General features: G+C 42.8%; 4 protein-coding genes across 4 annotated transcripts; 1 reads left to right on the top strand and 3 right to left on the bottom strand.

Moving 5' to 3' along the window:
• Positions 1-31967: 31967 nt before the first annotated feature.
• Positions 31968-35941, top strand: cx39.4 (connexin 39.4). Its single transcript, XM_034545113.1, has 2 exons — positions 31968-32217; positions 33782-35941. Exon 2 carries the CDS (start codon positions 33791-33793, stop codon positions 34904-34906), a length of 1116 nt encoding a protein of 371 aa, XP_034401004.1. The 5' UTR covers positions 31968-32217; positions 33782-33790; the 3' UTR covers positions 34907-35941.
• Positions 35942-42525: 6584 nt separating this feature from the next.
• Positions 42526-44757, bottom strand: smim12 (small integral membrane protein 12). Its single transcript, XM_034546099.1, has 2 exons — positions 44685-44757; positions 42526-43613 (listed from the first exon to the last, which is right to left on the bottom strand). Exon 2 carries the CDS (start codon positions 43583-43585, stop codon positions 43313-43315), a length of 273 nt encoding a protein of 90 aa, XP_034401990.1. The 5' UTR covers positions 43586-43613; positions 44685-44757; the 3' UTR covers positions 42526-43312.
• A 2336-nt stretch (positions 44758-47093) lies between these two features.
• Positions 47094-51713, bottom strand: pef1 (penta-EF-hand domain containing 1). Its single transcript, XM_034545329.1, has 5 exons — positions 51604-51713; positions 50515-50785; positions 48905-49060; positions 48334-48477; positions 47094-48172 (listed from the first exon to the last, which is right to left on the bottom strand). The coding sequence occupies exons 1-5, from the start codon at positions 51622-51624 to the stop codon at positions 47943-47945; spliced, it is 822 nt and encodes a 273-aa protein (XP_034401220.1). The 5' UTR covers positions 51625-51713; the 3' UTR covers positions 47094-47942.
• Positions 51714-53109: 1396 nt separating this feature from the next.
• On the bottom strand, positions 53110-57511 carry cx30.9 (connexin 30.9). The gene is made up of 3 exons (XM_034545330.1): positions 57409-57511; positions 54168-54667; positions 53110-53720 (listed from the first exon to the last, which is right to left on the bottom strand). The coding sequence occupies exons 2-3, from the start codon at positions 54555-54557 to the stop codon at positions 53295-53297; spliced, it is 816 nt and encodes a 271-aa protein (XP_034401221.1). The 5' UTR covers positions 54558-54667; positions 57409-57511; the 3' UTR covers positions 53110-53294.
• Positions 57512-72089: the final 14578 nt, after the last annotated feature.

Here is a 72089-nt window from a genome sequence, read left to right as displayed (position 1 = left end):
GGTCCCTAAAAACCATGTGTCCCGGTGCCTTTTTAAACACAGTCTATGCCTCACCTACATGCTAGGGACTCGACTGCCTGAGGCAAAACCTTCACACCACCCGAAATTCCTTCACGATCACATATCAGCTAATACTCACCTAACCAGTGGGGAGTTACACGCTGTGAGCTACGTTTCTGTAATAGTTATCTGAGCCCGCAGGTGAGTCGTGGTCACTACATCGCTTTAAGCCGGCTGCTGAGAGCAGCATAAATTCCAAGAGTCAATGCCAGGGTGGCCTGCAACTAAGCCTCCATAAATCCTTTTTGGTCATTAAGATATTCCTTGGAGTAAACAGGCTAAAGCAGCACAGCTACTTAGTTGTTCCTGTGTGGAGTCGGGAAGCGCTGATTAACGTGCTGTGGTTTCTATTCTGCTGACTCATCCAGGGACCAGCTCTTCTCCCCACCTCGTTCAAATAGGAGGAGGGCAGATAAATGGCTCCACTTGGTCAAACAGGGCAGAAGAGTGTGAGATGGGCTAATGGGAAGCTGCGTGGCCCAAGGCTCAAGAGTGGTGTGTGTGTGTGCGTGTGTGTGTGTGTGTGTGTGTGTGCGTGTAAGAGAGAACATCTTTATATTGTGGCTAGTTCACAGCTAAGCCGGTAAAACTAGAAGGGAAACCAAACCGCGAGGAACTGTTTGTTTTAAATCTCACACACAGATGTTAATAAAACAGAGCAACAAAGCTGCATTGCATATTGGCCGACCGTGAAGCTAAACGAGTTTTAGGCAAACACCCAGACCAAGAAACAAATTGCCGTGATGTAATGCACAAAAGAAGAAACAACACAACTTGTTTTGCTCGCTTCCAGAATCTAACATCATTCCAGCCTCCCGCCCTCCCTCTCCTGTCTCTGCTCAGCTGCTGTAAGTAGGGCACATACATTTTTCACACTGCCTCTGTCTTTCACTCAGTCTGTGGCTGAGACCACAGCACCTGTCTGGGCCACATGTGTCATACACCCCCCCCCCCTCTCTTTTTATTTCTCTCTGTCCCACCCAGCCCTTCAAATAAATCCTCCCCTCTGCTCCTCTGTGGTCCCATCAGTATGCTTCTCCATCCATTTCCTTCTCTTTCTATGTGATTGATGTTCCCTCAGCTGGGAATCTCTCACAGTAAAATGCCATCAATCCTCCAACGTATATGCAATATGTAATAATCACCGAGACACACGTGCCATGCAGAGGTGGCCTGATAATGACATGGAGATTAAATGGCAAAGTGAAAGCATGGACTTACTGATGCTGCACTTTACACACACACACACACACACACACACACATGAACAAACAGGGTTATCTTATACATCTCATTATTGCAAATGCATACAGGATCTATGGCACAACCTTGGCATCAAAAATGCATGGACACAATTTGTAGCTGCAGTAAGGATTTATTTTTCTCATTATCTTTTTTAGCCAGTCCCAAAGGAGGATGGAATGTACTCTAAAATACACGGTTCAGTTTCATCCAACTGAATGTGTTGACTTCAATAGTGCTGCATGAATGCATGTCCCTAAATGCAAATACCACATGGCTGACTAAACAACAGATAACACTATCTGGAGATTTAATTAATGTGTCAAAAATGAATAACTCCACGAACAAGTTGCCAAAGAAATTACTTTTTACCTTTTAGCATTACTCAAGTCAAGACAGTCAACGTCGGAGGAACTCTGTCAGTATGCAAGATGACAACGGAAAGACTTATTTTGTGCAATAACCAAATCATTTTGTCAAATATCCTTGACAGCAAACAAACTTTTTTTTTTCCCCGTTATGCATCAGTTCATCTTTGTAGTTGTGTTGTGACATAAATTACCTTTACTGTGTGATGTAGTGACACTGCTTTTGTGTGTCCCCTAAGCTCAATAAGCCTAAAACATTATAATGTCTTGTGATGTGAGCTGAGCTGCTTATTTCGAGGAGGATGCTCACATCATAAAACCCTGCACACAAACAAACACACGCACACACAAACACACAACATAGCATGGAAATAAATGGAATTAATAAAATAATCCCATCATTAGGAAGACAAAGGTCAAATCTCTAATTTCATTACTTCTAGAACTTGTCTTTAGTGGACTTTACGATGCAGTTTATGAGAAATGTCAGGTCAATTGGTGTCTTGGATAAAGTTCACAGTCGTGCAGTTGATACAACACTTTCCTGACAGAAATATGGGCCAGGTGTGACGGGCCCGAGCCTTCACTTGAGGCTTCCACTGTGAAAATGCTTAATAATTCACACAAAAGGGCAGTTTTGAAAGGCCTTAACCACTTGAGCTAACCTGTCCAATATTGAGGGGCAAGTCACAGCCCACATTGGATAATATACTTTCATTTCAGCTTACTTCAAAGCTGATGTGAATCTAGTACCAGATGGGATCTTCACATTACTGTCATATGTGTGTCTGAGTGGAGCAATGATAGAAAGATTGATGAAGTGAAATGTAACCATTTAGATGAGAGAACTTGGATGAGATAATTCTACTTATTTACTATTTGACAATCTATTATTTTCCATTGAAGCTCCAACCTGAGACAACTTGGATGTTTCCAATATGAACTGTGCTCTTACTAATAGAGAAACACATAGTCAGAAATCAGCTACATGCGTGCTGATGAGCTACGTGAAAATGTCTTTGAACATCAAGATTAAGGGGGAAAACAAATCTGGAAAACATGTGCATATGTGTGCTTGTCAGGGAGCGTCACCGCGCCAGTAGCAATCTGCAAAAAGGACAGCTTTAAAATAGCCCTAGCTGGTTAAATAAAGAGGTCTGGAGTTGGTTATGTGGTGTCTTTGGAAAGATAATCTTTTTGTCAACCAAGCTGTGGGCTGAGCACAGGACCAAATACACAGAGACAGACGGAGAAGAGGAGGAAGGGATAACACTGGCGGTGGAGGCGCAAACAGAGAGGAGCGGTAGGAAATAAGAAAAATATAAGACGAGAGGGGAAGACAAACAGAGTTAAAAGACTGAGAGGAGATGATCGAGTGATTAGACAGATGGAGGGTGTAAACACGGGAGAGGGGGGAAGAAGAAGGAGAGAGCACAGCGGGACAGTGGTGAACGATGGAACTGGGAGCAGAGTGTGTGTGTGTGTGTGTGTGTGGGGGGGGGGGGGGGGAATCGAGAAGCAAAGACTAGCTAGAGGCTTTGAGATACTGTATGAAGCAATAAAACAGCGCAGGCCTGACAAGAGAGCTAGAGGGAGGGAGCAGAGCGAAGGAGCGAATGAAATAACGACGAAGAAAGATGAAGACAGTGCAGAATCATGGAGACATCGGGGGTGTTTGTGTTTGTGCAAAACAATGTGCAAGATAAGGTAGAGCAGAAGGAGATGGGGGTGGGGGGGGGGTAGAAGAGAAGATGAGAGAAAAAGGATAAACATGGATGGAATGAGAGAGAATTGGGAAAACAAGAGCAGATAGAGACGTGAAAGGGCAGCAGAGCAACATAAATCAATTCCCTCTGGGGGTCGCGGGATCGGGGCAGTGGAGTGCAAATGCTACATTATAAACACTCAGTAGTCTATGGCCGCAACACAAGCCAGCAATTTACCCTGGATGCGCAATGGAAAAACAAAAGCAATCGTCATTGCTTCCCTTCCGAGCGTTCCCCACATAAACGGAGTCGCTGTTGACTCGTGGGCAGCAGAGTCTAGCGGTCATAAGGTCGACATTCAGAGGATTTATATATTCTCAACAAGGTGGTCGTGTTTTTCACGTTATGTTCACTTCATGTGAAATTTAAGATCGCAAAGAGAAATATTCTTAAGATGATAGGAAGTGTATGAGTCCGGTCAGATACCTTTTTTTTTTTGGCCAGACTCTAAGGCCGGGCAACAAGCTGTGATGGAAGCTATGAAAAGTCACTTCCCACCTCCACCCGATTGGGCAATCGCTGCAGGTGGTTTTCGCCAATCACAAATAAATGTTGATGTTCACAACAGAATGATCTGAACATCTGCAGTGTGAAGATGAACTGTTCAATGTGACCTTCGCACGACGGACAGCCGAAGCCCTCATCACGCAAACCTGCATATTACGTCTGCTGATGTTGTTTTTGTCGAGCGTACAAAAGTAGAGCACAAACAGTTGCTTGTTAGTTTAAGCAATAAGCAGATATCGTGACCACTAAAAAACAAAAAGGGTACTCATTGTACCTGGATATGTTGTGCTTAATGGGCCTTGAGAGGATTGCAAGCAATAATACTACCAGGTTCTGAGGTTTGATGATATCACCTTGGTGGCCGGAGCCTCAGCCTTTATCCTTTTGTGCAGCTATGAATCAAACTTCCCCTCTGTCTTGTCATGTTGAAATATTGCTAATGTGTGTAAAGTTGGCTTTTACTGTTTGCCGTCGGCATGAATAACCAACTTCCAGCTTTTTTTTAATCTCCACTGCATAATTTGACTCTCTCACACACAAAGACATAGAAAACTGTGTGCGCACGCTAGCTCACACACACGCTCGCTTACGAACCCATAAACATGTCCTGCCAGGGGCGTCTTCATTATTAAAATTCCCACAACCAATATAGAAGAATGGAAGCCTCTCAACAATTATCACATGCGATCGCTGACACGCGTAATAGCTGGTCTTCATTCGTTTAGCCCAGTTGTTTCCCTTACGTCTGTCCGTTCTTTCTTGCCCTTATTTTTCATACTCTCTGCCCTCAGACTGGCTGCCTCAAAGCAACTCTAATTGCATTGGGGCTCGGCCTTTAAAGGGTTGCCATGGTGACCGGTAGAGCCTTCACATGACTTGCTTGCTTCCTTTACTTCAGCTAAAGCTCGATCGCTCGCGATCTCACTCTCTTTTCCTCTTTCTTGTGCCACTGTACTTCCTACCTCATCTATACTTTTCCACTTCGCACTATTCACCCTTTAATTATTTCCCACTTTTCCATGCGGCTAATGAAAGAGGGGTGGGGGGGGGCTCCCTGAGGATAAGTAATCTGCAGATACAATAAACACTTTACATGTATGAATGCATGCGCACACATACCCCCCCCCCCCCCCCCCCCCCCCCGACCCAACCCCCAAACACACACATGGCTTTGAAAGCTGCTGTATTGGCCGGAGGTGCAGCTTCGTGGATTGAGCCGGTGCCCGGGCCGGTGCGCGAGCGTCGTCACAGCAGTAAACACGTGCCGGCTGACAGCTTTCACAATGAGGAGGCTGCGTTGTCAGTCAAGGAGAGAAACATGCCAGAACTTGTCCCACGCTTTAACTTTAATAAGCTGTGGGTGAATACACACTATTTAAGGATGCAGAACTAAATAAAAGGCTAAATAAACAAGGACTTCATGCTGGGGATATTTCCAATAAAGCTATTTTGTTTTCTTTCTTTTTCTTTTATGGATTTTGCCAGTTTGTGATGTTGCTCTTGTGATGTATCAATTCTCAATTAAACAATACTATTGGTACTGTTGTGGGGTTGTTTTGCATTGATCTATCACACAGGTTTAAGTTTCTGCATGTGGCATTTTCTTTGCCAGAACATTCATTTTGCACATTCTTTATGAACTTAGCATGCACTGCACATTCAAACATGAAATTCACCCTTTTAAATGATATCAAGGCTCAAAGTTATTTTTAATTAAGGGCGTGGACACTTTGAGTGACAGGTAGGAGTCTTACCAGAAGGCTAGCTGTCTCATCTGCCGCATCGATCAGAACCGCGTCAGCTCCACCGACCAGCCGCCTCTTTGCCCGTTTTTAGAGTTCGGTAATGTCGTCAGTGCCGAGACGGCGGCGGCGGCCAGAAACACCCACTCTGAACTTCACAACAGCTCTTCAGAAACCTACGAGACTACATCCTTAATTTATACAGTCTATAGTTCTCACCTCCACACTGAAAGGGGTGGAGGTGAGAACTGAATCAATGTGCAATGATGCACACAAGACCAAGAACATGGCAGAGACAAGAGATAGTTTGTCTGTCTAGATATTCATCTATCTAACTGTGGCTAGTTCATAGCTGCGGATTAAGTGACTGTTATCTGTGCCACCTGCTGGTTAAACTGTAAACAAGTCCAAGTGTGCACGTGTGTGCGTGTGTGTGTGTGTGTGTGTGCGCCTGTGTGTGCGCCTGTGTGTGTGCATGTTTGTGGGAGTGTGTTAGATGACATTGATCTGCAGCCATGTTCAGCTGGATGCTGATACAAAGCGAGCACCAGAAGAAGTCAGAGCCACAGTAGATTTGCCAGTTTATAGCATACATATACAGGCTGTCCCTCTCTCACACACACACACACACACACACACACACACACACACACACACACACACACGTAAAAAGTGACATGAGCAATAAAGCGCAAAAAGGCCCAACAGCCTCGGCAGCTCCATAGAACAGTGAAACTTGAGCACGAAAAAGACATTACAGCACAGTGTCTGTTTTTTTTCCCTTCAACTCCTTCAGTCTCGTGGGGGAAAGGACCTTTATGCGTGTGTGTGACACGCATGTATTTCTCCAACTAAACTCAGTGGAGGTAAAAGCCCCTGCTGATCGAGCCATTTCCTCGTTACACCAGCAGAAAAACAAGCCACGGGGAAAAAACTACACATTCTACTTACCTCTACCTCCCTTTCTTCCCGTCCCTCCTCCTCTCTCCCTCCTCATCTCCAGCCTGTCATGCATTTCCTTGTAACATCTACCCCAATGCGTCGCCATCCTCCTCCTCCTCCTCTCTCCATTCTCTACCACTTCTTTCTCCTCCCTTCACGCACAAGTTCCCTTTTCACTCTCCATCTTCCTCCTTCTGCATTCAATAATTCAAGCGGCTTTTCTCTTGGAGTATCGTAGTCTCTTCAGAGACACAGAAAGCAAGCCTTTTTTATCTGGTCAATTGTATCGACTGTTTTCTATATCCTCTTATTTACACAGCTCATATACTATATAAGCTAACATTAGTTGTGTCTGATCATTTAAGCACCTGGCAGCTATTCAATGTAAAAACTTAGCAACAGATAACACCCTATAACAAGGCTAAATTCTAAAATACAAAGATCTTGTGCAACCGGCTGCTGGTGTTAAGTAGTTTGATAAGACCTATTGCTTCTGGATAAATTGATGGATAAGTAGAGAAAAAGTCAAAAGAATGGACACTTAAAGCTGTGTGTGAATAAAACAGATAAATCCACTAAACCTTCCACTGTCTATAGGCTTCCAGGGAGAGAGAGAGGGAGAGAGAGAGAGTGAGAGAGAGAGAGGAGCAGTCAAAGGGAATGATGCAAAAAGATGAAGCCAGAGAAGAAGAAAGGCTAGCGCAATTGCAGCCACCCGACCCCACCCCCATGCAGAGACAGGAAGTTTGAGGTCATGTAGGAAAGCAGCTATACCAGCCTCTAGAGGATTCAAATGGGAAACCATTCGACTTGACAAGGACATTAAAATCCAATTTATTCACATTATGATGCCCGTGCATTTCTGAGGTTATTTTGGACAGCTCCTCCCTATAGAGCACACACACACACACACACACACACACACACACACACACACACACACACACACACAGTCGACCGCTCTTCTGGAGTGTCATCAACAGCATAATTCGGTATTTGTCACTCTGGCCACTTCACTGCGAGCCAGGCCGAGCATAAGCCTGATCAGTCTTTTTGACTGCTCGGGACACATCGATGTCCATAAATGCAGATTGATTTGAAAGCTGTAAATTGATGTGAATACACACACACACACACACACACACACACACACATGGAAATGTTAGTAGGTGTGTCTGAACACTGAACACGCATCCTCTTTAGAGCGCACACTGACATGCACACAGATGGAAAATTATCATGCACGCAATAACAAAATCATTAACATGAAGTGGTCGATGATCATTGTTTGTCATTATTTTCGGAAGCGTTCTCTTGTAGTAATGAACGGCATTATAAGGTGCAGGTCGGAGTCTACTTACTAATGGGAGGGTGAGTCTGACATTTCACCAGACTCAGTACTTCCACAATTACCTCTTGACATTTCTCCATCAGACTCATATTTAGGCCTCTTTCACTCGGCCCAGTTCAGTGTACGATTCTGTGTGTGTGTGTGTGTGTGTGTTGAAAGTGTACGCTTAATCCTCTTATTTACCACCACTGCAAACACTTACAGCTGTAATTTACATCCCCGTCTTTGATAGCGAGCAGGCTTTCGGGGCTGCCAGTGTATCTGCATGGACCCAGGCTCCAAATCCCCAAACCGGCCACAAACAAATCTCAGTCAGGAGGACTTAATCGAGTTTACTTCTCTATCACCTTGCTCCCATTTAAATAGAGGATGGGATTCAATTTTTGTGAGGGGTGTTTTTATTGTGGGCGAGGCGAGAGAATGTTAAAACGTTGTGAGGGATCACATAGTTTGCATCAAAGGCAGTCTGAGCATTGATATTCCCTCACTTAGTAGGCTATAAGGAGGAAGCCACTCTCTGTGTGTGTGTGTGTGTGTGTGTTTCTATGCCTGCTGCTTCTCCTACATTGCCCAACTTCAAATGCAGCGTCTCCACTTTAATCGTCTCTTCTCCTGCACTGCGGACCCAAGGAAAGACAGCAAAGAGAGAACCGGGCTCTTTCTGCCACTCCCATCCCTCCATCGCTTCACAGAAATGCCTCCTCTTCTCTTTCTGCTTCTCATCTTAAATTTTTCTCAATAACACATTGATGCACACTTGCATTTACCCCCCCTCTCTCTCTCTCTCTCTCTCTCCCACACACACACATTCACATCCTCGCTGTCTCAACACACTGCTCCCACCACACACACTGGCCTTACAGTGACTTCCAGTAATAGCATCATCTTTCTTTCTCACCCTCACACAAACATACACAGTCACACTGCATTGCAAAGTGTTGGTGCAGGGAGGTGAATGTATCAGGCATATTAAGTCATACTAGGAGGGTGGGGGCGGGAGAAAGCTGGCACCGGCCCCTTGTGATTTCCAGCACTGCAGCGTTGAGAATTGAAAAGCCAATTCCAATTGTACCCCAGTAATTAGAAGTGACCTGAACGGCTGCACTGAATATGGAAACATGGAGAGAGAGACACAATGACCTAAACCTGGAGAGATAGTGTTTCAATGGATGGGTATAAAAGAAAACGATGGAGGCTACCCGGCATCATAATGACCACATGATTATATGTGTCATGGTGGTTACATCCGCAGGATTCACCTTGAAAGGGATAGCATAACATTTGGGTTGGGAAGAAATACTGCTTTTTTTCAATAGTAGATGAGATGATCTCAAAACAGAGCATTCGACATTCACATGTTTGTTTATTCAGCAATCGGCGAACTGATTTTACTTTGGACAGAGCTGTTTCCGCCCCTGCTCTCAGTCTTTATGCTAAGCTAGGCATAAGAAGTCCTGACTCAAACACCCTGCCTGATGACAACACATGAGATGTGATGCAAATGTTTTGCCGGAGGGCACACAAAGTCTCTGCGAAGATGAGAATATACGTCCGCCCGAGTTGAAATGTTGCAACTTGAGCGATGCATTTGCGTGAAGCTGCGTCATGAACAGCTTGTCAGAGTTGAGAAGCAGAAAATGGAGGACAAACCTATTGTCGCCGTCGGTTTGGCACCTTGAGCTCTACGACTCAACATCAGTACTGAACAGGGGCAGGACTTGGGAAAAAAGTGGGAGAAAATATGTATTTGCTACTTAATTACCATCAGTTGTACTTTATGAACCAAGTCTGTGGTTGCTATTGGAGGTAAGCCGCTCTTTCTTTACGGATATTCACTCCAGACTTGCTTTTAATGCAAATTAATCTATCCTTCAGAAGTTTGTTCAAACAAGCATCAGTAACTTAACTTGTATCAAACGTATGCCCTTTAATTTAGGAAAAACCTTCAAACAAGCTGATTTGCATTGATGAAGTGGAATCTCCACTGCAAGGTCTAGCAGCTCGTTTTCAGAAACAAAGAGCTATTTCTTTGTGTATTCTCCGGTACAAGTGATATTCCAAACAGAAAACACAATTGACACAGTTTTGCTATTACTAACTCCCTTCCCACCCCTGCAACCTCCTTCCCCCTTCCCCCTTTATTCACTTCATCCTTTAATCAACCTTCCATCCTCCTCTGTCCTCCCCTCCTTCCCAATCCTGCCATTTCACTTGACCCGCACGTCAAACACTGTCATCCTTCCTTGATTCTTTCCATTCCACCACCCTCATCCAATCTCTCTGGTCGCTCTTCTCCCCGGCTCTCCGTCACTGCTGACCTGAACCGTACTTCCTCTCTCTCTCTCTCCGACCCTCTCTTAAACTCCCTGTTGGCTCCACCTTGACCCTCACCTTTGTCTATCTACCTCCAAGAATGATGTACTGAAGCAGACACCAAGGAGAAGAGCTGAGCTGATAGGAGGGAAGTTGGAGAATGTCAAGAGTGAGTGACAGGCAAAATCATATAAGTTGAAGGGGCAGCTGTGTGTAGATATGAGATGTGGGAATAATTGTTTTAAGTGCACACACGCGCACACACACACACACACACACACACACACACACACACACACACACACACACACACAAAAGCACACATTCTTTCACAAACGTACACACCTGTCCACAGGAGCTGTCAAAGAAAACGGTCACGCGAGGCTGCGCAGAGCCCTGCACGGTGAGCTCAGAGGACACACACACACACACACACACACACAAAAACAAATACACACACACAGCGCAACACAATCCCATCACTGCCTTAATTCCTGGACGCTTTCAGTCAAAAGTAAATCCAACACAGAGTATAATAAACACCAACCTTTGTACAAGTAATGATGTGGCGATTGGTCCTTTAATGGTCTCTTAAAGGGGACTGAACGATGAAACAGAAAGTCGTGGCTCACAACTGAATTCTGTGCATAAACCATATCGGCCTACTGATATGAGGTAATGTGCTCTCAGCTTCGACGTATGGTATAACATGGACTGTGTTATCTAACCCAGTTGGTGTTATTGGCTCAGCTGGATTTCCAGAGAGTCCACTTCCAGCCTCTGTCCACATATCGCCCCTTTTTCTGGCAGAAAAGCAGCCGCAAGGCTCTGGGGAGCTCTTTAACCCCAGTGTCATAGGGACACTGCAGGGTTTTTTTCTGTTTCTATGACAACAATATCTTGACAACATTTCACCACTTTTTTTGCTTTTTATTATCTATTGGGGCTGCTCTCGTGTGTTGTACATCGCCATGAGCACCAAATGGAGGATGTCTTTGTCATACTTTGAATGTTGCCAGTGTGTGATGTGCTTTTATTAGGGTGAAAAGCTCATCTGTACTGTGTCCGTCCGTCCGATCTGCTCCTAAATGGGCTTTTCGGGCTTTTCTATGATGAACTGTAATATCGGGATGTACAGACACGGCCAAAACAAGCGTCTGCTCCATTTACTATGACGTCACCAGCTCTATTCTGAAAAGTTGAAGTGCTCAGAGCGGCCACAGAAGAACTGCGGCGCGCTCACAGAGAAGACGCCGGGTGCTCTATGTGGAGACAGGGCCTTATTTAGCTAATAACTATTTTAATAATTGCTAAATCTGACTTTTTTTTCTGATTGTTTAATTCATCTTATGAGTCTATAAAATGTGAAAAATGCCCATTACAAATTCCCAAAGGACATCAAGGAAATTACCCTGACACATGCTCTTTTATTAATGCCAAACACATTAAAGTGCCCAGTACATATGCACTTTTAAGTCACAAAATATACTGTTGCAATGATGAAATATTTGTGAGACAAGAACATAACTTCTTCCATACAACATTAGACAATTAAAATATGTTATAAATAGGTTCCCTCCCTAAAAAAAAGTCAAGCTTTTTATAATCATCCACCTAAAAGAGCTCATCACAAATGAAGGGCTTTACTAAAACACATAGCCCTTAAATCATCACGTAATGAGCAGTACAACATGAAATGAACTTGGTCTTTAATCTCATCTGAATTACATAGCAAAGTCTTATTCATTCAGGGATAACAGCGAACATGCCTGTTTCTACAACTAACAGGAATGTGCCTGTATGTAACCAACCCTTACGTTGCTGTATTCTTATATATGATGATGTAAAACAGAGCGCTCAGCAAAATCCTCTCATTTGAGAAGCTGAAACAAGCAAATGTTTGGCGTGAATCACCTAAATGATTAATCGCTCATCAAAATTGATCACTCGACCGAGCGATGGTTCGGGCACCAATCTTCTTCACAAAATGCCCACAGGCGATTAATCTGTAAAACTATTTGAGCATTCCTTCGGTGATCATTGTGACTTACTGATTAAGGGCAACCGACCCCGAGGACGAGCTGACCAGAAGCATGATAGGCATGCATGGGGGAACACATGCATTCATGCGTTTACAGTAAAGGGTTTCCTAACTGCACAAACATACATACACTGAAAGTTAAGATGACATTGACACGCACACACACACACACACACACAGGGGTGGTGAATGTATTCCATTAGTGGGTGCTGTGCTCGGCCTCTAATGGCATCGGTCCTGTAGCCCTCCGGTGATCCAACAAATGCAACTGGCTGTCACAGTGGCAGGAGTGTGTGTCTGTGTGTGTGTGTGTGTGTGTGTGTGTGTGTCTGTGTGCCCCTTGTTAGTGCGGCGTAACACAACCCCCCATGGAGCTCGTCTCTTGCCTATTTACTCGCCTGGTGGTGCCACCGCATTTGCCACCAATGTCTACACAGCACGGGGGGAAGATCCAGTATTGTAACCGACAATGTGTGGCACATTTGACGATCACAACCCGTACTGTAAGAATAAATTGTCTCACGTATCTTTGTCAAAACGACAAACGAGTTCATCTCTCTATTCAGTTGTATTCTACCTGAATTATTAATTAATATTGGCGTGTGCGTCCTCATTAGCCGTGGCCGTCACATCGCTGACAGAGGTCAGGGTCCCTGCAGTATCATGTTTGGCCGCTGGACCTTTGCACCCCCTGTGTGCAGTCAGGTCAGAGCTGGGTGACAGCCGCGGGCGCCTCATGCTCCCTTCCTGGCAGCGGCCGCTGCCTCTGGCCCTCCCCCAGACGAGCCACATTTAACCCGAGCTGGCCCCGACTGGAAATTAGCATTGCTGTTAGAATGACATGTTTAGAGGGTACAGTTTTTACTTTGGGGAGAAATAGAAATATCACACTTGCAATTTCCTCTGTGTTCTGTACAACGCTGTTTTCATTCAAATAAAGTTATTATTTTTGTATTTTGGAATAATGAATCCCATCAGCTGGGAAATGAAATAAAACGGATTCAATCAATGTTTTGCCAAATCTAAAAGTAAATGCAGAGAATTGATTAGCATGCGACAAGTTATTGTTATTCGGTCTCAGCTAATACCCTATTTCTTGCCAGCTTAAGATGACATCATGGAAATTAATTTGGCAAAATTACAATGTTTCTGCTAATGACTACATCAAACCTCATAACATACCAATTGTACTTTTTATTGGACCACACCCAAACATGGAGCATATAGCAGTAAGGCAAATACATATGAATGGTTTCTGTATTTCTGGTACAATAGGACACAACATTATTGTAGAGGAGGCTCAGCATTGTTAGAGGTGTACAGTGGAGCTTTTAGGGACACACATTTGTCAGCTCTGGTAAGAACACCGCTGACAGCGGACACCACACCTCTGATGGATTGCAAAATATATGACAGGATGTTTTGCTTCATCTACCTCACATATTTCACGCTCACTCCAAGACAGACCCCCACTGAGACAGAGAGAGGAAAAAGAGAGAGAAGAGACAATAGAAAAAGATGTGTCTGCGCGTGGGTTTGTTCCGCAAAAGACACCTTGAAGGAGGAAGGAGACCACCGAGGCTTCTCAAAACTCCCATTTAGTCTTTCCTCTCTGCTCACTCTCCTCTTTTCGTAAAGAGCACCAATCTCTCCATCACATCCCAGTGTGACTCAGCACCTCACTGATCAAACACTGTCCAGTCCTTCCTCTTCTCCATTTCCATCTCCCTCTCTCCATTCTCCACCTTTCTCTCTGACAGACTAATGCCCCTGAGGGACCAACGCTGTATACTTGAAAAGTAAGAAATGCCCTTCAGGAGAAAAGCTTAAAGGAAAAGTATAGTGAATAACTTCATGGGAGAAAACAACCAGATTAGATCACAAACACAACTCTCTATATTATTGTCCCCTTCTTTCCTCAAGCATCGGTGCACAGCTCTCAGCATAAATACCTAGAGACAATGAGACATACTTTTGTTTGTTTTTTCTGCACCAATTATTTCTCCCTTTATGCTATTTCCCTATGACTCTTTTTTTCCATTAGACTGTCCTTAAAAGCTTGACAAAGTCTGAAAAGCACAAACATTCACGGGCTAATAAATCTACATTTGAAAAGAGTGTGTTTTCTTTAAAGTGAACTCTCCATCTTTCCCCTTTATCTGCAGGAGTTACGAATTATGACGACGTTATTCTGATTGGCCAGCCAATTTCAGATGAGCTGCCCCACAGTCCATAAGATTACTGATTATGACAGAATGAACAACACTGATAGCTATTTGTGCAGTGACGTGTGGAAAGCTAAACAAATCACCCTATGATTAGGTTTCGTGACATTTGATCAAATGACAATATCAGCGGGAGGAAAGAGGAGAAAGGGGAGAACAAAAGAACAGTGTTGGTGATCTTATCTTTGTGATTTATAATCTGGTCTGATGCTCCATGTTAAAACCGTAGCATATATACATTATACAATATGAGTTGGATGACTGTAATGATGTGTTGTAGAGGCTGGGATTTATGTCTCAATGCTCCAAATACATTTGGATTCAAATGATGTTTTGAGCATAATAACATGCTCGTGCAGCCTTTGAGGGCTCAAGTTATGCACAAAAATGACTCATGGCCGGACCCCTCACAGAATATTTTCAGACTTTGCAGCTCGAACAGAAATCTGAACCAAGCGGCAGTTTTCTTACTGACGGGACCAAGGCCTCATCCATATGCCACCATGGTTGGACTGATCCATATAAAATACTGGTACGTTTTGTCATCGGTATAATTAGAAAATTAAGTGTGTCAGCGATTAGTTTGATTAGCTAAATTCCAGTTCTCCAGTTTTACTGCCACATCCATCACTGGCCGCATGTCACCTTACAGCATGATGATTCCCATATGTTCGATGCAATAAGGTATTAACATTTTAAATCATAGAGAAAGAAAAACTTTGAGGAATAAGAAGTGGTATTGAGAGAGAAAATATTGGATTTCTTCTTTTTACTACACGTGTACCTAAACTACACAGTTTCACACCAATGTGTCAAATAATGCAGCTTGGACCGTGACTCTAAGCTTCAAACGATAACGCTCTACGTATCCCTCCAAGCATCAGTTCTGCACGAGTCAGTGACAGAGAGTACAATGTATGCTAGATACATGCTTTGTGTCTTTTTAAACCATAGTTGGGTTTTATTAAGAGAGTATGGTTGACGTTAACTTGAATGACTCGACCCATGTGGCTAGAGAGTGACAAACTATTCGCGAAACTTGCGACTCACGGGACAATTTCCGGGTAACGGGAGGACAGAGGATGCATCGTGAAAAGCTCCCTATGTGTGATTGGCTCCAGTCCTCAGCGACCCAGTAAAGTGGAAGCTAGTACGGATAATGGACGGATGGATGGAATACACCTAGTCACATCACTGACACCATCAGCTTCAACGGCTTCGGATGATGGTTGAAGGAAACCAACGTAGACCGTAGGAAATGGGAAATGAACTGCTGTCTCAGGTGTCAACATCCATTTGTTGAAGCATCAAACCACCCAACCTCCCCTTCTAGAGACTCTGTGGCTCTACTATGTCATGCAACCTTCCCCTTTGCTTCCAATGGGCAAGAGTCATAGAGTCATGATTCCTACAGCCGCTTGAGGCTTTTGTCCCGTGAACTTAAACATTTATTATGTGAGCATTTGATGAAACAACTTATGTTGAGAGTTTCGGGGATTAACACTAATATTAATAAGGATATAATAAGAATGGGGGTTAACTTTAAGTATAAAGAACAAAGCTGGCATATTGGGAGGAAATAAAAATAACTTACTCTCTCTCCATATCAATATTGCAAGCTCGCGAGCTGGCTTATGCATGTCAGTGATGCCTGGCAACAATGCCTTCAGGAGCCCCTGCATTATTCAGAGAGCCCAACAAGCGCTAGGGCTCTGCCATTATCTATTTAAATCTGAGTGCAGACATGTCCCATGGAAAGCATGTACTTGCGCCGCCACCTGCCCCGCTTACAAGAGATTGAGAGGGCTGCAGAGAGGAGGCAAGGGACTGCTTGATGTAAAAGACGGAGGAAAACATGCAGAGGGAGAGCGATGTTATTGTTGGGAGGGGGTGGGGGATGACAAAGAGGCAGAGAGGTAGAGGTCGCAACGAGATGAGGACAGAGGAGGGGGAGAAATTAAGCATGGCAGCTATTAGAGTAAAGCTGAGAGGTGAGACAAATGAAATGAAAATGGGAGACAACGTCTAGAAAATGGAGACAGGGTAAGATGTGATGGAGGCAGATATTAAGAGGGCATTAGGGAAATAGGCAGAAGATGAGATGGGGGAGGAATGGAGAGAATGAGAAGATGAATGGAGCGGAGGGAAAGGGGGAAAGAGGGAAGAAAGAGGAAGGAAGGAGGAAGCATGGAATGCGAGTGGAAAGTAAAAGCCAGGAGACAGGGAATAGGGAAGACAAGACAGAAGGCAGGATGGGAGTCGGAAAATGAGGGAGGGGATAAAGGAAGGAATGAGTATCTGACACTGAGCAAAAGAGGAGGAAAGGCACAAAGGCATTTAAAAAAAGTGGTGCACCTTAAAGAGAGAACGGGAGTAAATGGAATGAATAGCTAGCGTATGATGTAGCATTTAAGGACTCCTCCTCTCTATCATTTCATATCTCTCTCCCTCCCACCTCCCTCTCCGCCGTCACCCATTCATCAAATGGCTGCCATCCCTTCATCCTGAGTCATCGACGCAATTGCTCATCCACTCCATTAGGCCATCATCCCACCCACTTTCACTCTTGCGTTCCCCCTCCTGCTTCGCCGTCCTCTGATCATCTTCAGGTGAAACCCATCCCTCCGGAGCCAGCTTGAGGGGAGAGCCAATGCCTCGGCCATAAAAACATCCAGTCCAACCCGTCATTGAATCTGGCATGAAGGCTTTTCATGTCATTCCCATTGACTTGAATTTAATATCCAATCAATCAACTTGTTTCAAGGCTCTTCCATGAGTCAGGAGCAGGGTTTTAAGGGCGCTTGTTTTTTTTGTGTTTCGCAAAAAGGAAAATTGAAAGGAATGGATGTAGCTCGAGGTTACTATAATCCTAGGAAACTAGCTAGCTACCCTTCAAAATCATCAAAAGAAGAGGATGTTGACTTTTCACCCATGATCGTGAGCCTTCAACTCATTAGTGTGTCTTGATGCCTTTTTGTTAGTTTGTGTGAAGAAAAACCAAACATCACATTTTCCCATGATAATATAAAATCTTTAAAGATATGATCAAGACTGCAAATGTCTTGCCAGAGTTTCTTGGTGTGAGAAAGATAGATCATAGACCTTCAAGGCCGCAAGCTACTGCTCGATGAATAAGGGAAACGTAAATCTGAATTAGGGAAATATGGAAAATAAAATGTAATTTTTCATGTCAATGTCAATGTTTCATGTATTTTAAAGTATGCTGCATAATTCTACTGTTTTTGTTGCCAGCTCCTCACACCTACGCACAATACAGTAGTAGAATATTGAAAAAGTCATTGTCATTATTGTAATCTGGTTGTTGATTGGTTAGGGAGGACATGTTCCTTTGAAGTATTAGTTTACATATTTTGGACAACAGCAGATTAGGGTGAAATATGAAGTACCTTAAATTGATAAAAGAGGCCCTGAGTTGCAGGTAAGTCGTGGAACTAGCAGCAGATATAATTTCCGTTGTCGTCGGCTGCACGAGAAGACTCATTTTGTTTTCTTCTGTATGAAGAATTATTCGGTCAACACAGGAGAATAGTCATATTGTATATACTGTATGACTCGTTGCTCCCCAATGGCTGTAACTCATGCTTATTAATCATGATGGATGGCAAGGTGGAAACACACCAATCCACACACACACACACACACACACACACACACATTCCTCTTCGAATATATGAATGAACATATGCTAATATTTCCCGGGAGCACTTGAGCCAGGCCTAAAATCAGCTTCTCTCTCACTCTGATCACTGAGCATTACGCGCTAAAATCAGAGAGAGGAAGAGAAAACACTCTGCCGCAGTTCTCCATGCAGCCCGTAATCATTGCAGCGCTCGCTCACTTATTCTGTCAGTCAGCTCGGAACAGAGAGAGCCAGCTGACACCCAACACCCACCCATCCTCCGCTCCCCCCCACCCCCCACCCCCCACCCCGCCACCCCCTCACAAACACACACATCAACAAGCACTCAAATAAACACGCATGCGGGCGACCGAAGGCGAACAGACGACCCCTGCGTTTACAGACACACATGAAAGACCAACTCGCCTGGCCAGAAATGGGCAATGGACTTGGGCTTGGGGCTTGCTAGGGTGGAAAGGGGAACAATTTCATGCCTAAGTGCATCAGAGAAGAGTACACTGGGAACACGAGCAAACATTTTTCCACCCAGATAGGTTACAGCAATTACCCTCGCCTCTTTAACGCTCGCCTGCGAGCTCGGTTTCAGGTCCCATCCACGAGACGGAGTCCAACGCGTATTGGGGTTTTGCGTGTTTGGGTGGGTATATTTCGCTACATTACATCTATTGTGAGCGTGTACTTCCCATATAGTGATTATTGGTTTGGGTTGACTCATTATCCCGCAATAACGGCAGCGAGTGTGAATAAATACTTATCACTGAGGGAGCGGGGGGGGGGGGGGAATTTGTCGAAAACAAGATGCTAACTCTCCAGTAACTTTATGGATATGAGTGGGAGTGCTGACAATTAGAAGAGAAGGGAGAAGGAAATGCATGATATCAAGGTGATGCCCTCTCCACCCAACCTGGATTTACAATACAGGGCGCGTTGATTTATTAGTGTTTGTCTTGACGCCAACTCTCCGAGCCTGCCAACAGAGAGCGGGGGACACTGTACCAAAGAAAGTTCCCTTTTGACACTGGAGAAAAGATTTGCATTACTATCCCTACGAACACACTGAGGAAATGTCAAGGTGGCCTCAAGCGCAATTAGAACAGCCTTGACATTCATTGAATGCACATGGGAAGGATGTTGGCCTGTGTGTGTGATTGGTCGGCTTTTTAACTTTTTAAATTTCTAAGACCAAGGATCCATAAGCACATTTTTTGTCAGACTAAATGCCAATGCCTTTCAAACCCTTAGCGCCTGTAGGTATTAAAACAGTCTTTTCCGTGGACAGGGGCCTTAAAAATGTTTCACTCACTGTAAAATAAAATGTCATGAAATTGGACATAATTGCTTGACTCCACCTGCACATAACTGGGTTATAACTAATGCACCTGCGTCAGTTTGTTGATGCATTGTGTTCATGACTAATCTTTGTCTACAACAAGCTTGAGCACAACAGGTTTTCCACCTCCTGCGACGTTAAGCCACTACTGAGTCCACTCTGTGTAACGGACGTGAACAGGGCATGGAAGAAGTCGACTCAGAAGTTGATCTTTCTTGTATTTATTTATTGCCTTCTGGTCTGTCTTGCTGCACATCAGCTTCCACGAATAGTATTAAAACTTTTGTGAAGGAAAGACGGGACTACGGAAGCCTAGGAGGCAAAGAAGAGGTGAAACGCAATTTCCACAGGAAACAGATTTAACTCTTCAAAATAAAATTCACACAAACACACACTTCAACAGGATCGTTGAATAATAAACAAAAATAAGATATAATACATTAAAAATAAGAAATAACAGAGTGTATTTCTAACTCCGTTACATCTGCATTTGAAAAACCATGGATGCACCTGGTTATTTTAGCCTCAATAACGTCTGCGGCGTCTAATCACCTCATCTCTGCCGGCCTGCGTTTCATAACGACAGTAATCTCCCTCTTTCCTTCTATTTGGCTCAGTGAAGCAGATACAGCTGCAGGACAGGCAACATTTTAAATGACAAATGTTACATCCACTGATTAACTCAAAGGTAAATGTTATGCTGTTAATTACCACAAGGATATTAGCGAGCAAGCCAGATTAGACCATGAATCAGTCATGGCGGCCCCTTCAGAACCTGAAATGATAATTACACTAGGAAAAGAAAAACGGCATCCTGATTATTGAGATCGAGAATCACGCCACCCTACATCTGATCCTCCGAGCTGACTTTCAACCACTTAAAGTGTAGTTTACTTCACAACTGTTGTTCTTATTGTCCTTTGATTTGTTTAAACTCCCGTTATAATTACAGGTTAATGATGTTTCTGTCTCCATCGCCAGACGTCTTTAAACCTTACCTCCATAAAGCACATGGATGACAGAGCATGGCGGCGTGCATATATATTGCGAATGAATGTCCGCCAATGTGCTGGTTGTGTATGTGAGAGCCCAATAAAACATCTAGTGTTAGAGTTGAATGCTCTATTGATATGCAATATGCAAAATGGCCTCTTTATGGCTTAATACTCTGCATAGTTTATAAGAGCCAGGGCTGAGGGGAGTGTGGGGGGGGGGGGATGCTGGGAGGGAATATGTGCATAGCCAGCCACTGATACCCCAATTTGTTATTATCGGCAGCACCCATTCATCTATATTTTAAATGCATACACTATATCAACATGGGGAGGTTTTCTTTCACATAGCACCATCTCCTCTGCCCTGCGTTTCACCAGACCAGTATTGCTCTCCAGGATTTCAACATGTATAGCTTTGATGCTAACAGCACAGATGCTAACAAAGTGCTTCATTGCAAAAGGATACTCTATCAGTGTCTGTATTGGGAGAATAAAGTATTGATGATTCTGAAAGGTTGAACTCCAAAGCAGCTATTAGCGGCATGGAAATCAGATTTATGTAACACTATTTAGTCCACAAACTTAGATATAGACTTAGATAAAACTAGATATCTCAATGTATTACATTAAGAAAACCTTGGTGTCAAGTCCAAAATGAAGTTTTGCTTCCAATTTTGGAATAATTTAATTCTTTGGAAGTAATGTTAGAAAACCTTAGCTGGTTTTTTTTTTTTTCCATGCTAGTAGCATGGTTCTAGGTTTCCCCTAGGCCTAGACGTAACATACCGGCTCTCACACCCAAAGCAAGAATAATACCCCTTTTATCACTCACAAGTTACATCAGGCATGAATTAGTCAGTTAAGGTCACTCACGCTCTTTTCTTAAACCTTACCAAGTGGTTTTGTTGCTTCAACCTAACGTCCTGTATAAGACGTCATTCTAATTTGAAAAGACATTTGGACACGGACATGCCGTCTCTAACAGGTACACAACTCACACTACAGGTGTTCCTTGATTGTCCCACTCAATCGGAAACTCTCCGATGCTGGGAAACAAAGCAAATACGGTTAGTGCCAACAACTGGCCACTTGAGGCTCCACAACAACATTCTCCAACTTAACAGCAGAAAGAAAACATGTTTAGAGCCTGGTACAAAAGCGGTTTTAATCTCTGTAGCTAATATCCTTGTTAATGTCACCTGTATGGGAGGTGATTTCTTTTATACAACTCACCCGTTTAAATGATGTAACGTTAGGCTCAATTGAGGGTGTGTCAGGTGGGTGCTTTACCAGGTGGTCCACTATCTGTCACCTCTGCTCTGTTACACAGGACCGCTTCAGACCCATCAATGATCCACCTTTTCACATTTAGTTTGGCTATATAGGCTCTACCAAGATGGCAACAGCCAGAGCCACCCACTCTGAGGCTCACAACACGGGTGATGTCATGAAGACTCGTCCATATTTCATACATCTCTCCCTGCATCTTGTTTTCCACTCTGTGTGCTGGGGAACCTTAAACAAAACAGCACTTCATCTTCATGCCGAATCAAGACACCATTACTGCGCCTCTTATGTGATGGTAAAAAGTAATGGGATTTTATGCAACGCCTGTAGATGAGACAGAAGGAGCCTTGGCAAATTCATACCTGCACACTGCAAGAAATGTCCACCTCACATTTCTTCTTCTTGATTTTTTTTTCTTACCTGGTTCAAGGAATGAAAAACAAATCTATTTTAAGGTTCTATTGCGACTCGATAAGTTACAGCAAACCTGCATTATGATGAAACCTGCTCTGCATTTACTGGCGAATGAGGGAGAGACAGTTTGAAGAGGATTTGGATCGTTCCAAAAAATCTGCTTTCAAAATATTTCAGGGGTTTTATTCGCTCTTTGGAGTTGTTATTTACGCCCGCAGCACAGGGATTTATCATTTTAAATGTAAATGTGATATGAATACTGTAATTTCTGGAGATGCATATTGTGAAAGTTTATATAAGGTAAGTGGAGGACAAAACTTTATTTTACACTGTATCAACAATCGTTTCCTTGTGTAATCGTTCACTGTCCTGTCAAACGGACCATTGTTTCCCATTTGAGGAGAGGCTCAGAGCGTGCTGTAAAACAGAACCTGATGTTTCAACAAACCATTTTCACATCTGACAGATTGTTTATTGAGGGTGCGTCTGGTTCTTTATTCAGACTGTGAGCAAGCAACACAGACTGACATGAAGGGAAACCATCAGGATGCAGGAGGAGGTCAGCTGTACACGGAACATTCACTCACACTAATTTCAGCTTGTGGTTTGAATCATTTTAAAGCAAGATATGTTTGAGTATTCAGGGCCAGTGTGTTACTTACAAAGCTGATAGTGTGATGCCCTACTGTAGCTTTAATAATTTATTGCATTTGATTCAGTACCTGGTGTGTCAGTAAACACTCCACTTTGTATCCAATGATATTTGGTATGATGTAAAACAGATGTGGGATGTTCAGATTATGTAAATCACATACAACATCCAAGCCTTTTAATGCATTAACTAAGGAACCCCCAACCAACACACACACACACACACACACACACACACACACACACACACACACACATACACACACACACACACACACACACATCTACACACTAAGCAAGTTGCAGCCTGGATTCACAGTAATTAGGCAAAAACGCTTCTCCAGTTCCTTTAATTAACTCCAAATGCATTTTCATAATAAACATAACTTAAGCCGACACAGTCTGTGATTTACCCATAATTCCCAACATTCACCCTTTACATCTAATTTCATATCCCACACACCATAGGAAGTAGTATTAAACCCCACCTCATTAGTGCAGATAAGCCATTTTCTACCTACACCATCTGATGTTTTCACACACCATCCAAATAAACCAACTAATGCCATCAAATGCTGTACGCCGGTGCCAAAGGAGGGTGTATCTTGCAGAGGCAAGGCTGTAGCATAAAGCCCCCACCCCCCATTCATATACACGCTCACACACACACACGCACACACACAGACACACACACGCAGACACACGCACACGCAAAAATTCGCCAATGGCAGCTGCCCCTGGAGGATTCCTGGACCGGGGTGGTCCTGACTGAGGAGCCATCTCCTCCCAGTCCCGAGCTGCTGTGCACCTCTTGCTCTGCGGTGTAAACGCGATACTTTCTGCAGCCGGCTCAAATCCCTCCCCGGGACATACACCCGCTGACTCCAACACGCACGCACCACATGCGTGCACAAGCGCGCACTCTATGTCAAGTGGACGGTTACGCACGAATGAAACTCAGCGACCAACAAGAATGTCCGAGTCTCTTCCACATTTGTTTTTTTGAATTGGCATCCAAAGACCATTTGGTGCTTGTGCGTTTGAGAGCGTGTGTGCAAGAGGGGGGAGGGAGGGGGGGACGGGGGTCCTGCTTTCGAAAATGGCGCAACTTCACATGTTTCTCCCTGTCAAGTTGACACAGCTGGGAGCCCCGCTGACAGCGCACCGGCCCGTCCCTGCGCAGGCACAGTGGAAGGCAGCGCCGATGCAAACCAATACCTGGTCGTCGTTATCTGCACTAGCGCACCGCATGCACAAAATAATGAGCGTTAAAAGGGAAGATTCGCACAGGGCGCACAAGGCGCACCTGCCCCTCAGCCGACCCGGCCGCTTCATGCGAGTGCACCTTACCTTAAAAGTCGAGAGGTTTCTGTGCGCGACGTGATCTTCGCTGAAGTAACAGACACAGAAACACACGCCTATTCCGCAGCTCCGCGCTCGCTGTGTGGAGAAGAACGGAGGGAGAAGGAACAGCAGCGAGAACCAGCGGCGCTTCATCCGCACGCACGCACGCACGCTCTCTCGCGCACTCTTTCGCTCTCTCTCTCTCTCTCTCTCTCTCTGCCCCCTCTCTGGATCACAGGCAGTGTTCCCCACTGAAATATTACCGGCAGACCGATTGGTCCACGGGATCCCAGCGGTCCCTCTGCGCTGCTCGAGGAGGGGCCAAATACAACCGCGGGGAACGACAAGGCTAACACACTGCGAATGAATCAATCTAGTCATTTGTTTTGTCTCATCAAGAACGAGTTATATATATAACTATATATATATATATATATATATATATATATATATATATATATATATATATATATATATATATATATGTGTGTGTGTGTGTGTGTGTGTGTGTGTGTGTGTGTGTTTTATTTTCTATATGCCACGTGTTTCCTATGTGGAAATGCATGGTCACAATTTGCACTTGATACGGCAAGTTTACGAGTTAAGTTCCTAACTCGAAATATACTTGATATTACAAAAGTAATGTTCATTACTGACTTATATGATAAGGATCGGGGTTAGATCAATGCTATTTCTTCAGCTGTACAGGCCCATCGAATCAATATTTTCAAACTCAACATGGACTAGAGTGCAGATGCCCGTGATGTTAACAGCAGCGTAGCCGCCCTTCCTGAATACGCCGTCACGCCAGGCACTTAACTTAGATGGTGGCTACTGTAAATGGGTCAGAGAGAGAGAGAGAGAGAGAGAGAGAGAGAGAGAGAGACTCGTTCTCTATAGGCCTTTAGGCCATTTCATAATTGCAATAGTGTGTTATTGTATGATTGAATACTAAGCTGATACTTGCAAAGAATAACATTCTTATAATAATACAAATGAGAACCTGCATTTTTTTTCCCCCTCTGAACTTTAAGACAAACTGCTACATCGTGCACGTGTAGCATTGCAATATGTGAGGGAAAGAGAAGTCACACCGAGACCGACTGAATAGGTGTGCATACAGTATGCGCGTGTGCAACCGAGAGGGCGTTGGAGCCCTTTTTTTTTTTTTTTTTGGTGTCAGTTCCTAACGGGGAGCGTCACTTTCGCAGGCGCTGCGCAACACTTCTCGGTGTTAACTTGTCATGATCCTGCGTAAATACATTCAGCGCCGCTGCTGCCACGGATACAGAAACAGATCGAGGCTAATGGGAGACTCGGAGCTTCTTTATATTGAATGCCATTTTGAGCTTTCGCCCATCATGTTTACGTCGTAAGAGAACAATTTGAACACTTCCGCATCCCCCTCTCAGGTCAACTACTGGCCAGGAGGGGGGGGGGGGGGGGGGGAAGGGGATAATATTCATGATATTATAAAGTACTCCTACAATCTATAAGAATTTGAGGTCGAGTATCCATCCATCCATCCATTTTCAATACCGCTTATCCTCATTAGGGTCGCGGAGGCGCTGGAGCCTATCCCAGCTGACATAGGGCGAAGGCAGGGGACACCCTGGACAGGCCGCCAGTCCATCGAGGGCACATGTAGGGACATACAACCATTCACTCTCACATTCACACCTATGGGCAATTTAGAGATCAATTAACCTGCAGCATGTCTTTGGACTGTGGGAGGAAGCCGGAGAGCCCGGAGAGAAACCCACGCTGCCACGGGGAGAACATGCAAACTCCACACAGAAGGACCGCTCCGACCGGGAATCGAACCCGCGGCCCTCTTGCTGTGAGGCGACAGTGCTAGCCACTACACCACCGTGCAGCCCACGGTCGAGTAAAAAAGGCAAAACAATGTTTCTAACATAATGTGTTTTATTTTATATCTTGTGAATTACGCCGACTGGCATTTTACACAAATGTACTGCTGATGCACTTTTGATGAGGATTCGACGTCTTGCTTTGTTATCACGGGAAGTGATGTGCTGTGTGGATTATACCTATCCCTAGTATTTTAATGTGTCACCGTTTGTGTAAAATAGTCTTGTTTACTCGTTAAGAGCAGCTTGGTTGCATTGGCAGACGTTTTACGTTTCAGCACCATGGTCAGTGACACTGATACGGCCTGTGTGAGACTGTCGGTGAGTGTGTGTGCGTGTGTGTGTGTGTGTGTGTGTGTGTGTGTGTGTGTGTGTGTGTGTGTGTGCGTGTGTGTGTGTGTGTGTTTCTGGTTCTCTGTTTACCGTTTTCCACCAGAATGCTGGTACTATAAATAAATGTGTTGACTTTCAGGACCAACATGTACTTCAGTTGACTTTGTGGAGTTGACACTTAGTGAACATCTTCAGTATGCTTTGTGACTGCATGCACCTTTTGATTACATTATAATGTTATGTTTCAGATCATGTCGAAAAACTGCCTACGTGGGAAGAAAGTGGATAAGCTCGCCATACTCGCGCTACAATATGCACATACATACGTACGCACCAAGCCCAACAGTGGGCATATAGTTGCCGTAAAAATTATTGCAGAAGGAGTGAGTTATGTAGATTAGATGCCAACCTCCCGCACTGACACTTCGTACATCAGCATGCAACCCTAGGGCCTAAGCTTTGCTTCAGGCAAGTGTCGTCTCACTCAAGAGTGCATTAATGTCAGTGTAAAGTCTCGGAGACAAAATAACGCTTTAGTATTAGCCTCATTATGTGTGTGGCATCTCGCCTAGTCAATTGCACTCCAGCTCAGCCATGGCACACCATTTCCCTCCATAACAAGGCCACTGAGATGTGGCTGTACACTCACTATGAAAGGCAGCCTAATGAATATTTATCGGTTCATTGGGTCAAGGTGTAATATCCGCACCCTCAACACAACACAACACACGCCCTCACCCCCTCATGTTTGTGGCAGGGCATTCATCACCAGGCTAAAATCGTTTACGGCCTGGCCTTTCGCCACCTGCTTCACAGCCTGCCAGTAGATCTGTTTGTATCTTCATTAGCACTCTTCTGAACGACGCCAAAGCCAGACGTCAGAAGGGCATGACCTTGGCTCACTTCTAATAAAGTCAACCCACTAGTTGCAATTTAGTGTCATAGAAGAATTTTGATTCTTTTTTTTTTTCTTCCCTTGAAAACCCGCTACTCTTCCGCAGACGTTGATATTTAAGTCCAGAATTGCCGCAGTCACAAATGCTATTTACTGGTCCAGAAACATTGGCTTGATTGTTATTTGTAAAACCCATAAACACTCACAGTCCGAGTGATACCAAAGCAGCTATTTCCTTTAAGAATCAATCTTTAAAAAAGAAAGAAAACGCAATCTAAAGTAAATTCAATACTGCACCACCTTTCATTATAATCTCATGAACATGTAAAAATACACATTCATACATCATACAAAAATACAATTGAGAGATGAGTTGACAGAAAGGAAGAGAAAGCAACAAAGAAAAGTCTAAATGATAATCAGAAGAGTTCAGAAACAAGTAATGTCATTCTTTGATAAAAAGGGGACATTCAAAATATCCCAGAAAATAGCCATTGATTGGGTATGGACCTTGAATTCAACAGTGAGTCATGACACTGATTACACATGGATGGGAAGAAAAAGAAGAGAAAATTAAGATAAGGCATCGATATGAACTAATTGGAATCCTACTAAAGAATCAGGAGCCATGTGGCGACGCTGACTTGTTCGATAAAAGGGAAGAAATCTGATATAGCATGTATGGGATGCAGGGTGCAGCTGTATTTAGTTGGCACAGTGATTGTCGCATATATATATATATATATATATATATATATATATATATATATATATATATATATATATATATATATATTCATCACGTCAAAAGATCTACAGCTCTTTCAATGTCATGCATATTTCATCAAACAAGCCAGGCTGTGGAGCCCATAGCTCATGTAACATTGACATCTTTACTAACCATGCAGCACTGACAGAAACACAGCACTGTCTACGCTGGAAATGTACTTTTGATGTGAGTGTTTTTTGTGCTTTATTATGGAAACAAAGACCAACGCAATACTATCGTCATAATACAGTATTATATCACATCTAGTCGTCCTGGTAACAAGCAGTTGTGCAGATTATTCTTGCAAAATATCACGTGTCACCTGTTGTAAAGAGACTTCTCTTCATGCACAATCAGACAAATCTTTATCTTTCATTTTGAGACTAATATTTTCCTGCGAGAAAGTATATAATTGTAAACGCAGGGCTCCTATGTATGAAGCTACATGTCTAGTCCTAGATAAGATAAAGGATGATCGGGGGGAACCAGACAGTCAACAGCTATGTTAACAGCTCTGTGAGGCTGTGCTCAGGCACAGCGGTGCTTTCATCTGAACGCTAACATGCTCACGTTGTGAATGCAAACATGCTGATGTTTATATATTTATATAGTGTGGTAGCATCGTTTGCTTCTTCGCAGTAAACACGCGGCACTGTGGCATTCATGGGCCTTGCAGGAATTTGTTCAGAAACAAAAAATTCATCCTGAGGCAATCATGAATGTTTGTACTATTTTTCATGGCTCAACAGTTGTTGAGATATTACTCAAAAACAACAAATGCGAACCTCGTGGTGGTGCTAGCAGGAAGGTCAGAGGATCTTCATAGTCTCAAGGGTTCGACCTCTGGCAACCATGAATGTCTGCACAACGTTTGATGTCAATCCATCAAGTAGATATTGGGAATTGTTGACACTAAGATAAGTCCGGATATCACCAAAGCCATCAGGAGTTATCCTCTGGGAACCATGAATGTCTGAAGAAAATGTGCATTGCAAACCATCCGATAGTTTATCGAAACATTTCACACAAAAAAAACAAATGTAACCTTTTGGTGGCACAAGAGGATCACTAGAAGTAAATGGATGACCAAAGTATTCAGTATTCATCCATTCATCTTCAGGGGACCATGAAAATCAGTTCAAAATGTTAGGGCAATTCCCCTAATACCTATTGAGATATTTGAGTGGATCAAAGTGGTGGAGTGACCAAAAGACCAACATACCTAACACCGTGCATTAAGACACAGTATTTTGTAAAATGTAAGCAAGTTACCATGTTATATCAATGTTCCAGCCTGTTAATCATTTAGCCAAGCAAGGTAAGGTTGATATAACACTCCCATCATTACGTATTCATGTAAAAAGATGTATTTTCTTTCTTCTAAAGAGACCGACGCTGTCAAGTTAATGGATCCAGTAATTGTGTTGTTTTCCGTTGTGTTCCATTTCCACCCATGAAGATATACCTCCCTGAATGTTTTCATTATAGGTTTTAACAAATGTCCAAAGATTTTTTTTTTTCATCCTCAAACTCATAATTCGGTGATACAATCCATCTCTGAATCCGTGTTCCCATCCCACATACATATCTGCATTACTGATTTACACTTAGAACTGAATCCCGTCACGAAATGCAATAGTTCACGTAGAAATGTGTCCAGCGGTGAGGAATTGATTGAAGTTGAAGCCGGCAATTAGTTTCATTGATAACCGAGCCGGCGGGGGAAGGGGGACACACCGAACACACCGAACACAGGAAGGCATAACACATCTCCTGAATGGTAACAGTCCTATTATTCTCTGTCGGCTGTCCTCTCTTCCCTCGTCGCCATTCATCTGCGGGCGTAATGACCAAAGAAAGAGCAAGACGCTGATCTGTCAGGATGATTCACTGCCAATTTGCCAGCCTTTTTATAAAGCTCCACTCTGCGCGGTGGCCGAGTGGACGAAGCCGGCCTCCTAACTCTTCTATAATCTACATATTGACACGTATGATGGTGCGGCTCTGATTGGAAACGACTGTGAGGAGATGACTTCTCCGCAAAGACTTTGATTTGACTGAGTGCGGCGTCAGTCGGGGATAACTGGAGTGGCCATTTGCGGTCGGATTTGTGCAGACTTTGTTATGACATGTGATATGGTGCTGAACGGTATTATGACTAGCAAGCCTGTTTTTTGTTTTTTTTGAATTTGTGTTTTTATAATAGAGTAAATGCATTTGAATAAAATGCATTTTTTTCCCCCGATCAATCACTGTTTGAGTTTCTTGCCGACATGAGAAAAGCCGTTGGCTTTAATGCTCGTAGCAACGTGCAGCCTCGCTTGTGCCAAAATTGATTTAAAGATGTGAAAGCTAATCTTCCAGCAGGCTTTATTTACAGTACATACTCTGTTTGCATCTTCTTAAGGAGGAGAGGCTTGTTTTGAGGCATTTTTTTCTAAGCCAAGCTGCTCCTCGAGGTTTTCGCATTCTCTCCATATACTGACGTTCAATGGGTAAACACAGCCAATCTGAATGATGAAAAAAAAACATGTCGCGCTTCTTCGGATTAGCTTGAGCCACATGTCTGTAAATAAAGCCTGTGCACAGCCAGTCGGCTCTAAGGGCCGTGACTAAAAAAAAAAACTGGACAGGGTGGAGTTTCCAATAAGCACAAACACACGGTGAGATCTCTGTTTGCATCAGAGTAGAGAGCCCTTACTGACGCTGCTCCTCGGAGTCTGATACCGAAGCACAAAGCACCTTTTAGCACCTATATGAGACCCATCAAGCATTAAAGTAAGTATAATGTAAACCCATCAGCCTCATTAATAGACGCTCAGAGAAAAAGCTCAGGGACTGTTGTGATGACGTATAAACACAGTAAAACCAACACGAGGCCTTTCAACCAGAAGACCAGTGTTGAGTTATTTAAACGTCACATTAGTGATGTTCATGCTACGTTGTTTACTTTGAACATAGTTTATAGGTATTTCACGCCAACCATGATGTTTCTTTCTAAACATCACTAAGTGTTCTTTTGTTTGAATTCACAACATGAACCACTTGTTCAGAGCCTAAGGGGTCTGACAAAGCGTCAGCATGTCACACGTTGGGAGGATCTGTGCTGCATATGTGGCAACATGGATTTGAGCACATGTGGCCACATCTTCATCTAAAAGGAAACTAAATGCAACTATCAAACGGAGCAGAACATGGCAATACTCAGATTAGTAAGTGGCTCAAGTGTGGCACACGAGTACATGTATGCTTTACGCTGATTCATCCGAATGTTCACATTGTAAAGAAGACCATTTTATTGAAGACAAGTATTCCAAAGTATAGTTTTTCGAGTTTGCAGGATGCAATATCACAACTATGATTATAGTGAGCTGCAAGCGTTTTGTGTAACTTCATCAAATCACGCAAATGACGTGTAAACCCAAGGAGTTGGAGGTTTGAGGCGCGCGCATGCGGCTCCGCAGGCGTCATAAACAAGGTGACTGGCGCCGCTGCGTGGCGGCATGGAGAATTACACCAGTCTAAAAGGAAGTCAGATGGCCGGGTTAGCAAACGGATCAAAGATATTCTTCTCTAAAACAAAAACAGGGGCAAAAGATAGAGACAGCATTAGAAGCAGCCTGATAAATACTCATGTTTATGGAGGCTAATAGGAGGCTGGATTACTTTCTGGGTAAGAACAAAAACGAGATATTACTCGGTTCTTATCATGGTGCTGTAATTATGAGTGTGTTGTTGTTGTTTTTGCGTTGCAACACCACCCTCAATCTTTCAAGTGTGCTGTCCGTTCCTACCTCCTCGGCCTCAGTCAGGCGACCCCTTCCGTGTAATTGATGCAAACGGGAGGTCCTTAAAGAAAAGTTAAAACCCAAACTTTTGAGTCCATCCCATTTCCTGCACGAGGTTCCTGAGGGACGGCCAACTAAACGGGCATGGGAAACTTCTCCCCACTTTTTCCGATGACATCGATGCTTTTTAAAGAAGGGAAACGCAAAGCGACCGGAGCTGCGGATCGCGGCAGCAGGGAGCGGAGTGAGGCGTTAAAAGTACACTGAGTCCTGAGACCTGCGCACCAACGAGGAGACAAGGCCCGCTTCACGAGAGGGAAAGGTAAGGAGCCACAGCAGATTAGGATTGTTCATGTGATAAGATTCACATATCATATTGTGTAAGACGGTAATCATGTGTCCCTGTAGTTCTTAGTTATCAACGTGTTTTTTATTCCCCTTAAGAACCAGAATAACAATTCTACAAGGGGCGTTCAAGGACTATAACATTGTTTTTTATTCACTTTTGGTAGGTAATTCTACTTTTTGTATTATTTCTTTTTATCACCTTGTGTCTTCACGGAATTACAAGATCGATTTCTGAATCTCTATTGTATTCTACAAGTAATTCCGCATAAATAATTTATACAACTAAATAAATAACTTGGATTATTTATTTAATTCGCCTGCCTATTTGTATTTTTGTTTTATTTTATATGGTTTATAAACATTAATAAGGCTAGAAATGACGTTAAACGTAGACTCATCAATAGTCCTGTGACTTGAAGTGGCTGTTGAGCGAAGGGTTTCTTTTATGGTATTTTATGCTGTGACATACTTAGTATAAAGTCTCATTGTGTGTATTACATCTGTGTATGCTGTGGTATGTTTGGTAGAGATAACAGTGATACTCAAGACAATGGCCTCAGAGGTCAATCAGTCCGGTTATCAGACCAGAATCCCTGACCGTCCATTATCTTGTCTCATCCTGTCGGAAAGTTTGTATTTACACGATTAGGACTGTTTTCTTTTCTCAGCAGGGGAAGAAATAACAAATAAACAAAAATAGTCTAAACAAATAGACAACTGTCACAGCAGCTCAACTCACACACACACAGGATGTTTGTTCAGATGTGTGTGTGTATTTGTGTGTGTGTGTGCGTGCACAATGCTTTTATGAAATCGGTCCCAGTATGATTTTATTAAGCTAAGCTTTAATTGATTCATAAATGTTTGCATATAATAACACCGTGTAATGTTAAAGAGAGTGGATTTTCTTTAACTCGTTGACTCCAGTTTGACTGTGAAAACTCACACTCTTTCCTTTCATATTAAATGTTAAGTTTAGGGCCATGTGTTTTTGTTTTAGTTCATTTTAGTGTAAGGAGGCCTTGTTTTTCACATCTTGGTGATGAGGAGTTGGAGCCCACCCTAACAACAGTGTGAGCTCATGGAAGAACTAATAACAATTAATAGGCAGCCAGATACACATGTTCCCGAGTAATAAAGACACCATTATACTGAAAAGTGCTGGAGAAATGTAGCTCATTTGCCGCTTGTAGAAATAATTAAACATGTATGCTTTAGCTATGCAGTGATGAAAACCTTTGAGAATTTAGTCGTGGAAATAAAATATATCAATTAGGTGTTAGGTGGCACATTCAAGCCAATCTGAAATACGATCTGCATAACAACCACAACTAAACTCGGCACCTTGTCACAATTTGAACAGATGGGAAAGACTTTAAACAGGAACTTAAAACGACCTCTCCTCATTCAGCATCCTCTGTAATGTTCTAAAAAACAAGTTCTTTTAACAACGTTTCTGCGTGCCATCAAAAAGGTGAGCTTATTCTGAAATATGTATCTCAAACATTTTCTCATTCTCCCCACGTCTGTCCTGTTAGGAGCAGAGGATGTCCAGAGCTGACTGGTCCTACCTGGAGCACCTGCTCGAGGAGGGCCAGGAGTATTCGACAGGCATTGGCCGTGTCTGGCTTACCGTGCTCTTCCTGTTTCGCATGCTCGTACTGGGAACAGCCGCTGAATCGGCCTGGGATGACGAGCAAGCAGACTTTGTCTGCAACACGCGGCAACCCGGCTGCACTGCTGTGTGCTACGACAAAGCCTTCCCCATCTCCCACTTTCGCTACTTTGTCCTCCAAGTCATCTTCGTCTCCACGCCGACCATCTTCTACTTTGGATATGTAGCTGTAATGGCTGGCAAGGACAAGGAAAAAGAGGAGGAGGAGGCAGAGAAATGTGCTGGCGGAGGTAAAAGGGGAGGGAGAGCAATAGAAAAGGACAATGCACAAGAGAAAGAGAAACAAGGGGGCGTTGGGAAAGGTCGACGAGCTGAGAAGGTCCCACCTGACGCTCCTAAACTGAAAGGGAGGTTGCTGTGTGCGTATACATTCAGCATCCTGTCCAAAGTCCTCCTGGAGGTTGGCTTCATCCTAGGGCTGTGGTTCCTTTACGATGGCTTCTTCATCGCAGCGAAGTTTGAGTGCACATGGTCCCCTTGTCCTCACACCGTGGACTGCTTTGTCTCTCGACCCACGGAGAAGACGATCTTCACCATCTACACTCAGGTGATCGCTGCCATCTCCCTGCTCCTCAACCTCGCCGAGCTCCTTCAGCTTGCCGTCTCCCATCGGCTGCAGAAATACTATCGTACCCAGCATCACGACTACTTACCTCGGTCAGAGCAGGCCCCGGCTGGAGAGGAGGCTCGCAAACTTCAGACGGATTCGTCCAAGTCTTACAAAGCAGGGGGCCATGTCAGCCCCCCCATGCTGGACGAGGCTACGTGCTTCCCAAACCCCTGTGAGAGCTACGGGAATCTGGCCATTGAGGTGAACTGGGGACCCGGGGAGGCGGGGAGTGACCTGCTTCCCAGTTACGTGAACTGCATGGGGGCCATGAAGACGCCGCGTTCCCAGAGAGTCCATTATAAGGCGCACGCACAGCACACTGTGAAGAACACTAGAAGTGCCCATAAAGCACACTCAAAGCAGAAGCATTATGTATGATGCGGTCAGATGTGGCGAATCGTTGCTCATGACCATAAAAGCTGCAGGCGTTTTTTTATCCGGGGGTCTTCCAGATTTTATTTTAATCAATATTATCCTGCACATGACCCTCGACCATCAGTAGTGCGCAATGAGAGCTCAAACAAGGGAGAAAAGAAGAACAACTATTGCACTGTGAACTCGATTGCCTCAAAGGCAAGGAGAAAACCAGAGATTCACCAGATAAATGGACCTCTTTGAATTGAACCATTTTGAGAACACTCCCCAGGCAAAGCAAATGAGACTACACAATGACCAAAGAATACAGTCATAAGATGCCTTCATAGCAGTGGAAAAGAAGAGTGCAGTGGGGGGTCTGCGGTGGGCCTCGGGATACTTTGTGAGTATGGGAGGGGCATGCAGTAGAGACATATTTAAGCATATTCCCCTGAGATTTGCACTGTAACCGCTTGAGTTCTTTGACCCCTCCCCCCCTTCACTTTCTCCCATGGCTCCATCCACACTGGAATGTACTGGTCTTTGGATCCTGCTCTGCTCCCAGGAGCATAATGGCTGTGTGGACGCAGACATGCATGCATGCACACACACGATGTGCCTTCCCCTTTCACCCAGTAAGTTTTGGTCACTCGAGTTGGGGACTGGGGAAGACATGGCTGAAGAGAAGGAGAGCCAAACCAGGGGAATTCTGGGATTGTAGATGACTAATCATTGCCGCTAACCATAGTCATTTAGCAATGAGGAACGAGGGAGGGAGAGAGAGGACCACCGCATACTAGTTCACGAGAGCTCAATAATGGAGGACTGATATGCCTCAAGTCTGAAAATGAAACTTTTCCCGAGAGCTTGAGAGAGAACTCAAAAGATGGATTTGTGAATGCGCACTGGATGGACTGAAAGTGGTACAGAAATGTGCGAACCTAATTAAATGAAATGACTAATTATGTGAAAACTGTATTTAATGTTTAATGTATTATGAAGAAATACCTGTGTTAATATTTATTTTTTTGTGGAAAATAAAGGTTTAAAGTATAAGTGAATGAGGACGTTGTAAAATGACGGCATCGTTTTAATACATCACATCACACATAACATTTTACCAGAGATGCTACAGAGACTACGTTCCATACAAGTGAATCTCTTTTGGACAGAATGGTTTAATTTATTTTCCATTTCTGTGTGAGGAAAGTGTCTCTGAAGTGTGTATTGCTTCTCTGTCCAACTTCTGTGTTCAACCTCTCTCCAAATACTGTCACAATACAGAGGCACTGAATCACTCAAGGGAAAGCTCTTTGGCAATAACAGAAAAATAGAGGTATGGAGAAGTGGATCAGATTTAAAGGCTATCATGAGCATAACCCCTGAGGGGAAAAATTGAGGGAAATAACTTTAATTTAATGGCTATTTTCCAATCCGTAGCTGGCTGCACAGGGAAAAAAGGCATCAATTATATGCCAGTAAAAGTTCATACAAGGTGGAAAAGCACTTTATGCTGGATCTCTTTACTATCCCCTAGGGGGGTCCTGCCTGTTAATGCTGTTTTCGTGGAGAGCAATTGATAAAATCCTTTAACAAAAGTGTTTGCCCAAGCTCCGAGTGAATGCAGTCATATGTCTTTTAAGCTGCAGCTGCGGCATCTGCAATACGGCACACATTTCCAGCAATTCACCAAACGGTCTCCATGACGATAAGTGGTTATCTATAGCAGGTAAGGGGGTGGTTTATGGGAAATTCAAGTGAGACAGATTCTCATAAAACAAACCGCTTGAACTATGCGAGGCCAAACAAGAACTGCAACAAGCAAAAAAGAAATTACACAAGGCAATAAAAAATAAGAAAACAGCTTCTCTGTCCTGTGGAATGTGTTTTTTTTAATTTATTGTGGGCGTTCCTCTCACTCTCTCTGTGTGTCAGGGATGCATTGGCAGACACTGTTGAGAGAACAATCCAAATAGCTGCCCAGTTCAATGTCTGTTCACGAGAACTTGGCTGGCATTCCCGTTTGCAGTCTTGTTATCTCAGTGCAAGCGGGTGGGTGCGTTTATGTGCACGTGTCCGTGCGATTGTTCACGTGTGTGTGCTTTCACAAGAAAGCCAAGGGAAGGGGGTCACGGAACAGATTTGCACGGGGGCGACCCATATCGGGCCCTCCGCTGCCAACCCGAAGCCAGCGGCGGAACAGCGGAGCTCCCTTTTCCATCCATCTTCCTTATAGCCGATGAAGCCGGAGAAGCTCAACGCCCCGCTCTGTTCTTTCACACAGAGCAAACTCTCGCCTCCGGTTCAGCGGAGCACAGATAACCCTCCAAGATGAAAACAACATTGCAGGTTATTTGCTGCTCCAACAGGCTTTTTTTTTCTCTCTCTCTTCTGTACAGTCGATGCCTACCCGTCAGATAAATTGCCCCTGAACATTGCACGTGAAAGTGATGTTTTTTGGCGACGTGTTCCTCTGTCAGGACATGAGTGAAATATTTCCACATTCATCGGCTTGATTACCTAATATTCACATCGAGACTATTTCCCAAACTCGGGGGCAATCAAATCAGACACATTGCTTTCAGAGGATCTTCCAATAAAAAATAAAAAAACGCCACAATGGAGATTATTTGTTTGTGCACAGCTGGGTTAATAAAATAATCATTAGCTGAGAAGACCCCAATCTGTGCGACAGGTCATCCTTAACGGCCGTACATGCGTCCTCTGGGATCAGCTGCCGTTTCCTGACATTGTTGAAGTCACTGCTGATGCATTTCCTCGTTCTGCTGGTGAATCCACATGGCGCTGAGTGAGGTGAATATGTGTACACACACACACACACACACACACACTCACTCACTCACACGCACACACACACACACGCTTTTAGACCGTGAAGCAGTTCAAAGTGCTGTGAAGTAGCTTCAGGGCTCCAGCAGTTCCTGTGCCAACTGTTATGCTCAGAGGCAACTCTCCTTGAGGGAAGAGCTTACAGTAATGCTGTGTACCAGGCTCTGGTCGCCTTCGGGGGGGCCCACCCATGTGCCAGGTCTGCCTAAAATGAGTTACTTGGTTGTCATAGTTTCTGCCAGCTTTACTATCAGAGCCCTGCGTATTTGAGGAAATATCCTGAACAGACAGAGAAGGCACTCACACATACAAGCATACAGTAAAGAAGATAGGAATGACCAGCTTGACCTCTCGTCATAAAACTTTTACTTTCACACGTACACACGCACACACACACATACACACACACATATATAAACAAGGGAATTGTTGTGTGTGTGTGTGTGTGTGGTTGTGCGTGTGGAAGGCATACAGCGGTGTGTGTGCCAACTCCCTTTGTTTCACTGAATGTACATACACCCACTACCGACACACTGCTGTCGTCGTATCCATAAGAATGTCACGTCCAAGCACCCAGTCCTGAATTTGGGCATTTGTGCTACTCGACAAAACAAAACCAAAAATGCTTTCAGCAATTCCTAAATTTAAACTCTGCATAGGAAGTGGGTGTTTCCTGTTTCGGTATTGCTTCGCCCCAGGGATTAGTCGTTTGGGATTGTTCCCCCTGACAATTGGACTGCGGTGGGCATTGTTGCATTGTTTTGTCCGTAGCTCCCCGTGTTTTGTTTTTCTAATGTCACGGACGCCCCATCAAAGGCCAGTGAAGGATGAGGGAAATGAGCAAAGTGTGTGGCCGGAGTCAATCAAGAGGGCTGGTACTATTTATAGCTATAGAGAGAGAGTCTCCTCAGCTCTATGGAGAGCTTTAGCGTCTTTCAGCTTGTTTTGGTGTTTTTACGTCTCACAACTTTACCGTTTTGGTTAACTCTCACTGCTCTCGTCAATTCCAGCTGTTTTCAGTGGATGTGCTCTGCTAAACCAACTATATGTTACCTGTTCAACAAATAACAACATTGGATCTTATGGAGCGTGGAGCAAGTTAATAAGCAAGTAAGAATCGGCAGAGACCAAAACAGCTCAAAGTAGAGTGAATAAAGGCCAGAAACACATCTGTAATGACAGGCCGCCTGGTACTTTTTGTCTTTTTTTTTAATCAATAATTGGCATAGAAAATGTCCTTTGTGTAAGTTATGTTGCTCTTTTTTTCAGGGGAAATGTAACTTCCAAAATCTGGCAAGTATTTGTCATTATTATATGTTTATAAATGCTTAAAACAGTGTATAATAACAAAAAAGCAAAGACACGTTTCTCAGGTTTCTCTTCATCAACAATTGTAAATGAACATGAAGAAAAGTTTTGAGATTACAAAAATGAAATTGAAACTATTTTTCCTCAAACCGTTGTGTTTGCCTGGAGCTTTCAGTGTCCGTGTTACAGGCTGTTCTATGTGTCCACGTCCAAGAGTTTTAGTTTTAGCTCCCTCAAGCAGTTCCTCTCCAGCTGAAGACAGAACCCAACGTGGCACAACGTGGCACACATCATGGGAGTGCTTTTATGGCACAGAATACATTGTTTCTGTCCAAGGCTGGTCTTTCTTTTTGTTTGTGGGAACAGGAAAGTGGCCTTGAGTGGGGGGTTTATGTGGGCCGGCCAGTGGCAGAACTCTCAGAAGTCAATAAATCAATATTTAACATCAACACCAAAGTATTATTTACAAAGAAAACGCCACTAAAACACCACTCAAAAATATCTAATGTCAACCGGTTTAGTTGTAGGCTATCAGAGAAGTTTTGCAAATATATTAAAATATGTTTACCTTGGCCACTTTACATATTTATGCTCAGCTTCTTGTCTGTGTATTCGTTTGATATACAGCAATACCTGGATTCCTGGATTCTGTGTGTGTGTGTGTGTGTGTGTGTGTGTGTGTGTGTGTGTGTGTTGGGTGGGTTGTTTAATAGAGAACGTGGTGCCCTTCCAGCAGGCAGACAACTCTATTGTTCATGCAGCAAAGGGAACACCGTCTCCGGTCTGTCCACTCAGGATGTTGGATTGGACCTCCTTAAAAAAAAAGAAGGAACAGCCAGCATCACCCGCACCCATTATCCCCATCATCCCCATCATCCATCAAGAACAATGGAGCACCTCCAACATCCTCCTCCCTTCCCAGGAGCCTCGGTGCTCGGTTCCCACAGTACTGTGCAGTTGTGGGCCATTGTTATACGGCCGACCTGTCCTCTGATTGTTCCCAGACGGGGACACACACACACACACACACACACACCTAAACACACCAAATTCCTTGTCAACTCCATCCTCACTAGTTTCAAATGGAAACTTCCCACCATGCAGCTTGAAGTAATTGACTCTCTGAACATGCACAAGCAGAATGGAGCGAGTCATTCCATTGATAGCAAACCTAAGAGGGGAATACGAGCTGATGACTGCCGATAGCACAGCGCTCACCACTCCAGTGCCAATGTATCTGGGCCTCATAATCTTTCCCCATTTCACTAGCTGGCAGGGTAACGAGGCGGAACTTATCCTGGCACTCTGGAAAGGTTACCGTCCATTAAGAGAGCTCTTGGGGTGCGGAGCGACAGGCCTTTAGGTTTCTTTATTTAACGTAGTAAAGACTGGAGTAAAAGTTTCAACAAAAGAATTATTAGAGTTCCTTCTAAGTGCTTTGTGAGCTACCACATGTCGGATTTAAAAAGCTTCATAAAGTTTTCTCGTTTCGTAGCGTTTTTTTACGACGCAAGTTACTTCTCCGTCTTCAATCGACGGCGGATTCTTATTAAAGTCTTTGTTGCCTGACAACAGCACCCCTCGTGTTTTAATAATGAGTATAATAAAGGTTTTCTAGATTGAATATGTGGAAACCTTTTCCCACTTTCTGCCTACACACGAGGATCAAAGCTCATGTCGGGTACAGGCAACATCAGTAAAGTACTGACTGTTGAGTGGCAGTCTTCCTATATATTCCTTCAAACACTATATTATTCAAAAAAAGCATAGCGTATTTTTAAACATCACATAGGGAAAAAAACACAGTGAATCATTATTTTTGTTGGACTACTTTATAAATCTGTGACGTTACTGCTGGATTGTGAGATAAAGAGAAGAAAACTGACCTTAAAAGGATAAAGTGAGTTTTAGCCTTATGTTGTTATGCACTTGCATGTACCAAAAGGAATGTTTTTTTAAATTTTTTAAACCATCCATAGTGTTGTACAGCTCTTTGGAGATTACAATGCATTTCAAAATGAATAGTTACACCATCATGTTCATCCACTGACCGGTTGACTGAGATAGGCCCTGTTCTCCACACATGGGTTAACCAATCGCTGTCATCAGGCCAACATGACCCTGTTCAGTCTCATCCAGCTAACCGGGTGGTTTGAACGCAGTTAAACTGATGATTGGTTCATCTTAGAGAAGAGTTGGGACCATGATCAGCATTCATATGATCGGCTGAGAGTTGAACTACCATTATTAGCATTGTTTGCTATGTGGACTCCCAGCATGCAGTGGGGCAATAGATACAAAGGACATGAAGCCCGGAGGCGTAAAAGAAAAAAGTAAACAAAGAGGACAGCACATGGGTATTCAGCCGTACTAAATTTACACGGAAATATTTACTTTGAGGATTACAAAATACATGAAATTAGAGAAATGCATTGGCTATATTACTCACCTGGTTTATTAATCAACCAATTTTTTAAAAATCAAATAAATAGATTGTTTGGCAGTTACGTCTCATCTGGCGAGGTAAGAGTCTGCAGGACTTTCATACCAAGCAGTAAAAAATGTCAAATAAAAGGAACACAATTATAAATATCATCAAGGTAAAGTAATGTCCCATTTGTATTCATACCACTTCAAGCTCTCGCAGCCGCTCACACTCAACCATTTACCAGGTGATGTCGGAGAAGTGCCTGAGGTTTCAGTAAAAACTAAAATTGTGCGATTTGGACGGCAGGAAGTGTTGCATTGTCGTTATTGTTGTCATACAGTTACGAGTGAAAGTATCTTGCAAAAAACCTTAGTCAAATGATATATACGTTTATAAAACGTATTCCAATGTAAACTTTAAATGTTCCCCGTCATAACATCAGTTGAAATTCATGTTGTGGTTGGAGCGGCCTTTCTACAGTCAAATGTACCTTTTTTTATTTTAGGGTTGGTTCTATTTTTAAGAGTATCCATTTCATTTGGTGTATTTTATAGTGAATATTAAACTATGATCGTTACCTCGGAAGTTTTGAGGATTTCTCAATAACCACTTATCTAAAATCATCACATCTGAGGGAAAAAAGGACCCTTTCATCTGAAATCGACTTTTTGATCATGGCTCACCCGGAAATCCCCCTCTTGAGCTATCTATGAATCAGCGTGTACTTCCGGAGGTTTGGGCTTAATTAAGGACTTGTTTCTCTGACAACAGCTGCAAATACATTTTCAGCCAGATTCTCAGAACTTATTACATACTTATAGCCATGGCAGAATCCATTGCTGTATCTATCTAGCGCATTCCCTTCGAAAATAATTGCCTTCTTGAAGCGGAATAAGCAGTCATTATTTCCTTCCTCTGACTTTGTCCTTGGCAGCAGTATTGTTTCATAACCAAAGTGGGATCAGATATTTGTTCGGACCTAAAGTGACGAACATAAAAAAAAAAAAATGTAAACAACTCTTTGAAATCTGTAGCACTTTCAATAAACACACATACCTTTATTCATCAGTTTTTATCTTCTTCGGTCAACACATAATTAGAATGAGTGATGTGCAAAACCATCCAGACTTTCTAAAATGAAAGCTGTGTGTAGATTTTCCAGACAATAGGACTTTAAGCAGCTTAAACATCCTGAAAGACCTCCCACATTGTTGGCTTATTTTGTCACATACCATCAAACGGTTACATGAGATAAAAAAAGAACTACAACAAAGACCCGTCTCTCCTCTCTTCTTTCGCTTTTATGTTCACAATCAGTCCTTTGTAAACAAAAAATACATACCGATTTGATTAAAAGGACCAACTTTTTGACAGGCTTGGAACTTGAACATTATTTGCATCTTTGACATCTCCTGCATTATTTGTGTGTGATTTAACAGCAGAGACACAATAACATGCGTGTAATAACACAACTGTACATAAAACAGATTCCCACCAAACCCTGTCATCTGTTCAAAGCTTGGACACCCCGAGGCTCAACGTTTTCGGAGTTTTAATCATAGTATGTTAATTTAGTTATTGATCATTGCATGAACCGGCTCATGTGACATCAAGGAGAAGGTCAAACAATCACATATAAGGAGTGTTTGACTCAATAAAAGACCAAATGTGTTACTTTTTAAATTACCCTGTGACATCTAAAATGTAGCAGATATGTACACAGGCGAGATGACGCATGAGTGAGGACGTGTGGCTGAGGTAAATGGGAAGAATAGGTGTTTTTGCCTTCCGTGTCACCCAATGCACTAGTACCGGTAAGTACATGTCTCTCACAGCAACACGGGTTAGCTCTTCTCAGGTCGGTTCCGGTTCAGAGCGGCTCTCGGCGTGAACTCCAGTTTCTCTTTCAGGCTAAGCACCTGGGTGCTGTCCATACCCTCTTGTTCTTCCAGCTTCCTGTCCTCCCTCAGCTCCAGGATGCTCTTCACCTCTCGGGGTTTAGGGGTCCCCCTGATAAACCACTCCAGGTGGTAGCCCACTGCTCCCACTACAAAGGCCACAGGGAAGGTGACGTAAGGGCCGTAGGTCCGTGCCGCCATCCAAAAGAGAGGCCACATGACCTCGCTGCTCTTTGGCGTCCGGGTGCTGCATGAGGATACAAAAAAATAATAATAAATGATAAATGTTATATCATATGAGGGGTAAATTAAGAGCTATTCATGCATCAAAGAGCATTTATGTAGCTACTATTGCCAACATGTAACTGAACTCATGGCAGACCAACATGAAAGTATTACTATATGACTTAGTGTTTCAAAGTGATAAGGTTTTTATTTTCTTCACGTTTTAAATAATCAATCCAAAGCTAGTCACATCAATCAAACACTCTTCATTAGACATAACAATAATTAACCTCTCACTGTATCCACACATGCATGTATACTTTGTGTTGGGCAACTTTAACCAGTTGATCATGCCACACGTAGGACGTCAGGAACGGAGGCCCATCTGTCCTCCTCATCTCGTTTTAGCTCCAACACACAACTAGCTCAACAGGTCACAATGTTTTACGTCTGAATATGGTTTACGACAGTTTATTGAACGTAAACAGATGAAATTAAACCCTCCGCTTGATGGCAACGCCAGCATAACGTTAGCCCGGCTGGCTACGTCAACGTGAATGTTACTAGCTAGCAAGGTTACTCACATCATTACACGTTTACAACTTCACGTTACATTATAAATAATTGTGATTGTGCGTCGCTGCCCACCCGAAGTGATAAGTGGTTATGCTCGCTTCAGAACGGACAATACTCTTTACCCAAAGCCGTAACGTACGGTTTACTCGTAACGGAGAAATTCAAAATGACATGGTAACATTTTAAATGGAGTTTGGCCAAACCAATAACCTTAGACGAACTCGTCACAGCGTCTTAAAAATATGCATAACGTTATATGTGTAATTGTTGTTTATTTTGTGAGGTCCATCGATACATGTCGAGTTACTGCGTGAAAGTCATACTATGAATCGGTTTGTAACCGGCTACCTCGCAGCGAGTTAACGATAAATAACGCTATAAGTGCCACGTGACGTTACAATCCGGTGAAAGGCCTTCTGAAGCTAAACCCTGTACCAGCCGCCTGTGCTAGAAACCAGTGCGCGTGGTGTTTGTCTCTGTGTTATTTTGATCATGGCAATAGTTTGTCTCCACTCACCTTTATCGTGTGCACGTTGGCGCAGGGGACATACGCAATATCCGTGTCGCGAGCGGTAACCTTCCTGGTTAAGTTTCATTGGCTCACGAGCCTCGCTTTGCTGCAACGGTTTTTTTTCCTCGGTGTTTTAGCGCCCCTTAGTGGTGATACTAGTACACTACGTTGAGACGAGGAAGGCCGATACATGTATTTTACGTTCTTTGTTTGAGGACACACAAAGGGAATCAATTAAATGTGCTTCTACTACTGGTACTGTTGGGAGTTGGCACATATACATTGTTCAAGACTAGGCTACACTTTATATACAACAATATCAAATACATAAATTCAATTTAAGATCTATACAATGAGTTGAAACTAGCAGTCAAGCAGTGATCCACTAATAGGGGTACATAATATGTGATTAAAACAGTATTATAACGTTTATAAAGTAATGCATCCTTTTACAACTGAAACAATAATTTCCTCCCAACAATACATTACATTGTATTCAAGTAATGTCCCATTAAGCATTAGACCTAATACATGCTTAATAATTACAGAACCCTGTGTGCTTTATGTATGTACACTCTAAGGGAGCTGTGCCGCATAATTTTTTCCCTTCCTGGAAGCCATAAAAATGACAAAAATCCTCCTCTCAAGGATTTCTCATGAAAGGCTGACAGATCTGTCAGCAGTATTGTGTCATACGCAAACAAGGCGTGAACACCCCCTCTTGGGTGACAAACCCCTCAAGTGACATGATAGTTTTCTTTTAGTTTGACATGTGACGACCGACACTTTTAGAGGCTAAAACTGTTTGAGGAGTTTTGCTTTTGTATACTTTAACTGCTTATGAAGGATGCAGAGAAGTTGATGGTTTCAGCCGCCCAGCGAGAAAACCATAAATCGCAGCATTGACTATCAGGGGGGGGGGGAGAAAATATGCTACTGCAGTTTCTGTGTAAATGAATCAGTAAATGTTCTTTGTAAGGCTCCATATGATCGATTACACTGATATTTCAGCTCGCAGGCCCAAAAGTGTCCCACAAAACTATGCTAGGCAGTGTACAGGGCACAGGGCTGATCTACAGCGATTGGAATGCAGCCCGTCGTGGAGCGACAATGAGTTCGGACCCATGGATGACCGGTTCCCACTCATTTGGTCATTTGTGCAGAAGGAGAAAGTTTTTATGTTGTCATTACTTCTAAGGACTGCTGAAATTATTGTGATTAACGGGATTCTGTGTGGGTGATTATGCTTCACGCATCAACAATGATTCATTTAAGCAGTTCCTCCCTCTCTGCTGTCCATCTTACAGTTGCCAAAACTGGCATTTGATAAGTCTTTTCAGATAAAGTGAAATTTCGCTCATCCCCTGCGGGTAAAAACAACATTACTTGTGCCAGTTCTGCTTTACCAGCAACATTAGCAGCGCCAGGATTATTTCATCAGTTTCTGCTTATTAGTAAATGAGATTTAGAGCTGCACTATAGCCAAGAGTTTCATGTATAACATGCAACCATTTTATTACTCCAAATAACAAACTGGGGCTGACAAGAGTGGAGCGCAGCATCCTCACTAACTGAAGCCCAAGGTAATTACAGATGTCACGCATGGTCAGTGGTGGGATATTCCCTCATTACACAGGAAATGACAATCAGGATTTAGGGTTAAATCACTGCTGAATCACATAAGCCAGAAGAAACGGCTGCCGCAACGCTCTCTGTGGGCTGAAACCTTCAAGCGTGGTGCGCCTTCGGTCACGCTTGTAAGTCCCCGAACTCAATAGTTTGACAGCGGTCCAGATACTTAACCACGTTCACGTTCAGGTGATGTGTCAAACGGCAGGGAGATTGTGACACAGACAGCTAAATTTAGCCTTAGATTAAGATGGAGGCCGAGGGGCAAGGACCAGACGGATGTGAGATATGACCTAAAAAGATGCACAAGAGAGTTTGATGGATTGCCTCTGATTTGGAAAGAGACAAGGAGGAGCAGGAGGACTCTTGACACAGACAGTGATGAAGCAGAGTAACAGATGGTGAGGGAAAGAAGCGCCAGGTATTGGAAGGGGAAGACAGAGGCGCTTTTGCTCTTTTGTGCGGCCGATCTGCCCGACAAAGGAGAAATTAATGTCTAATTTGGGATGTTTTGAGGGCAGAGGTCACGGGTAGGGTCTTGATTTCAACTGGCCGTGACTGCCGTTTACAACTGCACTTTAAAAGTGATTTACCTCCATTAAGGACCATACAAAATAGAAATGTGCCATATTTGTCATGCTGACAGTAAAGTGTTTACTACTGCATTGACACAATACTTTCCCTTTTGATCCGGATTAAACACTACAGTATGCAGCTTCTTAAAAGTGTAGGAACTGTATTTTTTTTCATTTGTGTGAAAAAGAATATGAATACATTACATCAAAACGTGATAGAAAAGCATTTATTAGTTTTGGCATTAAGAACCATGATGTTATGGAATTTCAGACCACCTCGGTGGAGTGTTTTATCTCTTAGAGTACTGGCCCAACAAACACTGAAGATCCATTTCATTGATGGGGAAGCAGAAAACATAATAAGGACAATTTGTTATACCTTTGGGTCTTTTTTTCACCACAGATAATTTTGTATTATTAGTTATGGTTGATATTGGCTTAAAGGAGTGCAGTGTAGCAGAAAGCTATAATACATTTTTTTGTTCTACTCACTCGCAACACCCCACTGAATGTCAGAGAAGAAGAATCCAAATATTAGGAAAAAAATGGCTTGATTTTGGCTAATTATGCACAACACAATATAAAGCAATGTTCAATACAATGTGCAACCATTGCATGGAAACACCCTGCTGAATATTCCCGATGTCATCTTAATGGCACAGGAATGAGCAAATGAGAAAATTCATCGGGTATGGATGTTGTCGGGTCAACATTCAGTTTATCAAACAACGCCTCTTTTGCAGTTTATGGTAGAAATATATCTGGGGCTCTATGGCATCAGTCACCTTTGAAACGATCACTTTCACACTTGCGCCTGGTGAAAGTCAAGCCGTCCAGTAAAAGCTTTAGCTGCCTTTTTAACAGCCAATGAACTTTGTGATGTCATGCTTTACTTCCTTACAGCAACAAGCCACGGAATGATGTGTTCTGGCTGATATACTGTACACATACAGGTGGAGGCACTTATGGCAGAGCATTGAAAAACCCAGCAAAATAGGACCTGAACATGGAATGATACGATGAATCCACAGTGCAGAGGGGCTTGCCGGTGGACCGAGGCTCACATGAGCCTGGTGATGGCCCCGGAGATGAAATCCTCATAGTTAAGGCGGATGTTGCCCGTCATGGTCGTGTCTTTCTCTCTGAAGACCTGCGTCATGCTCTGGAGCTGGGTGCACACCTGGATGAAGCGGTCCAGCTGGATGCCGGGTCGCCCGCCGAGCACGGTGAAGCGTCGCACCAGCGTCTCGGAAAACTGTTGACTCAGGTTGTAGCCCATCTGAGCGAGGGCTAGAGGGCAGACAGACAGGATGGGAGTTCATTGTTGTTCTCTGCTGAAAGTTTTTTTAAATTTTTTATTGTCAGGCTTAATTATTAAAACAATCCTGGTGTGAGATTAAAAGAAAACAATTGTCTCACACACACACACACACACACACACACGGGGCTACCTTGGTGTAACTCCGCGCCGCTGATACAGCCGGAGCGGTCTCTGTCATATTGCTGAAAGAGAGCTCTCCACCGCTGCATGAAGTCCCACAGGGCTGAGAAGCCAAAAATGTCCATTCGACCGGACCGCGTCTTGTCAAACATGTCTGTAGGAAAATACAAAGCACAGGGCGTTTAGCCGAAAGACACTCGAGACGGCTTTCTTCAGTTACACTTCCATTCCTCTTTCAAAAGCATTTTGAGCATGCATCAAGCGAGCCCTTTGACCGTCATCATGAATACTTTCCTTGTGTTATTTAAAAGCAGGACACGGGAGTCACACAATTCTCGTTATGACGATGAAGCATATTAGTCACTGCCTGACAACTAACAGGTGCCAAGACGAACGCGTCACTTTTAGGCCGACAACTCTTGGCTGCCTAAACTTCTCCAAGAAATGTGTTGAGAAATGTGTGAACTCCAGAGGGCCGCACACTAAGAAAACTAGCCTACTTACCTCCGCTCCTTTATCTATTAATTTTTCCTAAATAACTTTTTTAGACACTGTCACTTGGCTGCGACGGTACGACTTACTGATCATCATGAGGCAGGTCTCGTCATTAAAAGCAGACCAGTTGGAGTTGACGAGGGCCTGCTTCAGCTCCTTTAGGTTGATGAAGCCACTGCGGTCCGTGTCAACAGTGTGGAACCACTGGAACGCCTCTTGGTTCACACCAGGAGGGATGTTACCTGCAGAGAGACAGAATCAGAGTAGGGACGGTAATGAGAGACGTGGTGGCCCAGAATGACTTTGAAGATGCCCATCAATAGAAGATTGTTTTCTCAGCGTGCTCTTGTTGTTTTCCCGCTATCAATATATCTTTCCCATCATTATGTTTTTTGTTACCAGTTATTATTGTTTGTGTGTGTGTGTGTGTGTGTGTGTGTGTGTGTGTGTGTGTGTGTGTGTGGCAGGGGTGGGGATGGTAAAAGAGCAAAGAAAAAGAAGCGGCTGCCTCGTTCCGATGCAAAACAACTATTTATCTCCTAAGAGATGAAGGAACACACGTCTACTGTCTGACAGTTGAAACTGAGCCGGCTCTCTAGCTGCGACTTGATCATACAAAATAATACATCTGTGCTTGACTGTGCAATCTTTTAGCTTTGGAGTTTGGAAGCCTCTGATTTGGTAAACAGCAGGGTGTTTATTGACTTTAACATGGGATGATATGCCTCACGAAACCCCTCCAACAAAGTAAATAATACATGCGGTAGTATTGACATATGCAGGAGGAATGTGTGAAGTTAGGGGGGAAAAGTAACATTACAGTAGTGTGAGCTTATACAAACAATAACATTTCATGGAGTTTTAAATTCTGGTTTGCGACAACCTAAATAATATATAATAATTCAACTATCTCCTTCATCTCATTAAAATACTTTATAATCTTCCGGGGATTCAAAGGAAAAACAACTTAATTTGGGGCGCAATTTATTAGACTGGTAGTTAGTTACCCAACTGTACCAGTGTATCCTTCCCTACCTTAGTTAAACATGCTCAGTGTTTCATAAGGGACATGTTGTGAAAAGAAAAGAAAAGATAGCCTCAGGGTCAAGTGTTGAGGAAAAGTCCCTCAGTAAGACGGAGATAGTGTCGGGGCAAGAAGCCATTACCCGAGTACATGGATTAGAAAATATGTCATGAGACTAGGGGAGGAGTGGAGGCAGGGCTGATTGTCAGGAAAATGAATGTGGAGCCTGGGACAGGTGACACTGAAGGCCAGACCCTGAAGGATTCTGCCCCTGTGGGGAGTGATAGCAACTAAGGCTTTCTGGTTCTGACTTAGGGTGAGATGCGACAGGAAACAGTGTAATCACACACATACACACACCCACAGAACACACTCTTTGCCCATCTGTCTCTTACTCTGTTTAGGCCTCACTCAGAATTACCGGAGTCATCACTCCAGCCGCGTAATCCTGCTGAGGGGCACAAACTGAACTACATGACTTTCTGGCAACGTAAATCATTTCCTATCCATCATCCCATCAGAGAGGGAGGGAGAGAGAGAAAAGGAGTGAGAGACAACGAAGACAGGGGAATAAGAGCCCATCTGCAGTCTGCTCATGTCCTGAATATGTCTGTTTGACTCACACATGCAGTGGTGGCCCCAGAAGCCTCTCCAGTCCCAGCTCATAGTTACCTGCAGGAGCATGGTGTCCGTAATGTCCTCCATGAGGCTGTCCCCCGTAACCCGCATAATGCCCGGCGGGGGCGCCCCCTGGTGCATGCCCATACTGCCCTCCTTGACCTGGAGCTCCATAAGCAGCATACGGACCCCCTTGTTGATGCGGTGCGCCTCCGTACGGAGCTGAGGGTGCGCCTCCGTACGGAGCTGAGGGTGTCGGCCCGTAAGGACCACTGGCCCCACCGTATTGAGCAGCTTGTGGTCGGTGGCCTCCTCCCGGATAGCCCTACAGTGATGGGCGGGACAAGTACAAGGAATAAACCAGCTGTGTGTGGCGAGATGGAGCTTCTTAAAGTAACTCTTGTAAATATATATACATATTTCTTTTTTTTTTTTTTAAAGACAAATATGTAATTAGTTTATCCAATACGATTCATTGTTATAGTGCACCCGGGATACAGAGTTTTAAGATAATATCTCAATTCAAAGTTTCATTGACGTTTACAGATTATTATTATAAATAATAACGTTGATAGGATATATTAAACAGATCATTATTATTAATAATAATAATGATCTGTTTAATATCTCCTATGAAAAGACTAGAAGACTCTGGAGCGGCCCATTCCTAGCCTACTTCTGAACTTTACACATCTTCCATACAGCACTAGTACCTGTACTGAGAGACATTGTCACCTTTACTGAATACTTCTTTCGCCACTCAGGTAACAGTACAAGCTGTAGCGGTATTGTGCTGAGAGAACCACGATGAAACACACGAACTAAACAATCCAGGTAATATAGTGAAACAGCTATCGTTCACTTACATATTGTTTCCACTATAACTGCAGCAATGTCGGCGCGGTCTGAATGCACATGTTCATATTGTCATATCAAGCTAGCAGCGGCAAGAGTTCACATTGTTTACTAAACAGTTATCGCGAACAAATGAATGGCTAACGTTGACGTCACTCGGGTTTTTTGTGCCCTAAAACATTAGTTACGTCATATTAAGCTATTACAATAGATATTACAGTTATTTAACAATACACACATGTTGTGGTAATTAACATAGACAAAACATAAAATGCAGTATTTCGATACCTGGCCGTAGTGGAAACTCATTTCTGACAGACTTGAACAAGGCAGCCGTGAAGGCGGATACAGATGCAGCGCCGTCCGGCTCAGGGTCGGCAGCTATTGGTGCATTTCCGGGTCTGTCACAACCGCGCCCGCGTCTCCTGCTCCTGATTGGACGGTAGAGTGGAAAAGTGATGACGGTGGAGCGAATAAAGTATGAATCACTCGTCGCTCTCGTGAATAGAACCAGATACTTATCGAGTTAGTCACTCACTCTGTCGTTATGTAATGTATACTGGGTTTACTGGAAGTCTGTTTGAGTTCTGACTTCAAATATACAATACAATGTTGTATAAGATAATATAAGATTATCCGTTATTAGTCCCGCAGTGGGGACATTTACAGGATTACAGCAGCAAAAGGGATACAATTTACATAAGAGACATAATAACATAATAAAAGAGGAGACATAATAAAAAAAAGTAAAATAAATAGAAAACAGTAAAACAATTAAATATTCAATATAAATATTCAATGCTCTGGACATCTTAATGCTTAATCTTCTATCTTCACAGTCCGACATAAACTCTTAATATAATATAGCTCTAAATTACAATTTGGATCAGATTTACTGGCCAAGTATGTGTACACATAAAAGGAATTCAACTACTGTTTTCATATGTAGCTATTTCTGTTGACTTGTATATGCATTATGTGTTTATGCTTGTTTCTATGTTTCGGTAAATTGTACTTGGAACTATGTGTAAGTGCGTTTAGATTCACATGATACTTCTGAAAAGTCTTTCAAAAAGAACAGAGGACACATACAAATGAATATTTTAAAAGTGAAGCAGCTTTATAGATCACAACAATGAATAAAACAAAAAAATTATCGGGAGTATATTCTATTATTCTTATTCTTTCACTTTCAAAGAGTAACCAATTTTGTAGGTAAAAAAAACTTTTTGTATATTTTTTTCGATTTGTTCATACATGTATCATATCTTTAATAATTAACAATTAAGATGTAATAGCTTGAGAACACAACATGCCAACAGACTCAAAGTACCTCTTTAACATTAAAGAGCATTTGCTTTACATTGCATGTCTGAAAACAAAAACCTTTCAAGTGTTTTCTGACGACCACTGCGTCACCCCTAAAGGAAGTACTGCCTGGGCAGTGTGTATTCTCAGGGAAAGGGTTGGTTCTAAATAGTGCATTTTCATTACTTGTGGTCTTACAATATTGTATACTTTCATTTACAGAGTACAAATGCACCTGATATAACAGCTTAAACAAATGGTGGACCACTGGCCAACAATACAAACACAAAACCTCAAATACAGTCTCTCTCTCTCTCTGTCTCTCTCTCTCTGTCTCTCTCTCTCGCTCTCTCTCACTCTCTCTCTCACACACACATTCACACACGCACGCGCACACACACACACACACACACACACACACACACACACACACACACACATTTCCATAAACTATTATAAACCCTTTAACTTTTCCCTTTTTAAAGGTTTAATTTGCATGCATAAGTTGTGCATTCCTGCAGACATGATAATATTTACAAAACGCTGCCTCCGAAATCCTTGAATTGATGGATATCTCTCTGTTGTTGAGCAGCAGTTCCTCGTGGAGTCTAATTAATGCATTTGCTTGCAGTGGCCCCTTTAGTACTTTGCACAGTTTTTCAACATGGTCACTACCCTGTTGTGTACATAATTTGGATATGTTCTTCGATGAGATTTTGGATTGAGGCCGTAGGATCCACTCTGATTGATGCCTTGGACCGAAACTCTGACCTGGGAGCAGCCAGCGGTGACATCTCGTGATTCTCGGCGAACCGCCTCCTCTCTACCTCGGTCTTCCTCTTAATGAGTTTCTGGATGCGTTTGCAGATGAGGTAAACCATCTCGCAGATGCACATTAGGATACAGAAGGCAGAGGAGACCACCATGAAGATGGTGAAGATCTTCTTCTCAGTGGGACGTGATATGTAGCAGTCCACCGTATTGGGGCACGGCGTCAGGGAGCACTTGGACAGGCGGGGCATGTCGTAGCCTTCGTAGACGTAGTATAGGATGTAGAGGAAGCCAGCGTCGAAGCCTGCCTTGAAAATCAGACTTACCTATGAAAAGATGCATCAGGGTTAGACTGGGAGACACATTTCTCTGGAAGTTCAAAATAAACGAGGCAAACGTCTATCCTGCCTCAAAGAATATTGATGGGGTTTTTCAGTCGCTACTGGTCTGAGGTTAATAATTACAGGAGGAAGACAATTGACCTAATGCAGGATCTACAATAAAAAGACAACACATTTTAAACACTGCAAGCTCATAACTCCTACAGCTTCAGTCCAATTTGGATGGATGGTGAAACTTGTTTCTGATTGGGCCAAGAGAAGACTTGCGATCAGTACAAAACACAACATCTACAATTATGAAAACGTTTTCTACTGCCTTGTATACATAGCCATGACTATTATTTTGGACATTTCCACAGTGACTAAATCCGGTCTTGAGCAAAGCATGTAACATCTCCAGCAAGACTAAACTTGTATATCCTCTGTTCTTACCAGGTACGTCCACCACAGCCCCCCACGTTTCTTCCCGGGGTGGGCATACAGATGGGCGCCGTTGTGTAAGGTGGTGTACTGCATGTCCTTCTTCTCGCGATACTTGACGTGCCCCACCACCATCAGCGACGGACAGGTGACGAAGATGAGCTGCAGGGCCCACAGGCGGATGTGGGAGATGGGGAAGATGTAGTCGTAGCACACGTTGACGCAGCCCGGCTGGGCCGTGTTACACACAAAGTCCTTGTTCTCGTCGCCCCACACCCGCTGGGCCGCCACCACGAACACCATCACCCGGAAGACGAAGACCATAGAGAGCCACACGCGGCCAAACCCGGTGGAGTACTTGTTGACCCCACTGATGAGGGACTCCAAAGCAGACCAGTTCATGATGGCTGCCTTAGAGGTGGAGGGGAGGACAGAGGAGGCTGAGGGAGATTAAAGAGCTCCCTCAGGAGACCAGGTGGGATTGGTGGGATGAGGTTCTTAATGATCTAAACCTGAGTTAAGGAAGAAAGACAAAGTAGATGAAGAAAAAAGTAAGCAAACGAAAGGGAAAAGCTCTCTTTACGATTAGTAGTAGATACGGCTATATATTTGTAATACTATATCATAGCGATACCACAAAAAAGCTATTCCCGTCCGTGTAAGATGGGGAAACAATCACAAACCAAAAAGCAATTTTGAAGTGGCGATCAGTTGTGAGGCAACAAAACAACCAGGCATAATTTTCACAAACATTATTCCCAGTCATACCGGATACATATTTAGAATGAGCTGCCTTTTCACCACTGTCTCATTATACATCTGTGGGTGAGTCATCATCGGAGCCTCCCTTCGCTGCAAAGACTAACATATACTCTCAACTCGATTAGTCAGCTATTTGAACAGTGAGGCTGATCAGGCCACCAAAGCCATCTCTGTAACCCCAAGTGCCCATTGCCATCTTTGGTTCTTCAAATGACTGTTCAGGGATAGCATTTCTTTGGAGAAAGTTAAGCTTGCCTTGATCGTACCACGGGACCCGTGCTCTGAGACCGAAAGGGAATTTTAGTTAAAACATCACCATGTGGATGTAATGGTCTAATTGTGGGAAGACTTGAAAGAGGAGATGCTGTGGATCAACTGCATAGCCAGTTCTTTGTTTCTTTGTGTGTAGGTGTATTTGTGTCTTTGTGTGCTTTCAGATTTCTTGGGTCGCATTTGTGCCATCCTCTCATTTGTCTCTGTTGTTTACCGGTGTGTAAATGGAGTGATGTTTGCGTATAGGTGTGTGTGTGCATTGAGCAGAATGAGTGTTTAAAGTTACTGTGAGCAACTTTTACCTGATTATGAAAGTCTGTTTAATTCAGGAGCTTCTACAATACCTCCACATACAAACGAGACCATTAGCGAGAAGATAAGCTATTGAGTCATTCGTAATGCCGGTCATTGATACCACCAGGTCGGATTCAATGCAAAATGTATGCAGTTTCAATGCAAAATCATGCAGTTTCACTAGAAACTCCAAGCCTTCCTTGACCAGCAACCAGTCCACAACCAGTGGACAGACCCAGATGGGACTTCACTGCCACCCTCAGCCTGCAGCCCCCCACGCCTGGCAGCAGCCTCTGTTCCGCCAGTCACTACTGCTCTCCTGCTGGAGACCCAGGCCGTATTGCTAGGCCCACTGAAGGAATGAAAGGCATGGGAGAACCAGAACCAGGACTGAGCAGGGCAGACTGTCAGACCCTGCTACAGTAAAGTAAGATGGGGTATCTGGTGCTTGGAAACACTACCGCTTTTGTCTTCAAGGACCGCAAAATCAACATCAAATGAAAGTGTTAAGGGGTTACGATTTCTCTCGAGAATTTTATTTTCAGAACAATAAACAAAAAGGCTTCTCTTACACAATTTACACGGTGCACCAAGAAAAAGTTGGATAACAGCCTCGCTGTCCACTGTTCCATTTCAATTCCGTCTCATCTAATCCGAACTGTTTGAATTCTGAAACGCTTTCCTTCTGCTTTTTTGGCATCACTGTTGGAATATAGCGGTCAAATCAGTTGCTATTTTCTCTCTCATCCAGAAGCCCTGACTATTAAATTACACAGCAGGAAAAGACTTGAATCAATGAATGTCCTCGAAGTCAGAACATAGGCTACTGAAAGCCATATATGTTCTATTATTATTATAATTATTATCACTACTGATCTGCCCTTTCCTTTAAAGTGGAGAATACAGCCAGAGGTATTAGAACATGTGATTTATCAGTGTGATATATCTCCCAATTTAAAACACGATACACACTAAAGCATTCCCAAACTTTGAGGTGACATTCAGCCCCAGATAATAAAAAAAAAGAAAAACCTCACAGACATCAGTATATCTTGTCTCAGGGCGATGACAAAGCTGGACCACAATTTGTTTTCCTATTTGCTCTAGATTGCAATGTTGTCTTGCGTGCCGACAGCAGCCACCCTCGTCCATCTCGCTGCGTGTTTGTCTTTCTCTTTTGCTGTATCGTGCTTTCCCAACTGAGAAAGACAGGTTGACGCATTTGATTCGACTATTCCTTCTCAGTGCGATGCAAATACAGCTCTGGTGGCTTCAATAAGAGTCTAAGACAGCGTACCTGCATCACAGAAATAGGTGAAGTATTACAAGTTAGGAAATACCCCGTTTCAATTTACCCTTAAATTCTCTTTCATCCTCAGTGCAGATCTCCATATCTCCCGCTTTACCTGGCCCATTTCGTACATAACCACCGTCTCTGACACAGTGAAATATCCTGTTACTGGCTCTACAGGTTGAGCTAGTTACTTTTTCATCCACCGAGTATACATTGTCTGTATGAGTCAATGCTCCCAGCTAACAAGGTGGGGTTGAAGTTCTCTTGTGAGCCTTTCTTCTTCCCAGCTCAGATTTTCTTTCTTTTACCTGTCATTCTCACATCTCGCCTTTATACCTTCAACTTGACCTTGTTCACTTTCCAAGGTAAAGAGTATCAGCCGGCGGAGTAAAGCTCAAGCAAGACGTGTATAGTTTTATTCACACAGCTTCCAGCTGTCCTTACAAATCTCACTCTTTTGTGCGCGCCAGGCTGCGCCTTTTTTTTTTTTAGACAAGATCAGAATGAACAACAGTGTTTTGTCCCCTTGAACCCTTTCTGGTATACATCAGATATTAAACTGAAATGTATCTGCATTTCATGTATATTCTTAATCTAACACTTCCTATAAATAAACACAGAGCCCCTTACCTTAGACACAGGGAAGCAGTGTGATAGAGAGGTTCCCTGCCTGTGGCATGGTGTCGATGCTAACTGACTCGGTCTCACCTGGATATTTTGAAGGGAGTCGGCTTTGAGCTGGAACCTGCTTCAAGTGTCAGATATGGGAGAGGTGGGTGGAGCATCGCACACAGATACTTGCAGACACAAACAACCTCATTCCCACACACACGCACACACACACACACACACACACACACACACACACTGGCAGTTTCAAGCTGGACTTGTTTAGCAAGAGCAGACCTGCGGAGGGGGTGGGGGTTCTAGAACAGACAGAATAGTGAAAGAGACAATGGCAGAGAAAGGAAAGAGGAACAGCAACAGACAAGGGAATGGAAAATGTTGGAAGAAAAATAGTTTCACTAACCAGACAGGTGATTGTGTTTTATATGATATGAAATTGGTGTGCATTATGCAAAGTGAGCCAGAGTGAGTACTTTCCAGGCATTTAACCATGTGGTGTCCTCAATTTGTAGTTACTACTGAGATGGTTGACATGGATGACAACAAATTTGGGCATTCCTTCCGAGTTTACTCAAAATGAAAGTCTGATGAATATAAAAACAGAACAGGAATACAACGCAGGGGGAATTCCTGGATGTAGTTTTTAAAAGAAAACCTGTATTGGGCCTGCTGATGTCAGCAAACCAATTAAAAACAAAACTAACAAACAAACAAAAATCCTCTATGGGATCACATTTATCTGATCCCAGCCCTTACACGCACACAAAGAGTAATCCAAATGAACACGGGGCAGCTAATCCCAGTAGGAAATAGATCATATGTCTTCATAGAAAACCCACACATTCCACAGGAGGGAGGGACATTCAGACCTGTCTTCTTCCAAGTGATATGCTGACACACCCACATGTTACTGTAAATGCCTACGACACAAATGCAACAATTACAATAAGAGGAAGCAAATAGGCAACCAAGGGTTCACAATATCACTTTAGAATATGAATATGTGGAAATTCAAACACAGAACTATGTCAAAAATGGTTTGGTTTACAATGTTGTTAATATGCGACAAGAGAAAGAGACAAAGCCACCAAGCGTGTTTTCTCATTTGGTTCCTCTTGTTACATCATACCTGATAAATTGTACCATGCTCAAAATAGCAACGTCTACACAATGATATACGATTTTGCACTGAAAGGAAGCAGACAGGAGAAACATCAGACAGAGAGAAAGATGAATGTGTTTACAAAGAATATGTTATGCCTTTCATTGGCCTCTAGAGAATGCTGATGCTCCATCGTTTTACTGCATTTCTTTCAGTCAGACCGAGAGAGGAAGAGAGAGAGAGCAGGACGGAGGGAGGGAGGGAGGAAAAATGTTAAGTAGACAGAGAAGCAGAGGATCTCATCTCCCCTATTAAAACTAAGCAGCCACATCATCTGTGATAAAGAAAGGCAGCATCTAAGAAAAGTGACAGAGATGGGTGGCAATACCCTTACTGAAAACAAGCCATTCCAGATGATCTTTGCTGAGCAGAACAGATTTAATATTTAATATACCAGTAGCCTTTTGGTGAGTCTAAGTAATGATAGCACCGCTATAGCTCCACGATCACTTGTTCTTCATTAGGGCTCTTCCTCACGAGCCTCCTATACTTCAGCACACTGATCACACAACACAGCCTCACGGCAGTTTGTGTAATAGTCACTTAATGCAATCTACTGGTGTGGTGTGCAGGACACGACATGTCAGGTTATTTATTTGGTCACACTTTTGTCTCACTCATGGTTAAAAGTCTTGTGTTTGTTGGACCGATCTACCTCCCCACCCGCACTCCAGAACAGGTCCTTCTCAATATTTAATACTATAGCTGTGACTGTTGCATCGTCACGTGGATGGGTCTAATTCATGTGTCCACCACAAATAAGGATCTTAATGGACTTTCTAGTGGTATTGTTTTCCGTGCTTTAATTTTTATGCACATGCCCAATCAGACTAATTCTTCATCCCAACGCAGATGTCTGCGTGTTAAAATAGGCTCCTTTACGATTTAGGAAACAAAAGAGCGTTTAGGAACTTAGTTTAGGAAACGGGCGTGGTGGACATTGCTAGCGACTCTCCTGTAGACTTTGTATAAGAGCGTGGTCATCGTGACTTCACCCATTGGTTTGTGGACTGACGTTATGAAGCCTTGAGTTTGACGATTTCGCCGTCGCCATCTTGGTTTACGGCCGTCGTTTTTTTTCTTCGCAGCCAATGAACAGAGGTGACCGTATTTGGACTGCGGAGGAGTGACGTAGAGACGCCGTGTACGTCTCTGGTAGTGGAAGTGGTCTGTTAATCACAGTAAGCCGAAATAGGTGACCAAATATTAACGTTTGCTTTTACTTTTGCACGTGACACAAACACCGGTCTCCTTGACAAAAGTACTGTGCGCTGTATGTATGTTTGTTCGTTTTTCATTTCCCTGTTGCAGGTGGTCAATGTTAGTTGACGAAGGTTTAATGCGCTGGCAGAGCCACATTAGCACAAATGACGAGCGTGTGAAAACCTGTGCAAGCTGCTAAGAAGTTCAATCTGAGCACCTGTCCTTCACTTCACATGTTGGACCTAAAGGTTATTCTTACCCTACACATTTGTGAAGCATTTAATCTTGTTTATTAATTTCATATCGAGTTACACTTCCAAAAGATATCATTATACCCGCTGTCTATTGGGAAAAACGTCCATAAATCCACATGATAGATAAAAGACACTTCAGTTCTCTTCAGTATCAAATCCTTCATCATTTCCTTGCTAATAGTTCAAAGATGCCAGTAATGATGTAAATGTAAGTAAACAAAAATGTGAGTTGCACAAATACAATTTCCTCCAGCAGGACACGTGGATGAGATCTGACGACACACAAACTCGACCCCAGTATGACTGAAACAGATCCCGGTTCCTTTATTCAGATGGATCAATGTGCTTGGGTTTCTTGTGCTGCACTGGGTTTAAAAAAAATTATTATTTCATATCCCCACATTTTTAAGCATTCTGCTCATGGGTTTGGAATAACAGCTGTGAAAGCTCCCCTTGCACAACAAGTCCTGCATATGTGTGTACAAACAAAAAGACCAAACATGCCCAAAACAGGAAGAACAAGCAGGATAATCACGGATGCTTAAAGTTGTACAAGGATGTTTGGCATAATCACAAATATCTATGGAAGGGTCCATTCCTGGCATCATGCAGGCGTGTGATCAGACACTTGTCTATTCTACTGTATGTGCCTCCACTTAGCCGTGCGATCCACATAACCCATGCCAATACACAGTATGAGAGAGACAAGAGCATTGCAACTTCTCTTTGCTCTTCTCGTTATGTAGAGGAAACTAGAAAACATCTGGCGGATTCATTCTTGACCCTAATTAATAAAATCAGCTCCCCACACACACACACACACACACACACTGCCAACATAATGTATTGGATGTCTACGTTTCGGTCAGGCAACCTTCTTGGAGTCATTACTTATTCTCCAATGCACCTGTCTGAATACAGATGTGCAAGGATCACTCAGATGTGTTCGGATACAAGCGGCCGAAATGAGCTTCCTCCGTAGGGTGGCCGGGCTCAGCCTTAGAGATAGGGTAAGGAGCTCGGACATCAGGGGGGAGCTTGGAGTCGAGTCGCTGCTCCTTCGTGTCGAAAGGAGTCAGCTGAGGTGGTTCGGGCATCTAGTTAGGATGCCTCCTGGACGCCTCCCATTAGAGGTTTTCCGGGCACGTCCAACTGGTAGGAGGCCCCGGGGAAGACCGAGGACACGCTGGAGGGATTATATCTCCCGGCTGGCCTTGGAACGCCTCGGGATCCCCCAGAATGAGCTGGAAAGTGTTGCGGGTGAGAGGGAGGCCTGGGTCGGCCTGCTGAACCTGCTGCCACCGCGACCCGACCCCGGATAAGCGGGTGATAATGGATGGATGGAAGGATCACTTTCCCTAAATTAATTTTTAAAGAGTTTTGGTGGGTAAGTGCAGATTCTGCCTGAAAGGTATATGATTCAGAGCTCTTTTTGGTGAGAAGATATCTGGAGCAAACTGAAAAATGCAAAAGTAGCTCTCTCCTGTGATGCTGTAGGGCAGACTTAGTGACAACAATTTAAGAGAGGCCTGCCTGGAAATGTGTGTTCACACGTGTTCTCAGGGCCCAAAGAATGAAAAGCAACTTCCACCGAGGAACGTATCCCTGGATGTTGTCTTCCTATAGCAAATAACCTTTTAGTTGAGGCATGGCCGGAAAGCAACCTTTCTCCATACCTCTCTTGAAAGTGCAGATGTTGTAGGAGCGAGACAACTGAAGCAAATGAGCAAATAACTGGATCAACACCTCTTTCCCCACGCTGCCTGTGGAAAGCACCATTCAGCTGTGTAACTTAGAAATGGTGGATTACACCTCTGCACCCCGGGTAGTCAGCGAAATGCCTGTTGGCATATATAGATGCATAGAGGAGTCTTGTTGTCCTCGCTCTCTTCATCGGGCGGAACCCCAAAAGATTAAATGGGCTCAGACTGATTGGCTGAGCATGCGCATGCATATTCTTGTAATACTGAAGATCCTAAATGAGACTCATTAGACACGTGTGAAATAAACCTGGGGTACAAGTTTATTATCTGCATGGGAAATCAAGGAAAACGAGGGCTTTTTTTCTTGATGACTGAAGCATACTGAGATTTTCAATTTCAGGATATTTAATTAAGGGAAATATAAGACCCAGCAAGCTTGTTTTTAAACTACAAAGATGGAGCAGAAGGCAACAATCCAAAAAACTTTCATAGTAAACATGTTTTATTTGAGGTACACTATGCCTACCAATAAATAGAGGCTGACGTGCCCTCCACATAGGTCTGTTTATTTGTTTCTTAAACTAGCACTATTAATTTGACAATGATACGCTAATGTTTAACAATGCTACAAAAAAGCTTTTCACTTGTCAGGTTTGATCTGTTTTGCTTCAAATATCCCAGCAATGCTGTATCCATCCGTGCTGACACAGCTATTCTATCTACTCTCATGCCTCTCTGATCAACAAACCACCCTCCCACAACTCACCCCTCCACCTCCTCTTGTTTCCCTCCTGCCCCGACCCCCCCCCCCCCCCCCCCCACCACTACCACCACCACCACCCAGAAGACCTGTCCCATTACTGTCACAGTCCTTGCTCTGGCTTGGGTCATCCCCCAGCGTGTTAAGTGACACTGAGCCAACCCCGCCCCCCCCCCCCCCACACACAAACGCACACCCACCCCCGCCGCCGCCGCCGCATGTTGTAACAGCACCATGTCTCCACCGCCACTGTGGATGATGTCAGGATGCCCCCTCGAGGAGGTCACCATCTTCTTTCTCTCTCTTTCTGTCTTTCGCTGTCCATTACACCGACACCATGGGATGCTGGTCTGTGGAGAGAGAAAGGGTTGTCAAAAGAGATTGACTGGAAAAACACAAAACTGTCTGGGAGCTGATTTATACTGAGAGCCAGTGATTACAGTGATTAAAATAGCCGTTAATTATACTTAATGCGTTCCACATAAAATGTACAAAACGAGTCAAAGTTCTATTACAAATGTGATTGCTTGTCTATATATGTTCTTGGCTCTCCACTGGGATAGCAATCAATATTGCTTTTCACTAAGTTGATCATGCAATTTATTCAACACTTCGTAAACCCGCATAATATCTGTGCCGTCAGACTTGTGTGTTGTCTCCCCTTTTTTGTTTGATTTCCCTCTTTGATTTTCCTTCACAAAACCACACGTACATTCAGCATTGATAACAAACTACAATTACCACAGAGGAATTGATCATGTGTTTGTCTTAGTTTCAAATAAAATGTTGTTTAAATTCCTTATACCTTGTGTGTCGTCTCCCTCTCTGTCTCGCTCACTGAGCCTGAGCTGTGATACAAATGAGGGCTAATCCCGTGTTTGTCTTTGAATTAGGCTCTTGGTAGTTGTAAGCCTTAATAATGTACCACCTTGTTTGTGATCGTTTGTCTTGGAAACCTCCAGGTCTCCAAGTCCCATTGAGAGATTTCGATTTTGAGAATAAAAGACGGGTGAGCGAAGGATTCGGGGACTCTCTTCTGTGTTTGGGCTTTCCTGCCCCTGTCATGGGGAATATTTTTACATGTTGGTCTTAAACGTTGGTGTTTATCCAATTGGTAACCTTTAAGTTCATATTTTTGAAAATAGCTTCTGTGGGAGGGAGGAGTTTCTTTGCTCTCCTTTTGATCCCTCTCTCAATCTGTATCCTAAGAAAACAGCTTTTTTTTTCAAAAGGCTCAACATTATACTTTCAATTAAATTTCATGTCATTTTGAAAGCTTTAAAAGCTTAAAAAGGAGGAAGCAATTTATCTGTCAAGTGCAGCATTGAGCTAAGAACAACACACATAATTGTAGCTCTAATTGGAGCATGGTAATCTGAAGACAACAAAAATAACTCAAAATGAAACAGGAAATAGCAAACAGAGCCCAATTTCTTCTCCTGATAACCAGCAGTAGTTTGCATTTTCCTGATGGCACGGATGTTTGCGGTCGGCCTGGGAGGACAACATCCCTGCCTTGGGCTTAACAAACATGACCTCACTGTCTCCGTTCTGTGTGAGCTGTAAAGCATCCAAAACCAAAAGGGTTATGTTAAAATAATGTTTTTCAAATATGTTTATTTATCATACTCTACTATTAGGGCTATCTAGCTCTGCTCTGCAAGGATGATCATGCTACACCTTATCAGCTGGGATATACAGAGCTTTAGCCTCACATATATGCATATTTAATATCTCTTGACAGGCTTCTCGTTTTTAAAACGAATCGACTGGAAACATTATAAAGTAAGCTCTGGAAAAAAAGGGTTTTCAACCAATTATCTTAGGTACAGCTGATGATATCTGCTAATGACAGTCGCAGTTTAAGTCGATAAAATACACTCGAATGAGAAACCTGTTAAAAAAAAATGACTTCTCATTTGGAGTTTAGGTCTGTCATTGCAAACCCATCTTTTGCAAATTTAATAACACTTATGTGTGATCGATTTTTAAAAAAAAAAACATTTCCGTAGCGCTCGTATTTTTTCTGTTATGTTTATCAGGTCAGGATTTTGCTATTCCACAGAGGAGCTGTTCCTGTTTGTATGTGGGTCTGGCTGTGGTTGTGGTGTTTCAGGGAGCAGTGAGCAGCATATAAAACTACATTGTTTTGTTGTCTGCCACACCAGACAAGTTGTCTTTTTGTAATTCAACTGTGAATAGCCTGTGATGTCTATTAATAATTGCAGGACTATTAATTGGATGTTAATCGTTGACCTTGTTATAGTAGGTTCATAAAAACTTAAATTGTTTGTGTGATTTATATTCCTGGTTTAACAAAAACTGAAATAAATAAAAGAACATGTTTCATTTGAAAATCTGTTATTATTTTAACCTCCCGTATTATGAATAATGTATGTTCAGGAATTATCTTCAATTATCTGAACGACATGACGGATGCGTTTAGCCTGTGACCCTGCATAACAATGCAGTGTGTGATGCCAAGTGATGGGGATTCATATACACACCGCATGGTGTTATGGTAGATTATTTGAATGGGTTCCTCTTCTAATCTTTGGACCACTCCACAAACATCCACTTATTAAGTTCATTCTACACCTTGTTCGAAGTCAATTTAAATCTTGTGATGTCGAAGGCAAACAAATGACTTCCATCCTTTAGAATTTAGGTCTTCATATATTATTAGTATTTATTTATCAGAACCCTATTTGGACAGGATTAACATTACAGGGGAGGGGGGTGAATATTGGTGAAATATTCACTGTGTTTTAATTAACTCATCTACTTTTATTAACAACAAAGTTACAGGATATATCCCGTAATGGACATAGACATTCTATAAGGCAAAAACAAAAGTGAAGAGATACTGCATTTTAGTAAAAAATCTCACTCATAAATCTATTAAATCTTAACATAGAGACATGGAACACATTGATACTCTTACTCTCTGGATTTCATTATCACTGATGTCCATTGTGAATTAATGACTTTAAAACCACTTAGAAATAAAAGAAAATGATGCTTCATAGCTTGCCTGAGAACAAATCACAATCAATTTCCTTCACTATCAAAGTACTTTGGAGACAGGAACGGCAATTAGCTAATTGGTCAAAATGTGGAAAAAAAGTATAGGTTAAAACACATGTTCATAAGAGAAAACCTTTCTGTATTGTCTCATCATATTGTTCCTATATGATGGTTTAGCACGTTTGGAACACGGTGGGTAATTGCAGCTGTGATTTTTATTGTGTTGGGTACGAAACACTAAAGTTCCTGACTAATTTAAATTTAGATCTGGTCACCAAATTAATTAAAAAACACCCTGAGGGGAACACAAATGTCTGTATCAGATATCATGAGAAGTCATCCAATAGTTTTCAAGCGATTTGATTTTGAAGCAACATTGTAATGCTGTAATGCTGTTTATGTAACTCTGGAACGCTGCTCATCTGTACACATGACATCTATTGCATCTGTCCATCCGGGGAGAGGGATCCTCCTCTGGTGCTCTGCTGAAGGTTTCTTCCCTTTTTTCCCTGTGAAAGGTTATTTTTGGGGAGTTTTTCCTGATCCGATGTGAGGTCCTGGGACAGAGGATGTTGAATGTGTACAGATTGTAAAGCCCTCTGAGGCAAATTTGTAATTTGTGATATTAGGCTATACATAAATAAACTGAATTGAATTGAAAAATTGTAAACCTGCTGCTGACGCTAGAGGTGAATTCAGGAGATTGCCAACAACATTAGGATGAATCCTCCGGGCATCATATATCTATATGTCAAAAAAAAAAGAAGAAGTGTTAAACTCATGTCGACCTTAGAAAAAGAATTGCCATTCTTTCCTGCTGGCTCTAGATAAAAAGTCTGGGGATCAACCAAAGTCTTTGAGATTCAACCTCTGTACAAAATGACATGGCAATCCATCTGATAGTTGTGGACAAAAGTGTTGGACTGGATCCATGCCACAAAAGACACAAACGCAGCCGTCAGACGATCATACAGGTTTGAAACAAAAGAATATTTGGAAAAAGTCCTCAGATGAATGGTAACATTATTATCCAAACTGTCCATTGTTAACACCCATCATATTTAACAGACCAGCTCATTGCAATGAGGGACTTTTACCAAAGTTTGTCTGTGCTCACCTTTTCTTTTACCTCCAAATAAAATGTTTGGATAATCTAAAGTGTTGGCTTTGGTACAGCATGCCTAATTCCCTGACAATTTTAAGGAAAGCTATTTTCATCATTTTATTTGTTTGCTTTTTGGAAAGCATTCAAATCAGGCATTGAGGCCAACGTCAAGTTTTTTTTTTTTTTTTACCTCAGTCGACTCCTATTCAGCAAATAAAATATCTCAAGCTTTTTTTTAACAGCCACACTAAAGGCAGCTTTCAGATTTTGCTGATCCGTAAAGCTCTTCAAATTTTTATAAATACTCACATGCTGTGTTTAAAAAGCGAAAACAACTTTTAATACTTGAACACATGACTTGGCTCATCATGCGCATTGCAATCCCTTTTTGTAGCTCTGGTTCTCTCCTGCAGAGAGAACATGTACATGCAGACATTCACATGCACAACACTATACCACTATAGTCACATTCCGTCATTCATAGCGGTGTCTTTTAATTGCCATGACATGCTCTGTGGAGTTATAGTTTATGATAACGTCGACAAAGGACTGTTGGAATAATGTGAGTGTGAGTAAATGAGAGAGCGTGCCCTGTACTTCTTATAATCCACCCTGCGCCTGAGGTTAAGTTTTTCTTTGTTTTATGTATTCATATCATTCATGTTTAGTGTTTCCTGTTTTATATTGTTATTCGCCCTCTCTCATTGTAGATCTCATTTCACCGTTTGTGTAGGCGTTGTAAGATGCTGTTTTAACCAGTCACCTTGATATTACTTGTGTTTTTATCTTTTAATTCAGGTGAGCCCAATGCAAGTGCAATAATTGTGACATGATGTTTACATGCAAATAGTTGCTTATTTTTTTATTAATAAAAACATTGTCTTGCATTCAGCACTAAATTGCTGTATTACACGTTGTCATAAACGGGATAAACAGGTAAATAATATATATTGCCCAATCGAATATATATATATAGTTTTGATGGACACTGTTATGCTCTTTTGACGATGAGATGACAAAATAAAGCGGTAAACAAAACAATAAACAGCTGTGCCACAAGTCAGATTTTATCGACATCTCTTTAAAAGGACGTCTCCGAGGCTCCAAAGTTTAATTTTGTTAAAGGCCTGTTGCCTCGACTCCTCTCACCTCGCCTCTCTTCCTCACCTCCTCCACTCGCATCTCCCATGCGTGGGAATAAGACACGAGGGAGAGGAGGCGAGAGAAGGAATCGAAACACGTTAGCATAATGAAAAGCACCCAGTAGTCACCTCAACTCCTGCTCTCCCTTGCCTAATTAGTAATTCACTACCGGCCCAGTTCCTTTGTTCTTTGCCAGTTTGACTTAATACATCTTTATAGCATTCCTGTTTTTTTTGTGTTTAGTTTTGTCTGTTCAGCGTTCATAGAATAGAATCAAGTTTTCCAAGCACGTTGTTTTAGTTTTTTCTTTCCTTGTGTCCGGTCTGTTCTGGTTACACTGTTAATAAATCACTGAAATCAGGCAGCTGCCTCCACTACTGTCTGCATTTGGTTCCAGTTCCTGTTGTCTATATTATCAACTGTGGCAGTACCGTGGTGTGGAAGTTAAAGGGACTCTTGAGGGTTAAAATGAATTGTGGTAAAGTCCTGGAAATGCACTTAGATGAAGTACACCACACATGCCAAGCGATCCCACATGTGAAACAGGAAGTACCACATCACCGTGCTCCACATTCATGGCGAGAAAAAAGAAACGCCCATTCGGAGGACTATTAAACATGTCAGTGGTTTGGGTCATAAGTAACCTTTTCTAACCAGATGGATATGGCCGAAAAGACGGTAAAAATGTTGGTTTAACAGAACTTGGACAGCAACGTTTTGGCTTTTGCAGAGCGCCGTCATTACCCACACGATTTAATTTTCTTCAAATTGAGTGCATTTTGGCCACATAGTCAGAATAAATGTTGCATCCAAGGCATTTGGCATTTGGCATTTTATTCAAACTTTGCAAATTAAAAGTGCTACTCTCTTTGTCTTTCATCTGCCTCAATATTTTCCAGGGTCTTGTTTGTGTATTGACTTTTCAAGCCATGATTCTGTTTGGTTCCAATTGACTCGACAAATTGATTCGCAAGGAAGCGGGAGAACAAGGAAACAAGGATTGCAGCGTTCAATCCCGTTTGGAATCATCAAGCTACGAAAATTCATGATATTAAGTACTGTGACACATATTTACTGCCAATCAATAAAACTTTTTCTAAATTTGTTATGAGGAAATGACTTGTAGAGCTACAGATGTTGATTTCCACTTCTTTGTTCTTGATCTTTAAGACTTCTCCTTACAGTTTAATAACTTGTTATGCAGTATCATCTATACCATAATAGGCAATAATATGCGTGAACACAGTTCTTATTTTAAGCTGCTGGAGATTAAAAATAAATTGAACTGATATGAATCACAGGGGAACGAGCTTGCAGGGCTGTTCAAGAGCATTTTCCATCTTCATTTGAAAAAACACCCCACAACTACCAGTGCCATCCCAGTTGGTAACAGCCACAGTATGAAGGTGAAGACAGTTTTGAAGAACCTTATACCTCTTATGGCCACTAGATGGATCAAAGACAACTCCCTTGTGGGGAAGATAAGTAGTGAAACACTCAACTTCACTGAGACATAAAAGGTCTTGTTTCTATACAACAATTTGTATTGTGTGCTAGATAATGGATATTTTAAGAAAATATATTACACCTGTGTTTGAAGTCCTCATTGACAGCTCAAAAAGCAGACGTATCACATTGATATAGACTGACATTTGTTTCAGCCTATATCACACCATTTTTAACACCATAGTTACTATTTTCTCATCCCAAATGAGCTCTGACCAATGTTTGATTTTTCAAACATCGGTATAAAAAAATTAAACTGTAACCGGAACGAGTATGGCCCTTAATTATAATAGCAACCCCCAATCTTTAAATGTCCTCCCAGCTCAGTTTCAAATGTGAACTGGGAGCGAATCTGGGAATTGTACCAGTACAAAGGTAATCAGCAAGGTAACCTTTGTCTAATTCTACGGATTGTGGCCACGTACCAACGGTTTTCTTTATTAACCATGTATGAGCTCATGTCGTTGCATAAATTATGATTCATCACACAAATTCTATATCAGCGTGATGAACAATGATTTTCAACTTTAGACGTTTGAAGTGAAGCTTATCCCAGTGTTACTGTACATGGGATAAGCTTTCCAAATTTAGCTCTTATCTACAATTTCCTGCTCTATGATGAAAAGTCTCTGATAAAACCAAATGCCTTTATTTGATGTTAAAAAACTCCTACATTTCCACAATGCTTTAGATTATATCATCTTGTTTCTTTAGCAATTCATCATAGAGGAACAGCAGTAATCACACAGCAATTTTTCTGAACAGGCTTGTGGAGCAGTGTCTAGAAAATGTGGAGGACATGTTAAGGCATTCAGTTTGACCTTTTTCCCAGCAATTATTTTCTATTACTGTATTACAATACATTCAAAGTGTTATGTACCCTATATGTTAATGATTCTTGCCTCCTCCGATGGAGCTTCGCTCTCAAGCCATCAGGTGTGATGGCTTGCTGAGACTTCTCGGCAATAATTGCTGCTATTTCGTCATCTATGGATCACACTGAAGTGGTACTCTGCCCTCCTCCTATGTCATCTCTTTTGTGTTCTGCAATCCCATTTTTTGCAATCACTTTCATGCAAATACATTTTTTTATTTGACCTGTGGCACACTTCTTATTACGGATGACAAAGCTTCCACAGCATTTATTTCCGGGCGCCAGCATAGGCCCTTTTTTTTCATGGACAAGCACTTGTAAAGGTAGCAGATAAATTGCTGTAGAGAACCTTCATTTATTACATTACATTTCATTTAGCCAACGCTTTTATCCATAGCGACTTACATTCATACACCTTAGACACAGCTACGAGGAGTAATTCGGGGTTAGGTGTCTTGCTCAAGGATACATCGACTAGACCATGCAGACCTACACATATTGTAAATTAGTTAGGATTTGCATAAGGGTACATATACTGATGTACATTGGATTAATCTAGTGATTAAGTATTACATTTTCACAAAGTAGGAGTAATAACAATAGATTTTGAAAAGGAATGGTAGAAATTGAAGCAGTACAGGCCGAGATAAAGATTTAGGCGACATTCAGACTGTAGGCAAAAAAATTAATTGTTACTCAAACCAGATCTTCAAGACAGAATGTCCGCACTTTTTTTTACAAGTGATGTTGTGTCCAGGCTTCCCCAACCTATTTGCATGGGTTGCTGTGGTAACAACGTAGGCATCAGTAACTCTGCTGCTAGCGCCAATTACGAACTCAGAAGCATTGGCCTTCAATACAATCAACGCTGCAAAACTCGCAGCAGACAAACTCAGCGATGGTGGATCCTGGTACACAATGCAATGTTAGGGGGTGAAAAATGTATTTCTCTGCCTGTATATTATAAATGAATGTTTTCACCGAGATGTCACCCATTGGTTTTTGGCTACGGTTTTAAAGCATAGAGTTCAGCGTTTTGGCCCGAGCGATCATGTTGGTTTTTTTTTCGCGACCTTTCAATTACAAGGTAGCCGCGCCCCAAAACATACCTGCTTTATCGTCTATTTTACTCCAAATGGGACCATGATTTACTAAATTAACATTATGTCTCTAGCAATTGAGACTGTAAACTCATGTTTATAATGTTTACTGAGAATATAAATCTAGTGAGAAGATAATTTTTTCATCGACTTCCAGACAATCTGACTCCTTTTTGAAAGCAGTTTAAGGCACTTCCACTTTTCAGACCTGGAGGTTGCCCCCTGGTCTGTCCACGGACTGTTGTCCTCCTCCAAGTTGTTCTCCATAGCTCCACCATCACATGTTGTTTGGATCTGATTAGCAAAAATCACATTTCATGTGTCACGTGTTTTTGTTTGCTTTCCAGACGATCTAAAATGAATCTGGATACAATCTGGATATGCGAAAATAACAATCAGGGGAGTGCCCTTTACCAACTTTCTCGTACGCACCGGCAGTTCAATCAGGAGAGACCAGTCAGATAAAGAAAATATAATTGTTTATTATTCACAGATGACATAGGATGATAAAGTCTTGGCAGAGTCTTTGGCGCTTGGACTCTACAGGGAGATTTGTAATCGAGGGCCATCTGCCCTGATCAGAAGCACCCGTGGTGGTGCTGATGAGGCTGATAGAATGAGGAATTGATTAAGCTGATGGATCTGAGTAGACTGATCGGAGATGGGGATGTGGAGGGATGCGTAACAGCATCATGAATGACCTGAAGGGAGAGACGGTCATATTTTAAAAAAAAGAGATAGCAGCAAGATGATAGGCTAACCATGTAATTGTTTCGTTGTGCTCATTGTATAGAGGAGACCCGCGGATTGAAACAGTTGAGGTCATGATTGACAGCCCCAAACAATG

This window comes from Cyclopterus lumpus, chromosome 11, assembly GCF_009769545.1.
Source record: "Cyclopterus lumpus isolate fCycLum1 chromosome 11, fCycLum1.pri, whole genome shotgun sequence".
NCBI lineage: Eukaryota > Metazoa > Chordata > Actinopteri > Perciformes > Cyclopteridae > Cyclopterus > Cyclopterus lumpus.
Note: the sequence above shows the minus strand (reverse complement) of the source record. Positions and strands in the feature narration are given on the sequence as shown.

What these genes read in the sequence shown, in the direction of transcription:
- cx30.9 (XM_034545330.1), bottom strand. Translation starts at nt 54,557, where the DNA reads ATGAACTGGTCTGCTTTGGAGTCCCTCATCAGTGGGGTCAACAAGTAC. An exon ending in GGCTGTGGTGGACGTACCTG is followed by an intron (nt 53,721 to 54,167) that starts GTAAGAACAGAG and finishes ATCTTTTCATAG; the next exon opens with GTAAGTCTGATTTTCAAGGC.
- pef1 (XM_034545329.1), bottom strand. Translation starts at nt 51,624, where the DNA reads ATGAGTTTCCACTACGGCCAG. An exon ending in CGGACACCATGCTCCTGCAG is followed by an intron (nt 49,061 to 50,514) that starts GTAACTATGAGC and finishes GTCTCTCTGCAG; the next exon opens with GTAACATCCCTCCTGGTGTG. An exon ending in GACCTGCCTCATGATGATCA is followed by an intron (nt 48,478 to 48,904) that starts GTAAGTCGTACC and finishes ATTTTCCTACAG; the next exon opens with ACATGTTTGACAAGACGCGG.
- smim12 (XM_034546099.1), bottom strand. Translation starts at nt 43,585, where the DNA reads ATGTGGCCTCTCTTTTGGATGGCGGCACGGACCTACGGCCCTTACGTC.
- cx39.4 (XM_034545113.1), top strand. Translation starts at nt 33,791, where the DNA reads ATGTCCAGAGCTGACTGGTCCTACCTGGAGCACCTGCTCGAGGAGGGC.